Source organism: Oryctolagus cuniculus, chromosome 13, assembly GCF_964237555.1.
Source record: "Oryctolagus cuniculus chromosome 13, mOryCun1.1, whole genome shotgun sequence".
Lineage (NCBI taxonomy): Eukaryota > Metazoa > Chordata > Mammalia > Lagomorpha > Leporidae > Oryctolagus > Oryctolagus cuniculus.
This window is the reverse complement of record NC_091444.1, coordinates 21,076,768-21,140,775: the sequence shown is the minus strand read 5'-3', so window position 1 is coordinate 21,140,775 and position 64,008 is coordinate 21,076,768. Positions and strand designations below refer to the sequence as shown.

Genomic DNA, 64,008 nt, shown 5'->3' with positions numbered 1-64,008 from the left:
GGGATCTGCTCAGCAGCTGCCAGGTAGGGGGCATTGGAAGGCAGCATTTCTTGGCTCAGGGGTAGGAGCTGTGCTTTGTGGATCACAAGGGAGTTGGGGGCACAGAGGAAGAGAGAGAGGAAAATGGGACTCCCTTGCTGCCCCTCCCCAGGCCAGGCCCTTCCATGCCTTCCTGGGGTTTCTCAGCAGGGGCTCCTTTTCCCTCTCCTCTCACCCCCCTGGTGCTTCTCACGCCCCCACTTCCTTACCTCCCTCCCATGACATGAGCTCTTCCTGGAGCCCAGGCTCACTGTGTTAGAAACAGTGTGGGGATTACTTAGGCTTTGTTGCTACTCCCCCTAAGATTCACATTCCTCCCCTTGCCCTCCTTTGTTTTTGGCCAATTCACTACTTACTTATTCAGCTTTTGTGACAGGGCAAGCAAAAGCACGAAATAACTTCGCACTTGCTCGGAGCTGTGCACAGTACTCTCAGACACCTAACCCCAAGGGAGCCCTCAAGGACCCAGGGGAGGAAGCATTTCTCTCCCCGACTCGCGGGGGAGACCTTGGTTCTCTAAGGGGCTGTGCCTACAGCTCAACCCTGGTGGCCTGGTCCTAAACTCTCCATCATGGTAAATTAACGATGGAAGCTGCCTCCCATCGGTTATCTTATTTATCCCCCACAACAATTAACCCGTTGGAAACTTGATCCCAAAGTCGTTTGTTAATAATATTGAGAGACTGGAAACTCAGTGTCACCGTGGAGTTTAGAGATGATTAGGGTTAGAGAAGATCGTTAGGTGGAGCCTTATGAGTGAATTACTGGTGACCTTTTAAGAGGGAGTGAGCCCAGAAGGCGCGGATGCTCCCCTTGTCTCTTGCCGTGTGATGCCCGGTGCCACCTCAGGACTCAGCCAGTAAGCAGGCCATCACTGGAGGCCAAACCACCACCTCGACCCCATCTGACCTTGAGCTTTCACTTTCCAGAACCATGAGCCAGAATAAACCTTTCTTTATAATGTGCCCCATCTGTAGTGTGATTAGCATCAGAAAACAGACTAAGGCCAGCACTGGGGCTCACTAGGCTAATCCTCCACCTGCAGCTCCGATGCTCTAGTTCTAGTCCCGGTTGCTCCTCTTCCAGGCCAGCTCTCTGCTGTGGCCCGGGAAGGCAGTGGAGGATGGCCCAAGTGCTTGGGCCCTGCACCCCATGGGAGACCAGGAGGAAGCGCCTGGCCCTGGCTTCGGATCAGCGCAGCATGCCGATGGCGCTGCCATTTGGGGGGTGAACCAACGGAAAAGGAAGACCTTTCTCTCTGTCTCTCTCACTGTGTAACTTTGCCTGTCAAAAAAAAGCAAACAGACTAATACAACTTTGAGGTGTTACTGCCAAGGTTAAGTAACCCAAGGTTGTCCAAGGTCATACAGGTATTAAGGGCGGAGGCTAACTAAAGCCAAGGCCTGTGCTAATTTTACCAAAGAAGAAAGGGAAATTCAGGAAAGCCATTTGCCCAAGATGACACAGTTCTTTCCTTTTAAGGTTTGTTCATTTCAGAGGCAGAGCTCTTCCATCCGCTGGTTCACTCCCCAGATGGCTCTCCCCCATGGGTGGCAGGGGCCCAGGTACTTGGACCACCCTCTGCTGCGTTCCCAGATGCATCAGCAGGGAGCTGGATGGGAAGTGGAGCAGCTGAGACGCAAGCTGGCGCTCCAATGGGATCCCGGGGTTGCGACTTAAACTGCCGCGCACAACAGCGGCCCCACTGACCCGGTTCTTGAGGAACCGCCCCAGAATTAAAATGCAAGTCAGAAATCTTCACTTGCACCATGTTGCTGGCCCCAAGAACCTGTGCCACGTGGCCCATCCATTATGATCCAGGGAGCTGGCAAGGACTGAGCCTTGGATTTGTTTGCAGCTCTCATTCTCGGTGCTCCCCTGGCCAGCCTCTCCATCTGCCGGGATTTCTTGTTGCCCTCAGCCCCAGCTTCTGGTTCAGTTCATTTACCTTCTCTGAGTTTAGGGACAACCAAGTGTTTAGTGATCTGTGGAGGACCTGGGAGAAGAGTAAGCAGGCACCCCTGCCCCATCCAGTCTCACCACCTTCTTCCTGCCTTGAACCCCCAGAGTGGGGTGGGATGCCCCTGGGAGGGAACTGCCCCCAGCCCTGCCCCTGAGAACACAAATGCCCCAGCCTAGTGCCCCCTGAGGGCTTCTGGAGAGAGCAGCTCAAAGTGCTGGCTTGGCCGGGACACTGTGAGCCCCGAGACCCTGGACCAGATGGGGCAATGGACCTGGGACAGTCCCCCACCCGTCTACCACCCCCCACTTCCACCTTGCAAGAGCTGCAGCAGACAGCCCTGTGTGTCAGGCTTCTTACTCGTACCCCGCTACTGCAAATGAGAAGGAAGACAAAACATTGATCAGCAAAGAGAATGGAAAAGGTAAAGAAAAGTTTGGCTGGAATCTCTTGATTTTGAACCTAAACCCCATACCTTTTTCTTCTCGGGAAGATAATAGGAGGTAAAGTCCTCATGTAGGAGCTGAGTATTTCATTACCTTTGTTTTTGAAAATCTGGTTCTATTTCAATTGAGATGAAACTGTGTAATTCTAGTGTCTAGTGTCGCTCTAAATAGTATTGTATTTCACACATGTTATATTTAGACCTACATATATAAAAGTTGAAGAAGAAAACAAAATAAAGTTGAAGAGTAACATCAATTACTTAATACTACAAAACATTCCTCAGCCGCTAATGTTGCAAAAACGACACTAATTCATGGGGACCTCCAGATCCAGGCCTGGAAATGCAGAGAGAAGCAAGAAAATGGACGCTCAGCGCTGCTGGGCACACCGCGGCACGCAAGCCTCGGCTGTAGACTTGCTAGCCAAGAGGAAGCTTCGACAAGTTCGTCTTCTTTGCTCTTGGCCAAGCACTGGGACAGTTCCATTCCTCCCTGCACTCCAAGGCCACGCCTGTGTCCAAAGTTCCCAGTGACACAAGCCGCAGACCTCGGAGCGCTCGGACACTCACCTGGATGCTTGCTCCCACAGCACATACCGGAGTACCACAGAGTAGATGTGCACGGCCCCTGCGCGAGCATGACGCAAAAACCTGTGAGGCGTTCCATGCTTTTAGTGTGTATTTCAAAACATGTACATGATAAGCATATGCCACCTTTATTTATTTGAAAGGCACAGAGATGGAGAACATCCATCTGCCGGTTCACTCCCCAAATGCCCACAACAGCTGGGACTGGGACTGGGACTGGGACTGGGTCAGGACAAAGGCTGGATCCCAGAACTCTGTCCGGATCTCCCACATGGGTGGCAGGGACCCGAGTACTTGAGCCATCACCTGCTGCCTCCCAGGGTGCCCTTGAGCAGGAAGCTGGAATCAGAAGCAGAGCTGGGACTGGACCCAGGCACTCTGATCTGAGATACTGGCATCCCAAGCAGCATCTTAATTGCTGTGCCAAAGGCCCACCCTTATTTACCAATTTGAATAAATAAGACCTAGGGCAAGATACGTAGAGAAGAGCTTCCCTGGGGCATGGATCGCTTATAGTCTCAAGAATGGGTTCAGGATGCCAGTGTGTGGCACAGCAGTTTAAGCCATTGACTTCGATGCCGGCATCCCATATGAGCGCCAGTTCAAGTCCTGCTGCTCTGCTTCCAGTCCAGCTCCCTGCTGATGTGTCTGGGAGAGCAGAAGACGGCCCCAGTACTTGGACCCCTGTCACCCACATGGGAGGCCCGGATAAAGTTCCTGGCTCCTGGCTTTATTCTGGTTCAGTCCTGGTTGGGAGCATACCAGCATGTGGAAGATCTCTCTCTCTCTCTTTCTTCCTCTCTTTCAGCTTTAAAATAAAGAAAATATTTTTTTAAACAATGTGTTCAGGGTTACAGGCTGCTGTATGCCAGTACTGAATGCTAAATCCCAAGTGACAGAAACATTCCTGTGTTTTTAGTAACTTGACTCTTTGATGGACTTGAAAAAGATCACAGAAAAACAAAATCAAAAGATAAGTCTACTCTGGTGCCAAAAAACGTGAAATCCAGGCATAATTTATAATTTGCATTTCCATGAACTTTGTGAAAGCCCCTCATAGTGCCTTCTAAAGCAAGAAGCCCGGTGGCTCTCTTACACAGATTAGAAGATAATATCTTCTTTTCTCATATCTCATCGTGCTGGGGCTGGGAAATCGGGAGTCCTCTGTGGTGATGCGGGCAGGCTTTAAGCTGGGGATTCAAGGTTGGATAAGAGTTAGGCCGGCACCGCGGCTCACTAGGCTAATCCTCCGCCTTGCGGCGCTGGCACACCAGGTTCTAGTCCCAGTCGGGGCACTGGATTCTGTCCTGGTTGCCCCTCTTCCAGGCCAGCTCTCTGCTGTGGCCCGGGAGTGCAGTGGAGGATGGCCCAGGTCCTTGGGCCCTGCACCCCATGGGAGACCAGAAGTACCTGGCTTCTGCCATCGGATCAGCGCGGTGCGCCGGCCGCAGCAGCCACTGGGGGGTGAACCAACAGAAAAGGAAGACCTTTCTCTCTGTCTCTCTCTCTCTCACTGTCCACTCTGCCTGTCAAAAAATAAAAATAAAGAGTTAACTAGGCGCAGAGCTGGGGGAACGAGTAGGCATACCAGACAGAATCTAGAGCACAAAGCCTACCAGGCCAGTGAGAACCTGAGACTTTCATTAGACTGCAGGGGTTCCGGTTTGGACCTTGTAGGGCAGGAGAGGGATTCTGGCCTTAGACTCGAAGACAATAGGAAAGGGAAGTACAGTGACGAAGCCCTTCGTTTCTCCTTTCCTTCCTTTAAGTCCTTCTTTCTAATTCATGCACAGTATGTACTGTATGCCAGCAACAGTTCATACAGACTCACATGATCCTAGTAATTACCCTATAAAGAAAGCTACTAGCATAACAGGTGGAAAAGGAAGTCAGTGAATTGGAGAAAGGCAGGTAGATTTAAAAGTTATTTTTGTTGGGGCTGGCACTGTGGTGTAGCGGTTGAAGCTGTTGCCTGCAGTGCCGGCATCCCATATGAGTGCCAGGTCGAGCCCGGCTGCTCCACTTCTGATCCAGCTCTCTGCTATGGCCTGGGAAAGCAGCAGAGGATGGCCCAACTCCTTGGGCCCCTGCACCTGTGTGGGAGACCCAGAAGAAGCTCCTGGCTCCTGGCTTTGGATCAGCTCAGCTCTGGCCATTGTAGCCATTTGGGGAGTGAACCAGCCAGGGGAATGGAAGACCTCTCCCTCTGTCTCTCTGGCTCTATCTTTCTCTGTAAATCTGTCTTACAAATAAATAAAAAAAATAATTCTTTGGAAAAAAAAAAACGTTATTTAGGTTGGGGCTGGCGCTTGGCATAGGGAGTGAAAGCACCACCTTCGGTGCTGGCATCCCATATGGGCACCGGTTCTAGTCCCGGCTGCTCCACTTCTGATCCAGCTCTCTGCTATGGCCTGGGAAAGCAGTAGAAGATGGCCCAAATCCTTGGGCCCCTGCATCCATGTGGGAGACCCAGAAGCAGCCCCTGGCTCCTGGCTTTGGATCAGCACAGCCATGACCATGCAGCCATCTGGGGAGTGAACCAGTGAATGGAAGACTTCTCTCTCTCTCTCTCTCTCTCTCTCTCTCTCTCTCTCCACCTCTGCCTCTGCCTCTCTGTAACACTTTCAAATAAATAAATAAATCCTTTAAAATTAAAAAAAAGGAATTTTCTTCTTTAAAAAAGTTATTTAGGTTAATCACTTAGGAAATCCAAGTCAAAATCACAGTGGGATACTACTTTGAATCCACTAGGTTGACAATAATTTAAAAATGGAAAATAACAAATGCTGGCAAGAATGTGGAGAGACCGGAGCCCTTGTACACTTGCTGGTGGGAACGGAAAATGGTGCACGAGCTGTGGAAAACAGTTGGTGTTGCCTCAGAAGTTTAAACTCAGAATTGCTTTATCCCCCAGCAAGTCCACTTCTAAGTACATGGTTAAAAGAAATGCAAAACGGAATGTATTCTGACAAGAACATGTACGTGGATGTTGACAGAAGCACTATCTACAGTAGCCACAAGATGAACACCGCCCAAAAGTCTGTGGATGATGGATGGATGGATGGATGGGTGGGTGGATGGATAAACAAAATGCATTGTTTCCCCATATGGAATATTACCTAGCCATAAAAAAGGAATAAAGTACTGATAACGTGCTACAATGTGGGTTAACCTTGAAAACATGTCAAGGGAAGAAATCAGTTATAAAGGTCACATAGTTCATGGTTCCACTTGTGTGAAATACCCCAAATAAAGAACTCCATAGACAGAAAGCCGGATGGTGGTTGCCAGGAGCTAGGGGATGAAGCGAGTGCATGGTGACTCTAACACGTGCAGGATTTCCTTTGTAGGAAATGAAAGTGCCTTGGAACTGATTATGCAACATTCCAGGTATATTAAGCACCAATGACTCATACCCTTGAAATGGTTAATTTTATATGAATCCTAACCTGATTTGAAAAAAAATGCAAAACAGGAAAAAGCTGTTTAGGATATGGAACTGGTGGATGGCATGGGATGATTAACAGGTAGTGGGGAGGTGAAGAAATACAGGAAGAGATCAGGAGTGACTCCCCAGTGCTGACTCGAACAAATTATGGGGGTGGGGGTGGGGCTGGAGCTGTGTTCCCTGGGATGGAGAAGACTGAAGAAGGAAGAGGTGTCTTGGAGACGACAAGCTCCGTTCCGGATATAACAAGCCAGAGGTACTGCGACACCCCAGCCTGCAGCACGGACGAGACGTCTGAGACACAGATAGGTGGGCAGCCCCAACGTAACTTCATCAATTGGCTCTGTAAGAGTGGATGACGTTCACCAGCTAAGGGTCTTACAGACAGAGAAGTGACACCTAAGCTTGTAAATCTAAATTAGAATGTATCAGCAAACATTACAGAAATTTTAAAATATAAAGCAATAAAAAACTAGCAAATTTTAAAGTATAAAATATAAACTCTCTGTGCTTGGGGTGAGTTAGTCTAGCAGTTAAGACACCACTTGAAAGGCTCACAGGCCGTATCACAGTACCTGGGTTCAAGTCCCAGCTCCTCTCCTGACTCCAGCTTCCTGTTAGTGCACACCCTGGGAGGCAGAAGTGATGTCTTAAGTAGTTGGGTCTCTACCACCCACATGAGAGACTGGAGTGAGTTCCCTGCTCTTGGCTTTGGCCTGGCCCAGCCCCAGCTGATTTGGAGAGTAAACCAGAGGATGGGAGCTCTTTCTCTATCTCTGTCTCTCCTCTCAAATTAAAAGAGGAGAGGTTGATCAGTTTGAATCACTGCTCAGGACGCCCACATTCCATATCGGAGTGCCGGGCTGAGTCAGCTATCTGTCTTCCGATCCAACTTCCTGTTAATGCATCCTGGGAGACATCAAATAAGGACTCAAATGCAGGGGTCCCTGCTACCCACCTAATGGAGTTCTGGGCTTCTGGCTTCAGCCTGACTCAGTTCTGGCTGTTGTGGGCATCCAGGGAGTAAACCAGTGGGTGGAAGTGCTTCTCTCTCTCTCTCTCTCTCTCTCTCTCTCTCTCTCTCTCTCCCCGCTTTTCAAGTAGATGAAAACAAAGAAGTCTGTGTTCAAGGACCTTGGCAATCTAGCTGGGAACAAAAACCAAAGCATATCACAGTGACTGAATGTGAAGGAAGTCTCAAGCTGGGACAGTGTCTGAGCCAACACTGCTGCCTTCCAGGGTCTGCATCTGCAGGAAGCTGGATCTAGGAGCCTGAGCCAGGAATTGAACCCAGACATGTTGACGTTGGACCTGGATGTTTTAACTGCTAGGCCGAACGCCCACCCTCACGATTAACATTCTGAGTGAGCACTGATCTGCTTCCTGCAGCAACTGCACTATCTGAGATGACCATCAGCAAACGTTGGAGGCCTTGGTTTCCCCACACCGATGCCAACACTTGTTACTTTTTGCTTTGCTTTTCATGGCCAACCTAGAAGATAAGTAGTAACTCACTGTGATATTCATGGGCATTTTCTCTCTCTCTTTTTTTTTTTAAGATTTATTTATTGGAAAGGCAGAGTTACAGAGAGGCAGAGAGAGAGAGAGAGAGAGAGAGAGAGAGGGAGAGAGAGAGAGGTCTCTATCTGCTGGTTCATTCCCCAAATGGCTGCAATGGCAGAGCTGGGCTAATCTGAAGCCAGGATCCAGGAGCTTCTTCTAGGTCTCCCACGTGGGCACAAGGACTTGGACCATCTTCTACTGCTTTCCCAAGCCATAGCAGAGAGCTGGATCAGAAGTGGAACTGCTGGGACTTGAACCAGTGACCATATGGGAATGCCAGCACTGCAGGTGGCGGCTTTACCCGCAATGCCACAGCACTGGCATTGGGCATTTTCTTAAAGACTAAGATAAATATTTTCTAAATCTGCAGCCCCCTAGCTCCATTTTCTGTACAGTCTACTTCCTAGGGTAATTATGAAGACTAAATGTGTTCACATATTAACCCAGACAGTCAGGGTCAACCAAGGCACTGCCACGTCTTTGAAGAACTCCTGGGCAGGGCACAGTGTTTCCTCCGTGACAAGTGTGTCCTCTCGTTAAGGCTCCCTGGGAGGTTCTGATGTGCAGCCAGGAACCATGGGAGTCCCGGGGATGTCCTGACCCAGCCCCAGACCTCTGGAAACAGAATTTCCACAAGAGAGGCCTGGAAATCCCTATTTTAAAGGAAGTACTCACAGGGGATTCCTGGGTCCAGATTAGTTTAGGAAACCCTGAGCTAGGGGACATTCAAGTGTAGTAAAAAGAGAGTAGCTTGCAGCTAGATTATGTGGTTTGTGAGACACTGTCTTCTTAAATCCTGGCCCTTATAAGATAAAGCTTACTGACCCCGCACGGAAATGCTGCCCTGACTAGTTCCCACCAGCTTCCACGTGCTGCAACTGTCCAGCCTATGTCACATGGCTGCATTACCACTAATGCTCCCAGCATCCCTGAGAAAGGGAGTTGTGTCTCCCTTCTACAGATGTGGCTCAGAGACATCAAGGAGCTTGCCCAAGGTCACATACCTCACATGTAGTATAGCATGGATTCAAACCCATGTGATTGGGGGCCGGCGCTGTGGTGCAGTAGGTTAAGTCTTCACCTGCAGTGCCAGCATCCCAAGTGAGTGCCGGTTCGAGTCCTGGCTGCCCCACTTCCAATCCAGCTCCCTCATAATGTGCCTGGGAAAGCAGTGGAAGATGGCCCAATGTTTGGGCCCCTGCACCCATGTGGAGACCCAGAAGAAGCTCCTGGCTCCTGGCTTCAGATCAACCCAGCTCCAGCCATTGCAGCCAGTTAAGGAGTGAACCAGCAGATGGAAGCTCGCTCTCTCTCTCTCTCTCTGTCTCTTGCTCACTCTTGCTCTCCCCTCCCCCCCGTCTGTAACTCTGCCCCTCAAAGATTGCTTCTCCACCCCCGTTAGAGTTCAACAGGCTGTGCTGATTGCTGCTACATTTCCCCAGCTACATTCAGTGAGTTCAGAATTGCACCTCCAAAACACTGGCGCCATCCTCCCCAGAGGACCCCCAGGCTGAGCATCCAGGGGCCTTTGGGGAAGGAGGGCCCAGAGCACAGCCAAGGGGCTGGTGACAGCCACCAGCTCTGAGCCCAGATGGCCACACTTCCCCATCCCGCCCCCATCACTGCATCCTCCTCAAACTAAATGAAGCCGGAAGGGGATGTCACCTTGGCTCTGGGCAGCAGGAAAGAGGTTGACCTCTGGGAGGGAGAGAGCAGGGTGAGGGTTACAGCAGGGGGAAAATGGGAGGGGGCAGCCGCCCCCAGCAGAATAAAAGTCAGAAAAGTTTCCAGCCATGTCAGGCAAGTCCTGTGACTATGCCGCACTGGCTGGGGGGTCCGGACTGGATGGGGCTATGGAATTTTCTGACGTATCAGGATGAGCATCCAGGTGTTCCAGGGAGAAGCCACTGGTAGGCAGCAGCCATGTCTGAAGGCAGGGAATGGGGTCCAGAGGACCTCAAGATAGGCGCTACGTGAACTACATACTGGGACACGCGCCGAGCAAGACTGAAGAAGGCTTCCTCACAGAGGTGTTCCCCAAAGGGCTCCTGCACGGGTTCCAGCAGTGAACCGCTCTCCCCGGCCACCACCTCCACTACCACCCGCTCGGAGACACTCAGACTATGTGAAAACTCTGTGCTTGCTCCACGGGCACTGTGTCATGTCGAGTCGTCTAGCCCCTCTGCCACTAAACTGCTGCCCAAGCTCAGCCTGTACAGAAGTTTCTGGAGCCACCATTCCCCCCCGGAGTAAGTGCCACAGTGTCTTCTGGAGTACCTGGGAGTTTGTTAGGGTGCGGCGAGGGGGAACTCTGTCTCGCCCACAGTAGTGGGACCAGTCAGAGGCTCCGAAGCAGACCCAGGCTCGGCACTGGGGCTGAAGGAGAGACAGTGAGAGGAAGCTGCCTTGCAAGAGGGCTTGGTGCGGAAGAAGGCACTGGAATGACTTAACTGCCTTCTATCGCCAGGTGGACATTACGGGCCATATGGAAGGTAAAGCCAGATCTGGAAAGAGATTTTCCTGGGTGTGGATAGAAAAAAGACCCTAAAAATGCAGTCTTCGGGGACAACCTTTGGAGAGGGTAATGCATCCCCGGGTGAGAAGAGTTCTTGGAGGTGACAAGCTTTGAGGGTGCGTGTCTCAAGGCGGGGGAGGGCCTACATGACTTTTGAGGATTCTTGTCATACAAAGGTCCACAACAATGCCTAGAGACCCGCACTGTGTACTTGACACCGGCCTGAGTCCCTCCTTGTGAACCATGTGGCTGGCTTGCTACCTGCTGCCAGTTCTGGGCTTTTCGTCTGTGACCTCTGCTCCTCGCCTCATACACTGTAGCTATTTCTGCTCCTCCAGTAGACAAGGGCTGGGGTGCCTTCCTCCTTCCAGGGTCACAGCTGGTTGGGCTGGAAGGATATCCGCTGCCCCGGAGCCCTCTTGGTGTCTGTAAGAATCGTCACAGTGTAGGACAAACGGTCTCGATGAGTCTCGTCCATCTCACCTATCATTCAACATATTTATTGAGTACTACTATGTGTCCGCGACACACTAGTGATCAAAATAGATACAGAGATTTCTTGTCTTGTCCTAATGGCCCTGATGCTTCTGACCTGTAGAGAACAAAGAACTCCTATGTGAGATATATGAAGAACTACAAAGCAGTAAGATGGAAAGCCTCCTGGTAAATGGAAACAGTACTTGAACAGAGGGGCCTGTGTTGTGGCGCAGAAGGTTAAGCCACCACCTGTGATGCCAGCATACCTTATTAGAGCACCAGTTCAAGTCCCAGCAGCTCCACTTCCAATCCATCTCACCACTAGTGTGCCTGGGGAAGCAACAGAAGATGGCCCAATTGCTTGGATCCCTGCCACCCAGATGGAGTTCCTAGTTCCTGGTTCCTGGTTTCAGCCTGGCCCGCCCAGGCCTTGGCAGCCATTTGGGAAGTAAACCAACATAAGGAAGATCTTTTTCTTTCTCTCTGTCACTCTGCCTTTCAAATAAATGTTGAAAAAGAATTTTTTTAATACTTGAAGAGATATCCAAATGGATTAAAAAACAAAAAAGTAAGACAAGGTGCTCAGGGGCTGGTGCTATGGTGTAGCAGGTAAAGCCACCGCACAGTGTCAGCATCCCATATGAGGTTTGAGTCCTGGCTGCTCCACTTCCGATCCAGCTCTCTGCTATGGCCTGGGGAAGCAGTAGAAGATGGCCCATGTGCTTGGGCCCCTGCTCCAGCCTGGGAAAACCTGGAGGAAGCTCCTGGCTCCTGGCTTCGGATTGGCACAGCTCTGGCCATTGTGGCCAACTGGGGAGTAAACCAGCAGATGGAGACTTCTCTCTCTCTCTCTCTCTCTCTCTCTCTCTCTCTCTGCCTCTCTGTAACTCTGCCTTTCAAACAAATAAATAAATAAATCTTTAAAAAAAGAAAAGAAAAGAGAAAAGGTGCTCAGCCTTTAATTTAATTTAAACCACGTACACCCTAACTGTAATGGCTAAAATTGTGTTTACCTTTTTAAGTAAACATTTCAAGTGTTGATAAAGATATAGAGCAACTGGAACTCAATGGCACTACTGTCGGGAGTGTAAATTAATATGAGCACATGGAAAATTGTTTTGTAGCATTCACCAAGCCCAACAGATGCCTACCCTGTGCCCCAGTCATTCTGTTTCTAGGTATATAGCAAATAAAAGTGTGAACAAAAGGGTGCCAAAGGACTGAAATGAAGTTTTATAGTGGGCTGGGGCCGCGGCTCACTAGGCTAATCCTCCGCCTTGCGGCGCCGGCACACCAGGTTCTAGTCCCGGTCGGGGCGCTGGATTCTGTCCCGGTTGCCCCTCTTCCAGGCCAGCTCTCTGCTGTTGCCAGGGAGTGCAGTGGAGGATGGCCCAGGTGCTTGGGCCCTGCACCCCATGGGAGACCAGGAGAAGCACCTGGCTCCTGCCTTCTGATCAGCGTGGTGCGCCAGCCGCAGTGCGCCAGCTGCGCCGGCCATTGGAGGGTGAACCATCGGCAAAAGGAAGACCTTTCTCTCTGTCTCTCTCTCTCACTGTCCACTCTGCCTGTCAAAAAATAAAAAATAAATAAAAAATAAAAAAAGAAATTTTATAGCAGCACTATTCATATTAACCCCAAACTGGGAACAACCCAAATATGTATGATCAAATGTGGCCTATTCATTTGACAGCATTCTGGACATGGAAATGAATGAGCTACAGTTAGCACACCCCATGGGTACATTCCTCAAATGTATTGAGTTAGAGAAACCAGACACAAAGTAATACCTACTGAATGGTTCCATTTGTATGAGGTTCAAAGGCAGGCAAAACCAGTCTGCAGTGGTAGGTAGCGGGTACCTTTGAGAAGGCTGGGGGCGTGGCCAGGAGGGGGAGGGCTTCTGGGGTGGGAGTGGTGCGCTGGAAAGGGGTTACCTGGCTGTCTTCACTGTGGAGACCTACTGATCAGTACACCGAGGTGGTAGGCGCTGTCCCACACTCGGTATACACTTCATTTAAAACAGACACAGGTGGAGGAACTGTTTGCAAGTGGGTTAAAAAAAAAAAAAAAAGGAAGGTGAGCAGGAAACAGGAGGGAACCCAACCTTTTATACCTAGGTAGCTGTGCTGTGGCAAGATTAAATGGGGCAGGGCACTGTTGACTGCACAGGAGGGAAGTCCTCTCCAGCCCTGCAGGTCAACCTCCCCCAGCCCTGCACCTGCTAGCTACAAACCTGATTCCTCTGGGCCATGCCCCGGGTTTCCTGGTCCTCCCCACAGAACTGGAGGAGCCGTGGGGGCCCTGGACCGGCGCAGGGTGCAGAGTGGGGCCGTGCACACACACGTGTTTGACTGGCTCAGGTCGCAGTGCGCGTGTGCCGCTGGCACCTTGCTCTCTCTCCAGGCCTATCTCTGCTCCAGCCCCTTCCAGAGCGCTCCCAGAGCCACCTTCCAGGAGGAAACGGGCAGGGAGGAACCACTGGGCACAGGTTCCACCATCAAGAGGGGAAAACCTGCAGGCGGGGGTTCCTTTGTGGAGGTCACACCCCCTGCACAAAAACACGCCCGAGAGCCCTGGCACTGAGTCTGCGCTGGAGAGGTGGCGGTACCCAGGGCGGAAGTGCACGAGCCAGCCGGGAACACCCCCTCTTTGATCCCACAGGGTGCGTCAGGGAAAGTTGGATTTCGCTTAGGCCGGGATGAAGGCGCTGTGTCTCCCCACGCGGTCATCAGGCTCGCCCCCGCCCCTGACCCGGGTGTGCGCCGGGGACCCCGGTCGCGAGCCTGACCTCCGCACCCGCGCGCCCGCCCTTCCCCACCCCTTCAAGGCTGAGACTTTATTAAGGCCGGATCCGCCAGCGCAGAGCCGTTTGCTCAGAGGACGCGGAGCCTGGCGGAAGCACGAGGCGTCGAGCCAGCCGGAGAGCAGCTGCGTCCAAGAGCAAGGTGGGTTCGGTTCCGCCCGGGCTCAGAGCGCGGGGACGAGCCAGCACGGGGCGGCCGCGGGGCCAGGGCCGGCGGCGGGCGGGCTCCCCTGGGATGCTCGCCGGTTCTCTGCGAGGCCAGGGGCTCAAGGGAAGGGCTCAAAACGCGAGGGTGGGCGGACAGGGGGGCACGCGCCTCCCGAGGGCCGTGGGCGCCTGGGCGCAGCAGGCCTGCTCCCCGGCCCTCGGCCGATGGGCGCTGGGACCCGCGAGCTCGCCGCTCCGGAGCCGGCGCCCAGTTCCCGGCACTCCCGGCCTCGCGTCCCCCGCGCTCCGCCCCCCGGGCTCGAAGCGCAAGAAGGGGGCGGGGGCCTGCTTCGACACGCCCCCTCTCCAGTCGCTGATTGGCTGCGGCAGGTATCCGTCCGGAATCTATGTTTGATGGAGGGGGGGTGCCACCCAGTCTGCCCCAGATCACGTTTGCCACCAGCAGCCAACCAGTCGGGCCCAAGTCTGCGGGCCAGAAGCGATTGGGGGCGAGTGAGCTCGGCCCCCCAGGCCCCGTCCGGGTCCCCCGCCCGGCCGCGGCGGTATATCCTGCCCTGCTGGGCCGCCTGTCCCTCGTGGAAGCGGAGCGGCGGCCTCCTGAAACGCAGAAGCGAAATGTAGCCCGCCGGGGGTCGCGGCTGGACGCTCGCCTAGGCTGGGGGTGTGGGGGGCACGCCGGGGCCGAGAGGACCGCCGAGGAGGAGGAGTGATGAGAAGAGGGGGAACTCTGCACCCCCCGAGACCGCGGGCCCCTGCTGCCACTCGCCCGGCGCCCCTCTCCCGCCCGAGCGAGGGCCAGGTCAGTCCTGGCGGGGCCGGGGGCGGTGGCGGCGGTGGAGGCCGGGGGGTCCCGGCGCGCAGCGCATTTGCGGAGCCGGAGTCGTGAAGGGTCAGGGCGGTGTCTCCCCCTCCCTGGGGTTGAGGAGAGCCCCAGCCTGGGAGGGTAGGGCGTCTCGGCTCACTTTTGCTTCTATCGTCCCAGGGCCTTGTCCCGCGCGAATTCTCTTTCCTGGGGGAGTGGGTGAGGGGCCGGCTGGCTGTGAGCTCCCTTTCAGGTTAAGAGGCCTGCGGGGCCGCCGGGAGCAGCAGCGGGGGCGCTAGGTCCGAGCGGACTCAAAGTTTCTTGGCATGGGGCCAGAGGACCTGGCGGATGCCCCCTGGCTCCGCGGTGAGGGTCTTTGAAAGGGTGGCAGGAGACTGGGACAGCGGGTGGTGGCCGGTGGCCTCGCAGATGGAAGAGACCTTCCCACGGGCCGGGCCGGGCCGGTTCCTGGGGTTTGCTCCAGGCTCTCCCACATTGGAGTTGAGTGTGTGTGTTTGGAATACTTAAGGACCTGTTCACCCTACCTGGGGAAATGCACCGTGCTTTTATTTTTCGCTTGAAAGAGTGGTTGTGGTGAAATGGAATAGAGTGGAATCAAGGCTGGGAATTCCCTTAGGCAAAGGGAGATGGGCACATTCCGGCATTTGGTAGCAAGTGCATTTCAGCTTATGGGGCTTGGGTTTTTGTTTGGCTTTTTGTTGTTGTTGTTGTTCTGTGCTGCTCTCAGTAACCCCAAGAGGACCGAGGGGGAGCCCAGGGCTGCCGTCTGTGCCTTCTCACTAAGATAACTCCCTTGTCCTCCGAAGGCCGAGCACAGGGGGAGAGAGGCAGAGGCAGAGGCCTGGATCCAAGTCGGCGTCTGCGCTGTTTGTAACACTGTTGACTCTCAAGGGCAGGAGTGGGTAGGCCTTGGCTCTTGGCCCTGGGCTGGCAGACTTGCCCCACTGCCCAGGGAGTCTTCCTACTCTTACTTCTCAGGGGCTAGGACCTTTGGCCATGTGTGGCTCTCTTATGGCTGCTGTCTTGTGACTCTACAGTGGGGTGGCTGTGGTGCACGGAGTTTGTAACTGAAGTTATAAGTGACCACGCTTAGATGATCCTTGTTCTTAGTGGACATTGAGGAAGGGATCTCGCTGAAGACGGCCCTGCCCACCGCAGGTGCCAGGAAGACAACGTGTGTCGTCTTTGCCGTCGCAGGCAGTCACATCTCATTGATGTTGACCCCAGTGGTGATCCCTGTGCTTGCTAGCTGGGAGGTTGGTGGGGAGCACACCTTCTGGGCCTCCAGCTGTAGCAGCACAGGGAGTGAGTAAATTTAGTGGAAAGGGGGCGGCAAACAGCAAGCTCTCTAACAACACTTGTATAACAAACTTGTAACTGCTTTGGGGAGAATTCTCCCAGTATGAGCTGTTCTTGGCTATATCGTGACAGTCTCTTTCTCTCTCTTTTTTTTCCCCCTTTCTCCTTCCCACATAAGGTGTTCCACACAGATTCTTGTGACTTGAAGGACCAGGAATTCTGGGAGGCACAAGGTCTTCCCACGAAAGGAGCAGATCTCTGGAACAGAAAGGGTGCCCGGCAGACCCTGCCTTGGGGCCAGCAGTGTCCAAAGAGCCGTGGGAAGCCGGCAGAGCCCAGCGCAGGGAGTGGGAAGGAGCCCCAGCCCCAGGCTGAGCCTGTGTTCTGAAGGATTTGCTTGTTGGGCTGTCCTCTGGATGCCCTGTGCTCTGAGCCTGCCGCCGAGAACCAAAGAAGATACCAGAGCAGGCACCGGGCTGGGCGGCGGGAGTGCGGCCTCCGCACCCCTAGTGGCTGGCTGCGGGCTCTGGCGGGGGGACTCTCGCTTCCTGCCAGCTCGCGGCTCCAGTGCTTGATGGGGCTGCCTGTTGGTAGAGCAGCTTTTGCCGAGCCTGGTAGGAGCCAAGAGCCGTGGGAAGAGGTCCCACGGCGCCCAAGCCTCGGGTCGCCCCAAGACTAAGTTCTTTCCCAAGTCAGAGAGGGAGAGAGAAAGCGACAAAAAAGAGAGGCGAGTTCTGTCCACCCGCCCCCTCCCTGCCCGTCATGTCCTCCAAGCCGGAGGCCAAGGACGCCCACCAGCGGAACGGGACCGGCCCGCCTCCCTCTCCCTGCTCTTCGGATGGCCCCGGGCGAGAGCCCTTGGCTGGGACCTCGGAGTTTCTGGGGCCTGATGGGGCCGGGGTGGAGGTGGTGGTGATCGAGTCCCGGGCCAACGCCAAGGGGGTCCGGGAGGAGGACGCCCTGCTGGAGAACGGGAGCCAAAGCAACGACAGCGATGACGTCAGCACCGACCGTGGCCCCGCGCCCCCCTCGCCGCTCAAGGAGACCTCCTTCTCCATCGGGCTGCAAGTGCTGTTTCCCTTCCTCCTGGCAGGCTTTGGGACTGTGGCTGCCGGCATGGTGCTGGACATCGTGCAGGTAAGGCCTGTGGAGGGCCGCCCCGCCTCCCGGAGCTGCTGCTGCTTCCTAGAACCCCACTTCCCCTTGGAGCATGGCCCCAGTGTCTTCTCGGTCCGGCTGCTTCCTGCAGAAGGCTCGAGGAAGCCCCCGCGGCCCTGGGGAGGTGGTCGGGGCGGGGGTGCTTCCCGGAAACGGAGTGGGTTCCAGGGCTCAGGTTGGCAGAGGCGAAGTGGATCATGGCTGCTGCTTGCCATCGCTGGTGGGCATTCCTGCCAGGTCTAGCCCAGCAGGAGACATTGAGCTGGGCTCTCCCTTTGCCTCCCCCCCCCCCCCCCCCGCCTCTTGGGGTTTCAAGGATGCCCGGAGCCGAAAGTTCAGTTTCAAGCCTCTCCTCCGTCTCCTGCTGGGCAGGAATCTGTTCAGCTGCCAAGAGGGTCTCAGATTAAGAGAGAAGGCTCTTAAAGGCATTTTGTGTTGCTTATCTTCCTGGAACCCCAGTCTGGTCTCAAGGAGTGCGGGTGGGCACATTCCAGGGAAGCGTGATTTGGAGAGTTGGCATAGGCCTTAATAATTGCATGCCTGGTTGGGAACAAAATGCAGCCAGGGCACATTCTGGGCAGAACTGTCTCTCCTCTGCTCCTCGCCTGTCTTTCATGAGCTCCTTCCGCAGTCACTGGGTAGATAGAGGAGAAGAGTTGGCAGGTCCTGGGAGCTAAGAGCCAGGGACGTGTTATGTCAGCTGATGGTGAGCTGAGACTTACCCAGCACCTCCAGCTCAGAGAGAGATCAAGTCTTACTTCCAGAGAAAAGGTTTTGAAGCCTGGTAAGGCACACAGAGCTTTCTAAAGATGCTAGGTGTGTCTGCGTTATCAGCAGGGTTGTCTCAAATTCACAGAGGCAGGAGGGAAGTGGTCTTTGCCCTTTGGGATCCCCCGAGTGTGCCCTGGCCGTGACATCTCTCAGAAGGGCTGGAGCTTGGCATCAGCTCCCTTGGCTCAAGCCAAGCCTGCACACCATGTGTGTAGTCATGTAGATTGTCCTGCCGGCAGCGCACCCCTCACCCACGCCCCTGGGGACTGAAGGTGGTTGGCTCTGGGGGGTTCCTTCAGTAGTGTCCACGTGGGCCACTTGGACGTGAGCACTCCAGGAGAACCCTACACCTTTGGCTGCTGACGAGAATGGTGTCAATGTGAAGCCAAAGTGCCTTGTGCCGCCTACCCTCTCCGCAAACCTGTTAGCATGTGGATTGTTCCTATAGGGAGCTCAGGAAGCCAGCCTGGAGCTTTTGATTCCACTCCTTACCAGCTACCCCCTCCAAGGGCACTGTCGGGGGAGAAGGAGGAAGAGGGGAGATTTCTCCGCCTCTTCCATCCGCTTCCTGTGGCCTTGGTTCTCATTCTTAAAGTTTTTGAGCTCTGGTTTAGTGTCTACAGAGGGGTGAAAAGCTGGGGCCAGTGGTGACCTGAGAGAGGTTGTCTTATTTCTGGATAATAGGAATGACGCTGGAGAGCGCTTTGGGAGCTGTTCTGTAGCCTGTGAGATAGGAAACATAATCAGCTCCACACTGTAGACAAGGAACCTGTGGCTTGAAAGATTAGGTGACTTGTCCCTGGTCATCTGGCCCCAGAGCCCCCTGCTGCTAACCTCTGGGGCCCTCTCCACAGCCAGGCTTCTCCAGTCGCTGGAAGACTCGGAGGAGTCTGCTTGCTTTGACTTCTCCTGAAGAGCAAGGTGGACTGGAGTCTGGAACAAGAGGAGTTAGCTTCTGATGTGAGCAAAAATGAGACTTCCCCAGAGGCCGTGAGAAGGCAGCCCCCCGACACCCCCGCACCTGTCCACCCGCATCACACGCATAAGGATTCCGGAGCTGGAAAGCCCTTTGACACCTTGTACTGTCCTTACACCGCACCCATGACCCTGAGACCTTGAGAGCCCCCCCCCACCTGCCCACACAGGGCCAGCGTTTGCCCTCAGTGCAGCCTCTCGGCTTAGCGCAGAGCTGGGGTCTAGGTGGTGTAGATGACAATGGCTGGTCTGTCCTTGCCCCCTCCCCCAGCTTTCCCGCAACAGCTGGGCTGGAGCAGGCCCTGCAGATGGCTGCAGCAAGACCATGGAGAGGGCTGAGCGCAGAAGGACCGGACCCCGGGGGAGTGGAAGGGGTGAGCAGTGGTCTTGGTTTCAGGAATCTGAGCAGATCGATTTCCAAGGTCCACGGCCGTCTTCTGCTCAAACGAGCGAAGGTGGCGGCCTTCAGTGAGATCGAGTTTGGGAGTGCCTAAGAGACCGGGGCGCTCTGAAGGAGGGGGCTGCAGAGGGGCCCCCGTGGCTCAGAGAAACAGCATGAGTCTCGGCTGGCCGCGGCTCAGATGCCTGCATATCCTCTCCTGCAAATCCTCCGCCGAAAAGAAGACACAAGGTCCTTCTGTCGTTCTTTCCGTGAGGACTCGTCCACTGCTGGGTCACATGTCCCTTTCCTGCTTTGATGTCCTGTAACTTAAAACCGAGATACAAGTTAACTGTTATTAACACGTCTGTGTTAGGTGGTAGGAGAATGCAAGTGGGGAGAAAACCTGTTCTTGACAGTCACGTCAAACGTGGATGGCTGTTCACAGTTCTCATTTCGGCAAGTGGCCGTGGCGAGTATTTGTAACTGCTCTCTTCTGCTGTCCGTCCCATATTCAGCTGTCCTGCTGCAGAAGACCCCGTCTCTTCCCCAAGGACCCAAGGCTGTCTGCTCTCCACAGCAGCAGCCTCTGCAGGGAAGTGAGGGGCTGGTGTGCAAGCCAAAGGCAGGACAAGGAGAACTGAACCTCCATCTGCTGCAGCTTCCCCACCGTGGCCCTGAAGAGGGAAGCAGGCCTGGGCTCCGTGCTGGGGTCGGGGGGAGCCTCCACGCTGCAGGTGCTCTGGTTCTGGGCTGTGCAGGGTATCTCCCTCCCACCCGTGGTCAGTGTCGGGAGGGGTGGGGATGGCAGGAGGTGGTGTTCGTGGGAAATCCCAGTGAGGTGGGGACAGGGGAGACTCCACAGGTCCTTGTTTTAACTCCTCCCTTGCTAAAGATCCCAAGGAGAGGCCAGCGCCGTGGCTCACTAGGCTAATCCTCAACCTGCGGCGCCGGCACCCCGGGTTCTAGTCATGGTTGGGGCACCGGATTCTGTCCCGGTTGCTCCTCTTCCAGTCCAGCTCTCTGCTGTGGCCTGGGAAGGCAGTGGAGGATGGCCCAGGTCCTTGGACCCTGCACCCACATGGGAGATCAGGAGAAGCACCTGGCTCCCGGCTTCGGATCGGTGCAGCACGCTGGCCGCAACGCACCTGCCATAGCAGCCATTTGGGGGGTGAACCAACGGAAGGAAGACCTTTCTCTCTGTCTCTCTCTCTCTCTCACTATCTGACTCTGCCTGTCAAAAAAAAATATATATATATATATATATCCCAAGGAGAGTAGACCCTGCTCCCTCAAGTACACCCTGTCTGGCTTCCATGCCCTGCTGTGTGTCTACAAAGGTGAAAGTGGATGGCGGGTGTGGCCTTGGGGAAGTGGAAGGAAGCCTTCCGTCATGGCTGAGCTGCTCCCGGGCCGCTGCGTTCCTGCCCAGAAGGCTCAGGTTCCGTCTCACCTGAGCACCCGTCCGCCCTTCTGGCTCTGCCCCCTGCCTGCTGTCAGGGTCCCATTTGCATTTCCCATTCTTTCTTCTTCCCTGTGTGTATCCAGGTGAGGCCCTGCTCCTTGGCCACCTAGGGGATGCCTCTGAGGACAGCCTCAGGCTGGTGAGGGCTGGGGGTCTGTAATCACCAGCCAACTTGCTAGGCGCCTCCAGCTGATGTCCAGGAGCCTAGGGTTGCTTACTGTCTGGATTCCATCTCTCCCTGGCTGAATTTCTTCCCTGCCACTCCCCTCCTGGAGCAGAAGCGGGCTCGGTCCGGAATGCCGCGGAGGGTGGGTGCATGAGGCCAGAGGCCGTGAGAGACGGAGGAGGCAGGTTGTCAGGACGAGGAAGAGGTCCGGGCAGAGCTGCTGAGGTTGGAGATTGAGGGTGACTGCTCTGAATCAGAATTCTCCGCGAGTGTGCAGGAAGCAGCCACATCCCTTCCCGCCAGGATGGCAGGGACCACTGAGCCCCCCACTCCAAAGATGGAGAAAGCAGTCAAAGTCTGCAGATGCTTCCTGGACCCCCCTCATCCACTGTCAGCAGAGCAGGAAGGTGTGGGAGGCAGCGGGGCCGCAGCTCGGCCGACTGGTTTGACTTCGGGGCACTCCCAGCCAGGATGGGCCAGTTGGGCCAATGAGGAAGAAGAGCCACTCACCGTGTTCCCGAGCCACATCCTGCCCACGCCTAACCTCAGGCCACCCTGCTGCCCTGGGCAGGGCCCCCACCACCAGCCTGGTGCCTCTTCCCAGAGGCCTGTGCAAGTGTGCATCTTTGAAAGGACTCTGTGGGTGAGGAAATAGGCGTGTGTGCACTGGCTGCTGTGGCCCAAGTGGTCTCAGGGCTTTGCTGGGCTGGGGGCCGGGAGAGTTGGGGGTTGTGAGGTCGGGAAGCCTCTTGAACAGGAGCTGCTGTGAGCGCTCGGCCGGTGGCTCCCAGAACCCCATGGCCTCCGGGTCACGTGGTGAAGAGAAAGCGGGGCTTACGTGGTGCAGGTCGGGGTGCTCAGCAGTGTTCCCTGCAGATGGCTCAGAAAATATGGCCTGCTTTTACCCAGAGTGCTCCTTCCAGGCCTTTCCACCTGCCCTCCGCCCACCTGAACAGCAGGCGGCCTGCTGTCTTGGGTGAGGCTGTGCTCAGAGAGGAGCTTTGGAAGCCCCCAACTCCCCACCCCCAGGGCACGGTGGGCAGATCCTGACCCTCTCTGGAGCTTCTTTCTTCTTTCTTTTTTATTCTTTTGGAAGGCAGAGCTACAGACAGAGGGAGAGACAGAAAAGTCTTCCATCTGCTCGTTCACTCCCCAAATGGCCATAATGGCTGGGGCTGGACCAATCCCAAGCCAGGAGCCAGAAGCTTCTTCCAGGTCTCCCACTCAGGTGCAGGGGCCCAAGCATGTGGGCCATCTTTTACTGCCTTCCCAGGCCATAGCAGAGAGCTGGATCAGAACTGGAGCACCCAGGACTCAAACTAGCATCCGTATGGAATGCTGGCACTGCAGGTAGCGGCTTTACCCACTACACCACAGCACAAGCTGCAGGTTTCATAGTCTTAAAGGTTTCTGTTGGGGCTAGTACTGTGGCCCAGCAGGTTAAGCTCATGGCCTGGGAAAGCAGTGAAGGATGGCCTAAGTGTTTGGTTTTCCATACAAGTTACTCCATTTTACAACCCCACCAGCAGTGCACAAGTGTTCAGTCTCCTTGCTGACCTGTTCTTTTCTGGGTTTTGTAGCAGTAGCCATCCTGATGGGTGTGAGCTGGTATCTCCCTGTAGTTGAGATTTGCAGCCATGCCCATCTGGACCATAGAGCGTGGGTGCTGGCGTTGCCTGCAGAGAGCATCTGACTGGACTGCTGAATTGGACATCTGACAGCTCGGAGCTGGAGGCCCTGTGACTTGTCTAAGGTCCCCAGCTGGTCCCCATGAGATAGCACAAGGCCCCTCCCACCAGTCTCTGGGGGAGACCTCCTGACACTCGCAGCCCAGTGCCCTTGTCCCTTACAGAACTTTGCCTGCAGGTCATGGTATCCACACCAACTAGGGCAAGACACCTGCTCCTCCTCCTTCTCCAAACCCAGAGGTTTTCCATTCTTTTTTTTTTAAAGAATTATTTATTTATTTGAAAGTCAGAGTTACACAGAGAGAGAGGAAAGGCAGAGAGAGAGGTCTTCCACCCGCTGGTTCACTCCCCAGATGACCGCAAACGGCCGGAGCTGCGCTTATCTGAAGCCAGGAGCCAGGAGCTGCTTCCAGGTTTCCCACATGAGTGCAGGGCCCAAGGACTTGGGCCATCTTCTACTGCTTTCCCAGGCCATAGCAGAGAGCTGGATCAGAAGTGGAGTAGCTGGGACTCGAACCCGCACCCATGAGGTTTTCCATTCTTAAGACAAGTGAAGGAAAAAACAGGAAAGCTGCCTGACCCAGAGCACAGAAGGGGAACTACAATCCCAAGCTGCTGTGCAAGTCGTCAGCGTCAGTGACAACCAAAGGAGTTTCCACGTGGCCACTCGGAGCTCTTGCATTTTTTCCCCCTTATGCTGACTGGTAAAATAGTCTGGGAACCTCAGTTTCCTCATTTACAACACAAGTCTAAAAATAACCCTTATCTCATTGGGTGGCTGAGATGATGAGATGAGAAAATACACGTAGAGCACCTGGCCTAGTGCACAGCCGGTACCCAAGATCCAGGGTGGGGTGGGGGATGGGACCAGGGCTGCTGGTCTGGCAGCTGGAACCTGTGCCTCCTGGCACTGGTCCTGGGCTCTTCCTACAGGGGTACACTTGCTGTTCCTCGCTGGGAGATCAGGGCAGGGGTGAGGGATGAGGGGATGCAGGGCAAGAATAGAAATGCTCTGGCAGGCCAGCAAACAGAGGTTCGGGGGCCCCAGTCTTCATTCAGAGCTGTTCCAAAGGGGAGTTGCTGTGGCTGCAGCCAGAGCCCTGAGAGATAGAAACCAAACAAGCTGTAATCTCCTCAGCCCCAGCCCCGCAGCTGACACAACACCACCCAAGGCTGAGGCCGCAGAGGGACTGGACTAAAGGCAAAGAGCTGGGGAGTGCGATTTGAGGGGGGTTGCAGAGGAATTCTGGGGTGTAAGCCAGCCTGTGGGGGCTCAGCTGTGTGGGGGTCCACCACCCTCTCTCCACCTCCCCCCCAGTCTCTACCCAACCCCCCCACTCCAGGAAAGCAGGCAGAGGAAGCAGAGCCAGGCCAGGGTCTTGGCTATTCTGGGGTGCTGTGTTGTTTAGAAACCACGGGCTTGGTTTGCTCCCAGGGTTCTCGCCCCCTGCTGTTGCCGTCCCCTCTTCAAGCCCCTGATCCAGACTATGTGCTCCACCTCAGTGCCAGCCCTCTGGGCACTGGAATGCCTGGGTTCTGTTTTCACCTTGTAGCACTGGGAAGTCTTCCAGAAGGTGACAGAGGTCTTCATCCTGGTGCCTGCGCTGCTGGGACTCAAAGGGAACCTGGAAATGACCCTGGCATCAAGGCTGTCCACGGCAGTGAGTGTCCTGGCTGGGACGAGGGGCACAGAGAGGCCTCTGGGCAGCACAGGGCCCCACTGGGAGATCCCTACAGGCCCTCTCCCCTGCCCAGGCCTGGAGGGCCTGGAGCGTGGGCTGGGGTGGAAAGGAGGGCTGGGCTGGGCAGGTGTAGGGAGATCCCAGGCTGGGCAGGGGCTTCCTGCCCAGAGTGGTTCCCAGGCCTGCTTTCTGGAGGTCCTGGCGTCCCTGGACTCCTGCCCCACCCCCTGCTTCACATCCCGCCTCGTGACTGTTTGTGCAGCTTTGACAGGCGGGCATCATGCTGCTCCGTCCACCCGCACAGATGGGGGCCGCCTCTGATCTTTCAGCCCTGCTCTGCAGCTGGCCAGGAGCCGGGCCAGCCCGCCCCCTCCACCCCTCCCTGCCCGTCCCCTTTCCCTGTGGACAGGGAGGGGCTGCTCATCATTCCCCATTCCCCACTCCCAGCCCCTTAAATCAACCAGGATTCAGGGACTGAATCCGATGCAGGGCCCTGGGGCGGAAGGCCGGGGGTGATAAAGCTCAGGAAGCTAGGGGCGTCTCCACATGGCCAAGAGGCTGGAGAAGATGGCAGAGAGAAGTTGCCATGTGCCTAACCCAGCCCAGCTTGCCCTGCCTGCTTGGCCAGCGCCACCTGCTCCTTCCCAAACACCCTTGCAGCCTCAGTCCCGTGCCAGCAGCCAACCTGCCCTTCCCTAGGAAGGAAAACTGGCCTCAGAGCCAGAGATTGGGTCACTGAGACCCATGCAGGGATGGGCCGCCCAGATCAGCAGGGCAGAGGACGGACAGATGGGCAGAGCGGATCAGCAGGTCCGCTCCTGAGAGGGAGAGAAAAGAGATGGCTGCCGTGGGAGCCCCCACCCCACTCCCGCTCCACTCTGTGGTGGTCGTGTCCCAGCCCCTGATCCAGGGAGGGGCCCAACAGCAGGAGCTGCCGGCCGTCTTCAGTCTGGAGCTCCAGTCCCTTGCCCTCCCTTTCCCAGGCCAACATTGGGCACATGGACACGCCCAAGGAGCTCTGGCGGATGATCACCGGGAACATGGCTCTCATCCAGGTAAGAGGGCAGGGGGCAGAGAGGGTGGGCTAAGCTCCCCCCAACTCAGGAGTCTCTAAGAGGCTTAGCTCTGCCCCCGCTGGCTCCCAAATGAAGCTCCAGAATCCTGCTGAGCTGAGACGCTCTAGAAGGTTACCCAGGAAAACGGCCAACAGGCGGCGCGAGGGCCTCTGGGTCTGCACAGATCCTGGCAGTGGGAGCAGACTCGGGAACTAAAATGTCCCGTGCCACTATTCTCCCAGCGCCCCTGAGGTCACCCAGATTCCAGACTGGACGTCTTCCCTCTTGAGTCCCGAGTTTTGACTCTGAACTCAAGTCCCTGGCTCTCTTGGCCCTTACCCAGCGCCCAGAGAAACGCCCCTTCAGCCAGTGACATCCCCTGGGCTCCTGCAGAGCACATGGCCCAGTACTAGTGTCTGGTGTGAAACCAAACAAACAAAGCCATCCTTCCAGCCAGGGAGGGCGGATGGCCCTGTCCAGCCTGCCTCCGGAGACTGCTGAGGGCCCAGGCGGGCCTCCTGAGTGCTTAGTGACCTCCACTGTGAGGCACTCTGCACCCAGGGCTCTCCAGGTCACCGCTCCTCCCCACAGGTGCAGGCCACTGTGGTCGGCTTCCTGGCATCCATAGCAGCCGTCGTGTTTGGCTGGATCCCTGATGGCCACTTCAGTATCCCACATGCCTTCCTGCTGTGTGCCAGCAGCGTGGCCACAGCCTTCATTGCCTCCCTGGTGCTGGGTAAGCAAGGGAAAGCAGGGAGGGCCGAGGGGGGCTGCCCCGCCCCCTCCACCCTCTCCTTTCGTTTGCTGGTGAAACTCCTGTAACCCTTCTCAGCCTGCCCGGCCTTCCTCCTTTTCCTCGCCAGGTATGATCATGATCGGGGTCATCATTGGCTCGCGCAAGATTGGGATCAACCCAGACAATGTGGCCACGCCCATCGCTGCCAGCCTGGGTGACCTCATCACCCTGGCACTGCTCTCAGGCATCAGCTGGGGACTCTACCTGGAACTGAGTGAGGCTGAGGCCACCGAGAGTGTGGCTTGGGTGGACTCCTGGGTGGGATTGGGAGAGGTGGTAGACAGGGACTTCTTCTGTGTTCTGAGCTGCTTTGAACTTAGTTTATTAAAGCTGATGTGAGAGAAGTGAGGCTAAGTTCTCAGCTCGAACTCAAGCAGGCAGCGGGACAGGGGTAAAAGTGTCAGAAATACGTTCCTGCTCGGTCTTCCCTCGGAACGGGCCGGTGGAGAGTCTGCTTGCCGTGTGAAGCTGGGGGTGGGAGATCGTGATCCCTGGGTCAGATCGAGAGACCTGGAGTCTGAGACTGGGGGGCTCTCTGCCTTGGCTTCCTGGTCAGTGGAGAGTGGACACAGCCGGCCCCGCCCACCCCCTAGGCTGACAGTGCAGGCCGGGGGAGGCGCGATGCTTACAGGCATTGAGTAGGGATGCTGTTGACCGGTTGGCTGCGCAGGCTGAGCCAGGGGGAAGCTGGGAGCAGGGAGCCACAGCGCTCACTCCCTTTGCTCTCTGCCCTTCCAGATCACTGGCGATACATCTACCCGCTGGTGTGTGCCTTCTTCGTGGCCCTGCTGCCTGTCTGGGTGGTGCTGGCCCGACGGAGCCCAGCCACAAGGGAGGTGTTGTACTCGGGCTGGGAGCCTGTCATCATTGCCATGGCCATCAGCAGGTGGGCCCGTTCCTGAGAGCACTCCCCACTCCCCTCCCACCCTGCCATAGACTCCTTTTTAAGCCCTGAAGAGAGAAGATAGGAGGCGAATCTTAGAAATGCATTCACACATTCTTCCGTTGCAAGTGATAGAAACTGGATTAATATAGGTCCATCCCAAAGCAGATGTATTGGGCTGGAGAATAAAACAGGCACAGCTGGACTTGGGGTCACCACACTATCATCAGGGCCCCAGCACTCTGCACCTCTCAGCTCTGCTCCGTCTGGGCTGTAGTCCTGTGTATGCTCATTCCCAACAATTCCAGAGGGAACGGTAGGAATCTTTCCCCTACCAGTCAGTTCTGCAAAGTCCCAGAGCAGAGTTTCATTGGTTCTCATCTGGTCACCTGACTGTCCCCAGCCTTGAGGCTGCTGTCCTCTGATCGGATGGGCCTGGAGCCTGGCGGTCATTGAAACAGTGTCACCTGAGCCCCAGGGACTGAGTTGCAGAAGTGGTTCCTTGGGCCCAGTGCCGCTACCAGAAGGGAGAAGAAATGCTGGGCAGGTAGGACAGAGACCCTCACGGGCAGTGAGAGGCTCCTAGAGCCAACCAGAGGACAGGGACAGGAGGCTGCTGCCCCTCCCAGCACCGCTTGCTCATTCTGCAGCCACTGAGCCAACCCAGGATGTTAGGAGCAGTGACCGGTTCTGGCGAGGGAGGCATAGACTGGAAGTTGAGGGCCTCCTGGGATCCACCCTGTGTCCCTCAGGCAGGGTGGGCCTGGACCTGACCGCTCTGAGGAGCAGAGCCCTCCGGTAGCTTTGGTGTCATTTTGTCTTTGTGCCCCTGCAGTGTGGGAGGCCTCATCTTGGACAAGACCGTCTCGGACCCCAACTTCGCAGGGATGGCTGTCTTCACGCCCGTGATCAATGGTGAGGGCTCAGCCTCAGCCGTCTGCCAGAAAGGGAGGGGCCTCGGGATCTGTCAGGGTCCCCACAGGCAAGACAGTCCAGCCCAGAGTCCCTGAGGGGACTGCTCCTGGAGATGGAGATGGGCCGCGGGGGTCAGCAACAGTGGGAAGCGTCTGCCCTGAAGAGTCCCGGGGAAGAAGCAGTGTTCCGCCCCCAACAGGGGTACTCACAGCCAAGAAGTGGGGAGGGAGCAGGCTAGAAATCTGGGGCCCCTTCCTGCCCTCTGGCCTCTGATCAAACCCAAGGGGAAGCAGCCAGCAAGGGAGCCGCCGGAGCTCAGGGCAAGGACGAGGCAGGGCTGTGTAACCAGCACAGTTCTGGAGGGTGTCACAAACCCGATACCCAGACTAATCACTGGGACCAGCACAGGAGCATGGCGTGCCCGGGGTGCCAGAGTGCTGGGACGGGGTGAGTGAGGAGCGTGCCAGTGGAGGAGGCAGGCTCTCTGGCTGTGCAGGGCCACCTGGGGCCCATCCAGCACACTCACAGCCCTGCTGGGCACATGGCACTGCCACATCTCCGTAGAGGGGAGGGTGCCAGAGCCTGGGAGACTCCCTGGAAGAGGAGGTTTCTTGTTCTTCCTTCCCATTGTCTTACTCTTCTCCTGGGTGGTGCCCGAGCAGATCCTAAATGAAGACAGGACAATGCCTCTCCAGGTAAAAAACAGCTGGGAGATCGTCTGCTGCTCACTGCTCCCCGTACGTGTCCCTGCAGGTGTCGGGGGCAATCTGGTGGCGGTGCAGGCCAGCCGCATCTCCACCTTCCTGCACATGAACGGGATGCCAGGAGAGAACTCGGGGCAAGCTCCGCGTCGCTGCCCCAGCCCCTGCACCACCTTCTTCAGTCCTGGTAATGGCAGATGCTCAGCCTCCCCGACCCAGCCCAGCCCTGGAGGGAGGGGGAGCCTGCAAACAGTGACCTTCACCCCCACAGCAGGGCCTGGGCTCCCCCTGCCCTCTGCCGGGCTGCACCGGCTGTTCTGGAAGACAGAGCCTGTGCAGGAAGACTCTTTTCCTGGGATACCCTGAGGGCTGGGGGCCAGAGATGGGGAGGCGGTCAGCTGTCTTCTGCCCCGGTGTGTGTGGTCCCTCAGAGGCTTCCGGGGAGGATCCCTCCGTGTCCTCCTGCTCACGCCCTCTCTTCCCCATCCCAGATGTGAATTCCCGCTCAGCCCGGGTCCTCTTCCTCCTCGTGGTCCCAGGACACCTGGTGTTCCTCTACACCATCAGCTGCATGCAGGGCGGGCACACCACCCTCACTCTCATCTTCATCATCTTCTACATGACAGCCGCACTGCTCCAGGTACAGTCTGCCAGGAGCAGGGGCCCGGGGTGGGCCCAGGGCAGCCCTGCACGGTGGGAGAGGAGGCGCAGCTTGGCCCGTCAGACACCCGGCAGCCCCTTTACATGGGCAGGGCTCGGGAGAGCAGACTGTGGTTCCAGCTGGGTCCTGCGTGTGACTTTGGCCCAGTTCTCATCCTTCTCTGAGGCTCACCGCTGCCTTGTAAATTGAGAAGCGTGGACCAAAGGTGGTGATGGTTCAGGCGAGCGGTTATAGGAAGCTGAGCAGGTGGGCTACGGACACCCCCGCCAGGGGCCTGGTCACAGAACTCCAGTGGCTCTGTTTTGCATGCTGGGCTTCCTCAAGAAATTCCCTTTGAATCTAGGGTTTCACAGAACCACCACACTAGGTAAACTGTAGGCGCCTCTCCAGCCTCGCCATCCTAAACTATGACTCATTCTTTTATTGTATGGTTACCTTTTTTAACTTTTTATTTTGGAACAACTATAGATTTACAAGGAGTTCCCCCAAAAGATGTGCAGGGAGATCCCATATCTCTTCACCCATGGGTAACAGCGTAGTGACTGTGGTACAGAATCAAAATTAGCAACTTGGCCTTGGTAAATCCTTGGTGCTTGTTCAGGTTATAGCAGATCGCCAGGGAATTCCCCGGGGTGTGTGTGTGTGTGTGTGTGTGTACGTGTGTGCGCTCATTCAGTTCTTTGCTGTTTTATCACAAGTGTAGATTTGCCACTGTAGTCAAGATACAGAAAGAACTATTTGGTGACCACATGGCTCCCGTACTACCCCTGACAGCCGCACTCACTTTTTTTTTATTTTATTATTTTTTTTATTTTTTGACAGGCAGAGTTAGACAGTGAGAGGGAGAGAGAGAGAGACAGAGAGAAAGGTCTTCCTTCCATTGATTCACCCCCAAATAGTCACTACGGCTGGCGCCATCCTCCACTGCCTTCCCGGGCCACAGCAGAGAGCTGGACTGGAAGAGGAACAACCAGGACAGAATCCGGTGCCCCAACCGGGACTAGAACCCAGGGTGCCGGCGCCACAGGTGGAGGATTAGCCTAGTGAGCTGCAGCACCGGCCCGCACTCACTCTTATGAAATTTTAAATTTTTTGTGGAGTTGTTGTTTTGAATATATAACAGTCACATAGTTCAAAAATTTGTAAAGTTTTATGGCAAAACCTGAGACAAAGGCCTTTTCTGCCTTCTTCCCAGGCATCTAGTTCTGTCCGCCATGGGCCACTGGTGTCACCCATTCCCTGTGTGCCCTTGAAGCTTATTCTGTATCTGTGCAAGCAAGCATAGATCCTTTCCTCCTGTTCCTTCTTGGTTCACACACACGTAGCGTGTGGTATACCCTGTCTGCACCTGCTCTGTGAACAGTTTCTTCAGAGATCATCCCGCGTCGCTCTGGAGAGAAGGGCACTCTGACGGCATGGCTGATTCCCTCCATTATACAGAGACACCAGTCCCATGTCAAGAAACATCGGTCCCTCCCTTGGCCTGAGAAAGCTTGTGTTGGGGCACCTTGCGGGGGCCAGGCAGGGAATCGGCCATATGCTGTTCCCTGGCAGCACGTCCCAATATCAGAGTCAAGTGCGGGAAGATGCTGTTATTCCAGGGCCTGTGGGAGGGTTTCAGTTCATCCCTGGGCCTCGATGGGAAGAGTAAGCCTTGGCTCCCTTACGTATTACAGATACCCTGGGGGATACTCTGAGCTGGGCTCTCAGATGTGTGGAAGGCAGGAGTGTGGCATTCCATTCCCTGTAGAAGTTCTTCCTGATCCCTGTGCTGCTGCCTCCGGGCCATGTGTCGCAGGGCCTGCTTGGGAGGCTGGACGTGAGGACAGCTGCTGCCATCCACATGCAGCCTGGGGCACGTCCCAAAGGCCTCCTGGCCACGCTCTTTGTTTGGGACTCTCCTGCAGCTGCTGGGAGGATGTGAAGTTGGGGGGGGGGGGGGCACAGAAATCAAGACAGCTGTGTGCAGGGCAAGGGGGAATGACCTGTAACCTCTGGCTTCCTCGGACACAAGACAGGAGAGCAACCGAGTTTGTGGCGAGGTAGGTATTAGCTTCTGCTTCCTGTCTGTGGGTCCCTTAGAGCGGACTTTTATACTGTGGTACTTGCAAAGTACCATTGACTGAGTAGAACCTTCCAAATGACTGGCAGAGCTTAGCCATTTCATTTGCACACAGATGCAGGCCTTGGAAGAGCACAAGTATCAGGCATTGTGCAAAGAATCTGGAAGACGCAGGCCTGGCCCAGCATAGCATTCTAGGTCAAGTGCACCTCCAACCTCAGAGTGCATGCTAATCCTGTTAAAACGCAGATTCTGGTTCCCGATGACCAGAGTGGGGCCTCCTGTTCACGGCTCTAACGGTCTCTCAGGCTGCTGTTGATGCTGCTGGCCATGTGCCCACTGGCAAGATTCTAGTATCACTCAGTCTTACTTACCTGTAGTAACAGAGGGCAAGCAAGGGCAGACATCGGAGCAAAAGATGGGGCAGCGAAGTCGCCACTTGGGACGCCCGTATCCCCTGTCAAGAGTGCCAGGGTTTGAGCCCTTCCTCCACTGTCCATTCCAGCTTCCTGCTAATATACACTCGGAGGCAGCAGGTGATGGCCCGGATACCTGGGTCCTTATCACCCACGTGGGGGACCTGGATTACATTCCCAGCTCCTGAATTGGCCTGGCCCAGTCCCAGCTGTTGTGGGCATTTGGGAAGTGAACCAACAGATGGGATCTCTCCCTATCTCTTTGCCTTTCAAATAAATAATTTTTTTAAAAGATTCATTTTATTCATTTGAAAGGCAATGTGACACAGAGAAAGGGAGACAGAAAAAGAGGTTCCATCTGCTGGTTCACTGCCCAGATGGCAGGAGCTCAAGTACCTGTGTTATCTTTTTGCTGCTTTTCCACATTAGCAGGGAGCTGCATCAGAAACTGAGCAGCCAGAACTCGAGCTGGTGCCCTGATACGAGATGGCTGGCATAGCGATCGGCAACTTGACCCAGTGCTCCACAGTGCTGGTTCCAAATAGATAAATTCATAAAAGGCAGCAGATAACCCAATAATGTATGCATTGTCTGCTCTATGTTTAGCTGACTTACTCACAGTCCAACTCTGCCAGGACTAACAGGAACACAAACGTGGTTGCAGGGAGCCCATAGCAGCAGAATAGAAGGGGACAGGAGAAAGTCACTTGGGATGATCACCTGTTCCCCTGACAGCTGGGCTACAGGTAGCAGCCTCAAACACTGTGCCTACACCACTCTGTCCAGAGAAGGAATCCCTGTAGGAAAAGCTGGCTGCAGCTGCCAACCCCCACCAGGCTGCTAGCAAGGCCAACAGGGATTGGCATGACCGGAGAACGGGGTCATGCAGAATTCAAGGCGAGAGGGTTGGGTGTCTGTAGCCCGTGGGGTGCAGTTTAGGAAGCCCCTTACTGTCAGTGGGGAGCAGAGTGCTGCGCTGAGGCGGGTGACCCCAGGCGGCGGCAGCGTCTTTCTTTCTGAAGAGCTCTCCTTCTGCCTGTTGGTAATTGTAGGGTGCAGGAACAGAGAGAGCCGCCAGGGTGGGAAGAGAGCTGTCCGGGTGAAGGACAGCTTGGGCCTTGCCAAGCCGCGTGAGTCACTGAATGGTCTCTGGCTCCCCCTGGGGAGAGGGGATGGCTCCAGGCAGGCCCTTCTGTCTCCGCAGGTGCTGATTCTCCTGTACATCGCAGACTGGATGGTGCACTGGATGTGGGGCCGGGGCCTGGACCCGGACAACTTCTCCATCCCGTACTTGACTGCTCTGGGGGACCTGCTCGGCACTGGGCTCCTGGCACTCAGCTTCCACGTCCTCTGGCTCATTGGGGACCGAGACACAGATGTCGGGGACTAGCTTTGGCCACTCAACCTTTCCCCATCCCTCTGCACTTTCTATGTGGATTTTTCTTTTGTTCTCCTATCCTTACCCAACCCCACACTCCCACCTCTTTCTAAGACTTCACTTTGATACCAAATTCTCATTATTTTCAATGGGAATTTTTATACATTGAGCCAAGTTTGGATAGCAAGAATTCAGGAAGGACAAACGGACTGAGATAAGCGTACAAGGAGCTTTCTGAGACAGTCACCAAGTGCAATTTCGTGGCGGGTGCCTCCAGGTGGAGTGGCTTGGGGCAGGGGGTTCCTATCTGGGATCTGGGGACATTTGGTTTGCTTTCAGCGACTTCAGTCTCGCCCTCACGGGAAATTCCTTGTGAACAGGCTCTGGGTTTTTGTTTTTTTGGGTTTGTTTGTTTCTCTTTCATTCTTTCGCTTTTTTGTTTTGTGTTTTTGTTGTTTTGGGTTGAACCGAAGGATAGGTGACACTCCCTACCCCCACATCTGCTTTTGTAGAAATGGACCAATTTCAAAGCACTGAGCAGGAGACAGCTGCTCCAGGCCCCCAGAATCCTAGCCCTGCCCCCACCCTCCGGACCCCGCCCCTCCTGCTCTCGGATGGACTAAGCTGGACCGACTGTTGGAGCTGTCTACATGCCTGGTGCCTGACTGCCTGAATGACATCACCACCCCTCCTGAAGATTTCCCACTTGATTGGCACCTGCAGGAAGAAATAAGCAATGGCCTGGTCTCCATTGGCTGCATGTCCACCTATACATTTCCCGAGATCCAGGGCTCAGAGTATGGATTCTGTGCCTTTGTTCCACCTTACCCTCAAACTCTAAGCACTACCTTGCCCCGAGGGCACCCGTTGGGATGTGAGACTGGGGACAGAGCACGGGTGCGTGGCGAATGACTTGGTGGGTGAGGGCAACCAGCGGTGCCACATGGCTGCTCTTTGCCCTGAGGACATCACCCTGTGGTCGCCTTAGACTCTGTCACTTTCTAAATCACTCATTCTACTCCTGCCCACAAACGTCTGTCATTCATTCATTCAACAAACACACAGCCTCCCAAGATGAGTGCTGTGGCAGACATGGTCTAAAACACTCAGCCGCGTGGATTGTGCACCTGCTGTGGGTCAGGCACTGTGCCAGGCACTGCCTAGCCCAGGGTGAGGGGATCAGTGCTAACTCACCCCATCCCCTGCACCCCAGAGGCCTCGTGCAGTCTGGCAAGAGAAAGCCTCCTCGCTGCACCGATGCATTTGCCTCTCCTTCACCAAGTCCCATTCGGCCTCCTTTGCCCTCCCCAATCCCGACTCTGTGCAGTGCTGACCACAGCTAGAGCCACCAGCCCCAGTGCTCAAGCAGGGGCGGTGTCCCTCAGCTGCCCTTCCCACCTCTCCCCAGGCTGGACAAAGCTCCTCTCTGCCTAGCACGACACTGGAGAAAAACTGGAGCCTGTCTTCCCCTCACACTGCTCCGAACGGCTCAGAAACTGTCCGCACTCACGGGCAAGCCCGGGCGTTTGGGTGCAGGCTTTCGCCTCTGTCCGAAGCCTTCCCATGAGCCCTCCCCTCTGTAGCCGTAAGGGTCCACGTCCAAGGTGTCCCACCGACACCACGCCCTATACCTGCAGAGCCTGACTTTTCTCTCCCTCCCTTGCCACCCAGGCCCCATCCAGAGTCCTAGAACCTTAGAACTGGAAGGAATCATAGAGGTTCCATAGTTGAAGTTGGGTCCAACAGCTCATTAACACCAGCCTGAGCTTGTGTCTGCTCGTCTTTCTGGCCGCCTTTCACCTTTGCCTCCACCTCGAAACAATGGACTCTTGTACAGGCACCAACCCAGCTCCTACCCCGAGGCTGTGCCCCTGTGCCCCAGCCAGTCATCACTCCGTCTCGAGCTCAGCCAGGCGTCCGGGCGGGCTGTGGAGCACCCTCTGCCTCACAAGCAGGCAGGCGGGCATGCCCCGGGCCCATGTCAGCAGAGGACTGTGGGGACGGGGAAGACAATGAAGTTGACTTTTGTGGAAGATTCATTTCGGATCCCCCGACTGTACCAACTGCATGAGCTTTAGGCCTGGCTGCACGGAGCAATATTGGTTTACTCTTGTATCCTTAAAAAGTTACAGAACTGTGTCTTAAAGAGAATTATTTATAGTTACTATAACTGAATTGACAGATGTCAACTTAACTGATAAATTATATTTGGTAAAATAAAGAGGATGTTTATTTAGATGGCTGGTGTTTCCTGTGTGTCTCATCAAAAAGCAGCTGCATCTTTTTTATCTGGGTCCGCTTTATGGCCCCACTTCCTCCGCACTCAGAAACAGAAGGGGGCCAAAGAGTGACAAGAGACACAGCACTGCTGAAATACGGAGATTGTGTCGTAGGAAACACACAGCAGTTGTTCACTGAGGAAGTCAGTGGTGCCCGGGGACACATTCCAGAAGCCAAGTGCACGATCCTTGCTCTCAAGGTTAGGCTACGGACTGTTTGCTTTAACCCACCTCCACTGGGGAACTGTGCTAGGGATGGCAGCACTGTGTGTTGAAGTCCTTTCCCTGAAGACACTAGAATCTGGTCAGAGAAAAGTAATAATAGCTGCTATTTGTTGAGTGCTTACTGTGCTCAACTCTCTAAGCTTTTAGAAATGTACAATGGGGGCTGGCGTCGTGGTGCAGCAGGTTAAGCTACCACCTGCCACGCTGACATCCCATGTGAGTGCCCGTTCAAATCCCAGCTGCTCTGCCTACATTCCAGTTCCCTGCTAATGCACCCAGGAGAGCAGGGGAAGATGGCCCAAGTGCTTGCACACCTGTCCCTCCCATGGGAGACCTGGATGGAGTTCTAGGCTCCTGTCTTCCATCTGGCCCAGCCCCGGACTGTTGTGGCCACTTGGGGAGCAAACCAGCAGATGGAAGACCTCTCTCTCTCTCTTTCTCTCTCTCTCTCTCTCTCTCTCTCTCTCTCTCTAGAACTCAGCCTTTCAAAAAAAATTAAGTAAATATTTTTTAAAGGTTTATTTATTTATTTGAAAGGCAGAGTTACAGAGAGAGGGAGAGGGAGAGTCAGAGAGAGAGAGAGAGAGATTCGTCCACTAGTTTACTCCCCAAATGGCTGCAATGGTCGGAGCTGGGTGGATCCCAAGCCAGGAATAAGGAGTTTCTTCTGGGTCTCTCATGGGGTGCAGGGGCCCAACTACTTGGGCCATCTTCCGCTGCTTTCCTAGACCATTAGCAGGGAGCTGGATCAGAAGTGGAGCAGCCGGGACTTGAACTGGTACCCATAAGGGATACTGCATTACAGGCAGCAGCTTAAGTTGGCCTGTAAAGTTATAATTTAAAAAAAAAAGAAAAGAAGGTGCCAGTTCTAGTCCCGGCTGCTCTTCTTCCAGTCCAGCTCTCTGCTGCGGCCTGGGAAAGCAGTCAAAGATGGCCCAAGTGCTTGGGCTCCTGCACCCACGTGGGAGACCAGGAAGAAGCTCCTGGCTCCTGGCTTCGGATCAACACAGCTCTAGTCGTAGCAGCCACTTGGGGGGTGAACCAATGGAAGGAAGACCTTTGTCTCTGTCTCCCTCTCTCACTGTCTATAACTCTACCTTTCAAATAAATTTTAAAAAATTCACAATTGGCTGCAGTGGGTTTTGGTTTCAGGCCTGCTTTCCAATGCCAGCTCTTCTGTGCATATTCGCATGGCCTTGGGCATGCGACCCTCTGTGAGCTTCGGTTTCCTCATCCGTACTGATGCCCGGTGCTCAGGAGAGTCAGGAGACTTCAGTGATAACGTATGTCAAGCACCAGGCCTGATGCACATGGAAAGTCAAAGCACCAAGGTTACGATGGAGGGGGACAGGCCAAGGACACACAGTGTCGGCACACTGCAGGGGTAAACCGAGGGTGGCCAAGGGGGCAGGCAGATAGGATGGGCGCCCAATCAGCGGAGATGGAGAATAGGAGGGAGCTGTGCAGAAAGTGGGCGGACAAAGGCCCCCAGCAGGGACACCAGTGGGCTGAGATCCAGGTGAGGACTGGAGTGTGACGTGCAGAAGGCGATGGCACCACCTCATGGGACACACACAGTGGCGACCACGGCAGACACGGAGGGCAGAGCCAGAAGGCAGCCCACCACCGTGTGTCTGACTCCAGAGCCTGTGTCGAGAACCCTGCCCACCAAGCCCAGCCCCCGCAACACCTGGCCCACTGTGACGTGGGGTGACCAGAGCGCTGGACATCTGCCGATCTCGGAAACCGCGCCTTTGCTGCGATGCTGGGCTCAGGACTGACTCTTAGAGCTGCGGCATGTAGCTCAGGCTGTTAGGGCTCACGTCCACGTTCCCGTCCCTAGGGTGTTTTAGAATTCAGTGTGCTTTTTCTTCAGAGTCTCATCACAACGTCAGGATGACTTCTGGTTACTGTGAGATGGGGATTATCACCGTTTGATAAGGAAGGCGTGAGTTTCAGAGTTCAATATTTTACCCCAAATGTTCACTGGGTCTCACTAGGCTAATCCTCCACCTGCGGTGCCGGCACCCCGGGTTCTAGTCCCGGTCGGGGCGCCGGATTCTGTCCCGGTTGCTCCTCTTCCAGTCCAGCTCTCTGCTGTGGCCCGGGAAGGCAGTGGAGGATGGCCCAAGTGCTTGGGCCCTGCACCCCATGGGAGACCAGGAGAAGTACCTGGCTCCCGGCTTTGGATTGGCCCGGTGCGCCAGCCGTAGTGGCCATTTGGAGGGGGAACCAACAGAAAAGGAAGACCTTTCTCTCTGTCTCTCTCTCTCTCTCTCTAACTCTGCCTGTCAAAAAAAAAAAAAAAAAAAAAAAGGCTCTATCCATTGATAATCCTCTAAAGGGACCACAAACAGTGCTGGAATGATCCCCAAAACTGGTGCTTGTTACCCCCATTTTGCTCACGAAACACCTCACATTACAGCAAAATGTGGACAGTCTTTAGATAGACAGCATCTCCCAATGGACATTTAAAAACACACCTCGCAGGCACAGCCTATCTCTGATGATATTTTTACAGCATAATTACAGGCGGCACGAGCAACCCTGCCATCATCAGCTGACAGTCTCCCGGAGACGGCTGTGTCCTTCAGCTAAAATTCACAGCCTGAATAATTCACACAATAGTGCATTGCATATTACCATCTAAATATAAAATCTTGGGAGTTCAGCTCCCAAGAAAATGGTTGGCCTGGGAGGCTAAAAAAAGGGAAAAAAAAAAAGAAAGAAAACAGAAATTGTTGGAAGGAAAGGACATTTTGGCTAACCAGAAAAGTATTCTGAAAGACAATTTGAGGGACTGGCTCTGTGGCATAGTGGGCAAAGCCGCCTGCAGTGCTGGCATCCCATACAAATGCCGGTTCGAGTCCTGGCTGCCTCACTTCTGATCCAGCTCTCTGCTATGGCCTGGGAAAGCAGTAGAAGATGGCCCAAGTCTTTGGGCCCCTGCACCCATGTGGGAGACCTGGAAGAAGCTCTTGGCTCCTAGCTTCAGATCAGAGCAGCTCCAGCCGTTGCAGCCAATTGGAGAGTGAACCAGCAGATGGAAGACCTCTGTCTCTCTCTTCCTCTGTGTAACTCTGACTTTCAAATAAATAAATAAGTGTTTTTTAATAAAAAGAAAGAAAGACAATTTGAAAGCTTTCATGGCTGTATTCATGTTTATCTAAGTGGATGATTAATACTCTGAAGTTATTGGTGATTTTCAAAAACTTGTCGTGAAAAATAAGTTTAAATGTCATGTCACGTGCAGTCATTTATCCATGACAGAGCTTCTGATTTTGGGCCAGTAGATGGTGCACATCGCCGTGTGGCCTGCCTGGGACACCCATGGTTATCTGTCCTTGGCTCAGCCACAAATTGTCATGTGCGTAACTTTCAGGCATATGACCTGGTTGTCGACTACTTCCCAAATTACTCAGAAATGGAGAGTTTTGTTTTTTGAAATTAGAGATCCGTGGAGGGAGTTGCGTGGTGGCACAGCAGGCTAAGCCTCCTAGGGACCTCCACATCCCATATCAGAGTGCCTGGTTCAAGTCCTGGCTACTCCAGGCTTCTAATCCAGCTCCCTGCTAATGTGGCTGGGAGGCAGCAGGTGATGACCCAAGTGCTTGGGAGACCTGGATGGAGCTCCTGGCTCCTGGCTCTAGCCTGGCCCAGCCCTGACTACTGGGGGCACTTGGAGAGTGAAGCAGCAGATGGAAGACCTCCCTCTCTCTCTCCCCCTTCTCTGCCCGTATGTCTGCCTTTAAAGATAGGTAAATAAATCTTTAAAACAAAATTAGAGAAATAGGAGGTACAGCGTGCAGTGATGTGAAGGAGCTAAGAGGAAGTCACGGAGCTGGAGCTCCCCTGGGCCTCACTCAGCAGTGAAGTGGGGGCAGACAGAGGGGGCACGGCCTTGCAGACAGGCGGCCTGCCCCCTCCGCACAGAAGCCACCGCTGTCGCATCTGGGAAGCCAGAGACCACGTGTGGCCACGAGCTGAGTGAGTGGGGATCCCAACCTGGGTCCATCCATCTCTAATTATTCCTGCTTTTTATTGACCGTGTGTCTGGGGGGCCGTGATAGATACGCCTCCCCTGGGTGAGTGCCCCATGACCCGAGCCTGGCCTCATCCTCGGAGGCTCAGAAACACAGTCCCATCCAAGCCGGCGCCGTGGCTCAATAGGCTAATCCTCCACCTTGCGGCGCCGGCACACCGGGTTCTAGTCCCGGTTGGGGCGCCGGATTCTGTCCCGCTTGCCCCTCTTCCAGGCCAGCTCTCTGCTATGGCCAGGGAGTGCAGTGGAGGATGGCCCAGGTGCTTGGGCCCTGCACCCCATGGGAGACCAGGAAAAGCACCTGGCTCCTGGCTCCTGCCAGGATCAGCGCGGTGCGCCGGCTGCAGCGGCGGCCATTGGAGGGTGAACCAACGGCAAAGGAAGACCTTTCTCTTTCTGTCTCTCTCTCTCACTGTCCACTCTGCCTGTCAAAAAAAAAAAAAAAAAAAAAAAAAAAAAAAAAAAAAAGAAACACAGTCCCATCCAGAAAGCGTCCTACTCAGAGAGGCCTGTGCATAGACCAGATGGCACCGGTCAGGGGGCTGGACAGACACGCCTGCCTGACCTGCACACTTGCTCCCTGCAGGCAAGCATGCAGGCAGGCTGAAGTCTGGAATCCTAGCAGAGAAGCTTGCTGAGTGTGGCAGGTGCTCCTCACCAGCACCTCTGAGGGCGGGGACCGCCCGTACCACTCTTTAAACCTGTCTTCTCACCAGCTTCCACTCCTTCCCACCTCTTCCCCTGGTCCTTGCTTGGCATGAGAGGGAGGGAGGCGGGTGGGCAACAGAGCAGGAGAAACGTGATGCAGTGTTTCCCCTGGGTACCCTCAGGCTCAAAACTAGCACTTGTGTGGGGCTCGCGCCAGCGGAGCAGTGGTAACAGGCTGCTCTTTGAACTTGCCAGCCTCTCCTTCGCGGGTTTCCTTGGGCACGCGGCACCTTGGGGCTGAGCGACAGCTGTAGCCCTTTCTGTCTGAAGCCAAGCTCCCCAGTCCTCAGATTGCTGGGCACCAGGCCATTTCTCTCTTTCTTTTCCCAAAGAAACCTTTTATTTAAGAGATACACATTTCATAAGTACAACTTCAGGAATACAGTGATTCTTCCTACCATACCCACCCTCCTACCCACACCCCCGCCCCTCCTCCTCCTCCCTCTCCCATTCCCAGTCCCATTCCCCATTAAGATTCGTCTTCAGTTAACTTTATACACAGAAGACCAACTCTATACTAAGTAAAGATTTCAACAATTTGCACACACACGCACACACACAAACTGAGAACAAGTTTTACAGTTAACTCTCATAATACAACTCATTGAGGACAGAAGTCCTGCATGGGAATTAGTGCACAGTGACTCCTGTTGTTAGCTTAACAATTAACACTCTTGTGTATGACGTCAGTAACCACCCGAGGCTCTTGACATGACCAAGTCATTTCAACAAGTGTTCATTGAATTCCTATGGTAGGCATCGCCCATAGACGCTGACATGAGCCATGTACCAAGACATACATCACAGCCTCTGTGTAGAGCACTTGCCAAGCATATTTGTCCTGATTCTAATCTTGAGGAAACCATCAGGCAATCCAGAATGTAGGACTTGCTGCCATCAACTGGCCTGCACTCTTTAAAAAGAAAGTGAGCGCCATAAAAAGCGAACAAGGAGGCAGGCATTTAGCTTAGGAACTAAGACACCAGTGAGGACAGCTGCATCCCACCTCCGACGGCCTGGGTCATTCGATACCTGGTTCTGGGTCCTGCCTTCAGCTTCCTGCTAATGTGCAACCTGGGAGGTGGTGGTGATGATTTAAATAAACGGGTTCCTGCCACCTTCATGGGAGATCTGGGCTGAATTCCCAGCTCCTGGCTTCCGCTTGGCCCAGTCCCAGGAGTTACAGGTAACTAGGGGAATGAACAAGTGGATAGAAGCTCTCTCTGGGTCACTCCCTTTATCTGTCTCCCTATTTCTCTCTCTTTATCTCTCCCTCCCTCCCTCTAATAATTAAAAAAAAAAAAAAGCAAAAAAGGGACCAGTATTGTGGCACAGCTGGTTAAGCCGCCACCTGTGACACCAGCATTCCATACGAGTACCAGTTCAAGTCCCAGCTGCCCCACTTCCAATCCAGCTCCCTGCTAATGCACCTTGGAAAGCAGCAGAAGATGGCCCAAACCCTTGGTCCCCTGTACCCGTGTGGGAGACCTGGAAGAAGCTCCTGGCTCCTGGTTTCATCCTGGCCCAGACCTGGCTATTGCAGCCATTTGGGGAAAGAACCAATGGATGGAAGATCTCTCTCTCTCTCTCTCTCTCTCTCTCTCTCTCTCTCTCCTCTCTAACTCTGCCTTTCAACAAAACAAATAAAATAAAATAAATATTTTTTTTAAAAAAGGCAACATTTAGTGTGTGATTGGCACGCCCGGCTCAAGGGCAGGCTGGTAGGCCGGCACTTTCCTTTCTACCTTCTCTGTGGGCTTGACAGTTTTCAAAATAAAAAAGTGGGAAGTAAGAAGTAAAAACAAGAGAGGCAGACAGCCGCGGGAAGCGTGATGATAGTAACCGAGCAGGCGTGACCACTCTCCAACTCCCCAAAGCGTGTCCTCAGAGATCAGCCGTGTGCCACTGTGAATGTTGTCACTCCCTCTCAGTGACAAGTGTCTGTCTGGGGACTTGCTCAGACTTGCAGCTCTGCAGTGAAGAAGTACCCCTCCCAGGGGCCAAAGGGATAGTTGACTCCTTTGAGAGACTGACTCAGGAGAGTACCAGAAACTTCCTTCTTCAGTGTGCGCTCCCCACCTTGCTGCAGTGGGAAACCTAGAGCAGTTCCTCTCACACAGGGCCAGAGACAAGGTCAAAACTCCGAGGTCCCTGTTTATTTCGCAATGTGCTGATTGCTTTTAAATTTGATGATTATAAATTGGTCACATAGTTGGGAGACTAAAAGTCAAACAAATTGTAAAAGCCATGAGTTGCTGCTGAAGCCTACAAGACTGAGATAAACGTTCATAAATGAGTAGATATGTACCTCAGGCCTTGATGTCCCATTTCTCACAGTGGAACCTGGCCTAGGAATCACGTGGGTACTTGCACAAAATGCAGACTGCTCTTGGTCCTACCCCAGCCCCACACAATCAGGGTGTCCCTGTTTAAAAAGCACCCTCAGCTGATTCTTATGCACACCAGAGTTGAGAACTGAGAGTGTCATATGACTTAGATAGACAGAAACATGAAGAGTATTCTAGAAGGAGAGGCATCCTAGGCAGAGATACAAAACCAAAGTGAAATTGGACTCTTAAGGAGTATACGAAGGGGTCAGCGTTGTGGCACAGCGGGCTAAGCCAGCTTCCCATATGAGCGAGCACCAGATCCAGTCCTGGCTCTTCTGCTTCTGATCCAGCTTCCTGCTAGTGCACCTGGGGGTGCAGCAGAAGGTGGCCCAAGTGCCACCCATATGTGGGAGACTCCAGATGGAGTTCCTGGCTCTTGGCCTCAGCCTGGCCCAGCCCTGGCTGTTGTAGCCGTCTGGGAGGTGAATCAGCAGGTGGAAAATCTCTTTCTCTATCTCTCCCTCCCTCTCTGTAACTCTGCCTTTCAAATAAATAAATGAATCTTTTTTTCAAAAAGAGTATCTTGGGGCCAGTGTTGTGGCACAACAGGCAAAGCCACCACCTGCAGTGCTGGCATCCCATATGGAGGCCGGTTTGTGTTCCGGCTGCTCCACTTCCAATCCAGCTCCCTGCTAATGCAGCTGGGAAAATCAGAAGATGACCCAAGTGCTTGAGCCCCTGCGCGCACATGGGAGGCCTGGAATTCCAGGCTCCTGGCTTTAGCCTGGCCCAGCCCCAGCCATTGCGACCATTTGGGGAGTGCACCAGTGGATGGAAGACTCTCTCTCTCTCTCTCTCTTTCTCTCCTTCTCTCTACCTCTGCCTTTCAAATAAATTTTTTTAAATGAAGGAACAAATAATGGTGTTCTAGGACAATCACTTGGCCAGCTATATAGGATGAATTAAAGAGAAAAAGTACTAGAATCATGGAGACCAATGACTAGGTTATTACAATGATCCAGGTGTGAGATGATGAAAGCCAGAACTAGGAAAGCATCACTGGATCTCACAGGTGGGAGAAGCCTTTCTGAAGAGGAAGTGTCCAGGATGTGGTGACTGTCTGTTAAAAGGGGAGAGAGCCGTAAAGGCCACATGTAAGAAGAAATGGTGGCCGGCGCCGTGACTCACTAAGCTAATCCTCCACCTTGCGGCGCCGGCATACCAGGTTCTAGTCCCGGTTGGGGCCCTGGATTCTGTCCCGGTTGCCCCTCTTCCGGGCCAGCTCTCTGCTGTGGCCAGGGAGTGCAGTGGAGGATGGCCCAAGTGCTTGGGCCCTGCACCCCATGGGAGACCAGGAGAAGCACCTGGCTCCTGCCATCGGATCAGCGCGGTGCGCCGGCCGCGGCGGCCATTGGAGGGTGAACCAACGGCAAAGGAAGACCTTTCTTTCTGTCTCTCTCTCTCATTGTCCACTCTGCCTGTCAAAATAAATAAATAAAAATTAAAAAAAAAAAAGAAGAAGAAATGGCAATAATGCTTGAGGTGTGAGGCCCTAGAGGAAGGCAGACACCGGCAGGCCGCTGACGGAAGTAGGGAGCTGAGGAGAGGAGAGGGGCGCTGTGACAGGATCCCCCACTTTGGCTGTTGCACGAAAGTGATTGGGGGATAGTTTCAAAAAGGAAAACAAAGAGTTAGTTGACATCAAAGGTAACCTACAAGAGTAAAGTGTTTATAGGATCACCAACTAGGGACCAAGAACTAAGCCTTCGGATATCCTTTGGGGGAGACGGGAGGGAGAGAAGCCTGAAAGGTACAGGTGCTCCTCCGAGGAGGAAGCTGGAAACGGAAAAGAAACGAAACCACGGAATTCTAGAAGGCACGTGGGAAGCAAGTCTCAAGGAGCAGTGAACTACATCAAAGCAAATGGGAACTAAGAACACTGGGTCCTTACAGATGAGCAGCCTCGGCGAACCTCCCGTGCCTGGAGCACACACACTTGGGGCTACGCGTGTCTGGAACGAGGCTGATGTTTTCTCCTCGCTGAAAGTGGCAGCCTCCCTAGCAAGACACGGGGACAAGATTTCACAGAGCTGGCCCCTGGGCTGTCTTCCTGGCCCCTGATGGTTCTCTCCTTCTGTTCTTGGAAAAAGCATGGCAAATGGAGCTCATTTTGCTAGCCGTGGAGGTCGCTGCTGCTGACTCCTACCTAAGAGACAGGCAAGTCAGGAGAGTTACAGGCTGAAAAATTAAAGCTATTTGCCTACTTCCTTCTATGATTAGTCATGAGCAACAAGCAGAGGACTCCCAGTGTACACCAACCAGCTGCCAGGTCGGAGGCTGTCGGCTGCGAGCTCGCAGTGTGGAGGTCTCTATCACCATGGCCACTTAGTACATGTAACTTTGGAACTGGGTCGGGTTTTGTTGTTGTTGTTGTTGTTGTTGTTTAGATTTATTTATTTATTTGAAAGGCAGAGTTACAGATAGAGAAGTTGAGAGAGATGGAGAGAGAAAGAGAGAGAGAGAGAGAGAATCTTCCATTTGCTGGTTCACTCTCCAGATGGCTACAACTGCTGGGGCTGGGCCGGGTCAAAGCTAAGGGCCTGGAGCTCCATCCTGGCCTCCCACATACATGGACAGCAGGGGTCAAGCATGTGGCCATTTCCTGCTGCCTTCCCAGGCACATTAGCAGGGGCCCGTATGGGATGTGGGCGAGGCAAGCAGCGGCTCAGCTCACGGGCACCGCCACGCCGGTCCCTGGTCTGGATTATTTTAAGCGTCGGTTTGATCTACTGGGTTAGGTTCTCCTGAGCTTGCCTGGTATTGGGTCTTATGGAAAATATGAGATTATGTTCACAAGGCCCTCGACTTCCTTATTTGAAGGAACTTCACTTGGAACACGGTGGGTGAGAAATGGGCTTTCATTAAAGCGATCATTTTTAATCTTAACTCCATAAAACCTTTAAAGAAATGAGAAAACTGAGGGTGGACTGAGTCAGGGGATAGCAAGTCTAACAAATGTCCCCTGACGGCACTCTACTCTTCGAAAGGAGGAGTTCGAAAGCCTTGAAAACTTCACGTAGGTTTTCTCCAAACAAAAATAGCGACGAAACTACATTTCCCAGGCGGCATTGCGGGCGGCTCTCTGCGCTCGGCCAGGTCTCCGGGCCGTGGGGCACGGTGGGAAATGTAGTGCGCCAAGCAACTCCGCGCATGACGCCCACGGAGGAAGGAACGGGACGGTGAGCCAAGGGCGAGAGGGGGTGCCGGGGACCGAGATGTGGGCTGCTCCAGCCCCTCAACATGATTCGCGCGCTGCAGGGAGGGCCCCCCTCCCGGCCCCGCCCGGGTCATGAGCTGGCCGGGATGGGGGAAATCCCGGTGGGCGAGGCTCCGCGGTGCCTGGTCCCGTTTCTCGGCAGCCGGCGGGGCGGGGAGAGGTGCGAGCTGCGTGCCGCGGGGGGCTAAGCGCGCGCCCTGCGCCCCACCCCAGCGGCGGCCGCGCGGGGAGGAAGCGCGTCTGGGTTTGCGTGCCAAGTTTCCTTTTTTTGCTTTCTCGTCGGAGCAGCTCGAACGCGTGGCGGGTGAGAATGTCGAACTCGAGCGCGGAGGGGGCCCGGAGCCGCAGGGGTTAAAGCAAGTGACTCCCCCACTTCCCGCCGCCCGGCGCCGCCGCACGCGCCGCCGGCCATGGGCAGCCGCGACCACCTGTTCAAGGTGCTGGTGGTGGGCGACGCGGCGGTGGGCAAGACGTCGCTGGTGCAGCGGTATTCCCAGGACAGCTTCAGCAAGCACTACAAGTCCACGGTGGGAGGTGAGACGCCGCCGGGGCCGGCGCGGTGGGCGGAGGCCGCGGACCCGAGGCGGCGGGAGGTGGCCCCGGGGCCGCGTCCGGCTCAGGAAGTGGGCGCCTGGCACCCGGCGGCGTCGAGGCCGGGGGCTGGCTCTGGGCGCCTCCCGCGCTCTCCCTACCTGGTTTAACCCAGCCCAAGCCGTCTGTCTGTCCGCAGTAGGAGGTGAGCCGGCGTGTGCGGACGAGGCCTGGGGCCGGCTGGGAGGCCGAGGGCGCCTGCCACGGGTCGCCGCCTTGCGAGCGGCCGGCCGCCCGTGCTGGGCCCGGCCGGCTCTGGGGCGTGAGGGACGGCTGAACACCTGGGTGTGCAAGCTGGCTGGGGGCGGGGGTGAACCTCGGAAGCGGAACTGGCTCCGGGACGCTGGCCTTGCCCTGGGGATGTGGGTGGCCTGGGGGAACGCAAAAGCCCCTGATGGCCCCCGGGCCACACCGTCAGACACCTGTCAGGCGAGAGCTGTGTTTTTGCCCAGTGATGGCTTCATTAAGGTAACCGAGGTTGTTCGAGGAACGTGAATTGCACCACTTCTCCCGCCTCTGCCCACCCGGGTTCCCCGCTCTGGGGAAGGCAGCGCGCAGCAAGAACCCACAGGGCATTCGCTGCTTTCCCGCCCGGCTGGCCTTTGGACCCAGCCAGCTGATTTTCCAGAGGTGGAAACGCTTTTTTTGTTGCTTAGCAGGCGTTTAGCGGGAAGGAGCTGGTGGAGGGAGCGGGGTCACTTAACATGGATTTATTTCTGCTCAAAAGAACTTTTTCTAAAGAAAAAAAAAACTGCACTGATGTACATTTTTGACAATGTGTGCTGGTGTTCATATGGACTTTTTTAAGAGGAAACTATTTACAGTGCTATTTAAAATATCCTCCTTAAGAAGATCCAGCGGGTTTAAAATTTCACAGATTATCCCCAACCACTGTGCGCCTCGCTCCCATATAACACGAGGACCCATGGTTCGTGGACTTGGGTTTACAGTGTCCTGCTCCTTAATGTTTAGCAAGTGCTCCCCTTTGCCTTGAGTAAAGAATATAATTTTTAAAATATGTATTTATTTATTTATTTGAAAGTCAGAGTTACATAGAGAGAGGAGAGGCAGAGAGAGAAAGAGAGAGAGAGAGAGAGGTCTTCCATCCGCTGGTTCACTCCCCAACTGGCTGCAATGGCCAGAGCTGCGCCAATGTGAAGCCAGGAGCCAGGAGCTTCTTCCGGGTCTCCCATGCAGGTGCAGGGGCCCAAGGACTTGGGGCATCTTCTGCTGCTTTCCCAGGCCATTGCAGAGAGCTGGATCAGAAGAAGAGGAGACGGGTCTCGAACCGGCACCCATATGGGATGCCGGCGCTTCAGGCCAGGGCATTATCCTGCTGTGCCACAGCGCCGGCCCCAAGAATATAGTTGACTTTTTTTTTTTTTTTTTTAACGGTGCTTGTACTAAATTTCTGCTAGCTTTTCTCTCTGTCGCAGATCAGAAGGATGTGCCTTCAAACCTTGGACACTCTTCTGTTTCTGTCCTTAGCCAAAAGCTTTCCCGGGACCGCTCCTGCAGCCTTTGGTGGTGGAGCCCAGCCCAGCTCTCGCAGCTGCAGCTTCTTCCTGGGAAGCCTCTCGGTGCGGGACAGGCAGGGAGTCGGAGAGGGACAGGGAGCTAAGGTCAGCCCGGGCACTGCCCACATCCCGCCACCTTCCCTGCAGAGTCAGCCTGCCGTCACTCCGGGCCGTCTGCCTTTTCCCCATTGCGGCTGGAGAGCACTCCTGCAGCCAGGCTGACTGGAAGCCAGCAGTAAAACCGAACGTAGAAGATGCAGTGCAGCGCCCTCACCTCATTTCCCCATCTCCCCCATCGTCTCTGAGAAAATCCCCTAAATCTCCCAGGAACTGCTCAACGGAGAGAGGGGGGCTGGTCTCACAATCACTGCTGCCCTTTTGCGCCTGGCCTTGGAGTCACATGGATTGTGTGGGCGGGAGAGCAAAAGTCGGGCACCCCTTTGGAGAATAGGAATTCCCTGTCCCCCACTTAATATGCCAGGCTGAGCTCATTCAGACCTACTGAGGGCTTAAAAATAAACAAACGAATGGCTTTGGAATTGTGTGTCCCCAGGGTTGTAACTGCTTCTCGGATATGAGTGTATCCCTGTGGTTTTTTTGTTTTGTCGTTTTTGTTTTTTTTAATTTTCAGGGAAGGGTGATTGTGGCCCAGCCTGTTAAACCCCGGCCTGGGATGCCCGCACCCCGTGATGGAGTGTCTCGGTCAAGGCCTGACTGCTATGCTTCCTGCTAATGCACTCCCTAGAAGGCAGCAGATGATGGCCCAAGAGCTTGGGCCCTTGCCACGTATGTGGGATACCCTGATGGAGCTCCTGGCTCCTGGCTTCAGCCTGGCCCAGCCCAGGCTGCTGCAGGCATTTGAGAATAGAACCAGTGAATGAAAGATCTCGTTTGCTCGCTTGTTCACTGTGCATTCAAGTAGATGCAATAAGTAAATAAAAATCTTTTTAAAATAAAAGTAAATTCTGTTAAAATACGACCTACCTGTGTTTCAGTGGACTTCGCGCTGAAGGTGCTGCAGTGGTCCGACTCGGAGGTGGTGCGGCTGCAGCTGTGGGACATTGCAGGTGAGCTGGGAAGGCCGGCTAGGAACAAGCGAAGGCCTGTGACCTCACCAATAAGTGCTTAGAAAAGAAGCGGGCCGGCGAGACCAGAAAGGTTTTATCTGATTGGGCTGCTCGGAGGAAAGGAGCCGAGAGGAGGGGGAGCTTGGGCAGATGTTCTGCCCGGGATGGACCTGGAGCGGCGTCTGGCTAGGAGGAGGAGCTAGCAAGGTGGTGGACTATCCCAACTGGGGGTGGATGTTCCTATAGCAGGGGTTTGCAGCTGACTCTGAGGAGAAACAAGGAACCCAGAAAACAGGATGATAATACTGGACCCTTACTATGCCCCAAGCACTTTCCTGCGGATGTTAAATTCAGCTGGTGGGGTGCAGGGGAGGGAGGAGAGCAGACAGAAGCAGATTGGAAAACAGGTACCAAAACGCAGAGAGAAATAACAGATTCTAGGGACCGGTGTTTGGCATAGCTGTGTAGACATGCCCCTCACCACGTCCACATGCCATATCCAAATGCCTGGATTTGAACCCCAGCTCTGCCTCTGATGCTAGCTTCCTGCTAATGTGCACCCTGGGACACAGCAGATGATGGCTCAAAAACTTGGGTCCTGCCACCCACCTGGGAGACCCAGATTCAGTTCTGGGTCCCTGCCTTTGACCTGGCCAACCCTGGCTGTTGTGGGTAAACCAAGGAATGAAAGATTCTCCTCTCTTTTTCTCTTTCTCTGTCTGCCTTTCAAATAAATAAAAGTGAATAAATATTCAGTAAAAGAAGCACTAGATTCTAGTGTTTTTTTTGTTGTTGTTGTTGTTTTTTGACAGGCAGAGTGGACAGTGAGAGAGAGAGACAGAGAGAAAGGTCTTCCTTTGCCGTTGGTTCACCCTCCAATGGCCGGCGCGCTGCGGCTGGCGCACCGCGCTGATCTGATGGCAGGAGCCAGGTGCCTCTCCTGGTCTCCCATGGGGTGCAGGGCCCAAGTACTTGGGCCATCCTCCACTGCACTCCCGGGCCACAGCAGAGAGCTGGCCTGGAAGAGGGGCAACCGGGACAGAATCCGGCGCCCTGACCGGGACTAGAACCCGGGGTGCCAGCGCCGCAGGTGGAGGATTAGCCTAGTGAGCCGTGGCGCTGGCCTGATTTGATTGTTTTATGCTATATACATGTGCTGAAATACTGCATAGTACCCCATGAAAATGTACAGGAAATGGGGGCCAGTATTTTGGCATAGTGGGTAAAGCTGCTGCCTGTGATGCCAACATCCCATATGGGTGCAGGTTTGTGTCCTGGCTGCTCCACTTCCAGTCAAGCTCCCTGCTAATGGCCTGAGAAAAGCTGTGGAAGATGCCCAAGTGTTTGGACCCCTGCAACCTATGTGGGTGCTCCTGGCTCCTGGCTTTGGCTTGGCCCAGCGCTGGCTATTGTGACGTTCTGGGGATTGAACCAGCAGATCTCTCTCTGACTTCCAAAATAAATATAAATAAATAAATAAAATGTACAGGTGTTACATGTTAGTAAAAACTTTTAGAATAAAATTTTCTTAATTCAGGGACTCATTAATTCCAACAACCCTATCATAAAAGCTGATTTTCTAAAAAGATTTATTAATTTATTTGAAAGCCATAGTGACAGAGAAAGAGAGAGAGAGATCTTGCGTCTACTGGTTCACTCCCCAAATGGTTGCAACAGCCGGGGCTGGGCCAGGCTGCAGCCAGGAGCCAAGGACTCCATCCAGGTCTCCCCCAGGGATGGCAGGGGTCCAAGCACTTGGGCCATCTTCTCCTGCTTACCCAGGAGCACTAACAGAGAGCTGGACTGGAAGCTGAGCAGCCTGGACTCAGACTGGCACTCCAGTTTGGGATGCCAGTGTTCCTAGTGGCAGCTTAACCTTTCACTGTGCCACAACACGAGCCCCAAAGCAACTGCTTTTGACTTCACTTCACACACGAGAAATCTGAAGCACTTAGCAAGTCACACAAATAACAGTAACTGAGTCCAGATCTGGAGTGGGAGACTGGGAGCAGAGTCTGCCTTGGGGATGACTGAGTTTAGTAGGCCCTCTGTGGGATGGAGAGAAGACCAGGAGTGGGAGAGGGCAAGTCAGAAGGTTCCTGTGTCGCGTACGGGTGAGGCCTCTCCGACAAGAAAGGGCCGGTGGGCAGGTGGGGTCACCTTCTCGAGGGCGGCCCTTCCTCCCCAGGGCAGGAGCGCTTCACCTCCATGACGCGGCTGTACTACCGGGACGCCTCCGCCTGTGTTATCATGTTTGACGTTACCAACGCCACTACCTTCAGCAACAGCCAGAGGTGGAAACAGGACCTGGACAGCAAGCTCACCCTGCCCAATGGAGAGCCCGTGCCCTGCCTGCTCTTGGCCAACAAGGTCTGTGGCCAGTGTGAGAAAGTAACTCCCATTTCTTCTCTGTGGTCAGAGAGCAAGCATATCTGAAATGTCCTCTGGGGGTAGGCTTTTCCCCTGGCGGTCAAGCTGTCACTTGGGGTGCCCGAATACCATAGCAGTGCCCGGATTTCCGTCTCTGCCCCACTCCCACTTCCTGCTAATGCATCCCTGGGAGGCAGCAGGTGAGGACTCAGCTGGGAAACCCGGATTGAGCTCCTGGTTCCTAGCCTAAACCTGGCCTAACCCCAACTGTTGTTGGCAGTGGGGAGTGAACCAGTGAAGGGGAACACACACAGACACTCTCTCTCTCTCCCCATGTATCTTTTTGCTTCTCAAATAAATACAAGGCTTAAATGCTCTCTCATTCTGAACATTTGTTTCACCTTTTCAATTTGGCAGAATCTTTACTTCCTCCCTTCAAGGAATATTGTGAGTGAGACTCTCCTTGGGAAGAATGGGATTATAGGTTTTAGATGCTAGTGTTCATTGCCATTGGTGGAGAAAGGTTTCAAATTGACGGGGGGTGGGGGGGGGGGTGGTGGCACTGTGGTCCAGTGGGCTAACCCTCCGCCTGCAGTGCCTGCATCCCATATGGGCACCAGCTCGTGTCCCTGCTGCTCCTCTTCCGATCCAGCCCTCGGCCTGTGGCCTGGGAAGGCAATGGAGGATGCCCAAGTGCTTGGACCCCTGCACCTGCATCAGGGACCCAGAAGAAGCTCCTGGCTCCTGGCTTCATTTTGGCCCAGCTGTTGCTGCGGTGGCCATTTGGGGAGTGAAGTAGCGAATAGAAGACCTCTCTCTATCTGTCCCTCTCTCTGTATCTCTGCCTCTCAAGTAAACAAATAAATCTTTTAAAAAGTGAAAAATAAGTAAATTGGCAGGTTATCTGAGCCGAGGTCCTGTTCTCAGGAAGGTTATGATGTTGCCTTTTCTTATCTTTGTCAGTGTGATCTGTCCCCGTGGGCAGTGAGCAGGGACCAGATCGACCGGTTCAGTAAAGAGAACGGCTTCACAGGTTGGACAGAAACGTCAGTCAAGGAGAACAAGAATATTAATGAGGCCATGAGGTGAGTAGCTCCTGCTTTTCTGGGGGTGGGCACACGGACTTGCCCATCTTCCGCTGTGACTCCAGGGGCCCCCTTTTCTGACTTCTGAGGGAACAAGAACGGATGGAGCCCCTGGAGCGCCCGGCCCTGCAAGCCCGGATGCTGTCTTCTCTCCTGAGGACTGTGGTGCATGAAGCCTTGTGGCTTTACCACCTGCCGTCTGGTCTAAGACCGACAATGTCTGTGGCTTCTGCTCTTCCTCAGCCAGCCTCTCGGGCTTATTTTTATTTGCTTTTCAGAGTCCTCATTGAAAAAATGATGAGCAATTCCAAAGAAGAGGCCGTGTCTTTGTCCACCCAGGGGAACTACATCAACCTGCAGAGCAAGTCCTCCTCCAGCTGGGCCTGCTGCTAGTGGCTTCGGCTGCCTGCCCAGCCCTCTTCTAGGACTTTCTGTCTTCTCCAGTGGTGGTCCATCTGTCAGTTCCATCAGCTGTGGTCCGTACACTGGAACTGTCCTCTGCTGACCATCCAGGAAGGAGGTCCACCATCCCTTGGTAAAGACCCCTGGGACCTGTGTGCCTTTCTGTACCCCCTAGAAGCTGGCTCTGACCTGCTGCTGACTCATGGGGTCCAGCGCGTGCTTTCTGTCAGGGAAGATCATCTCAGCCCTCAGTCGGTCATCTGGAATTTTGCGGCAGGGATCTGTGTTTTAAAGATCCTTATTCTCACCTACTCTTGGACTTATTTTTCCATTGGATGCATGTTGGTATCATGACTTCAGTTGGAAAAGAAAATGAGATCAAATGACATTTCCCAAATTAGTGTAGGACTTCATTTTCAAATTCTTTCGGTCTTGAACTTGGAATTTAACCAGTGCAGGGGGATAGAGCCTCGGGTTTTTGGGTTGATGTCTTGACGCAGTTAGCTGTGATGCTCCAAAAATAGGCCTGTCCTTCACAATTCGGGAATCTGGATGGGAGAAGAAAAGGCAGAGAGGTTAACAGAACGGAGTCCAGCCGAGCCACCTTGTGAGCGCCGTGGCAGCAGGCACTGGACAGCCACAGGAAACTGTGGGCCTTGGCCCTGCAAAGGATGCTTAGACAGAAAATCAGTAGGCGATTTCAGCCATAAACTAGGCAGGCTTTTAGGGTCACATCTCTCCTAGACAGTTTAATTTGTTAAATTCTCTCTAGGATGGGGATATGTAACCTCCCCGAGGCTCTGAACGTTCCTAGTGAGCTCAGAGCCCGGAAGTCCTCTGCTAGACCTTAAAGAAGCGTCCTGAGTCAGTGGTTCCCAAACCTGGCCCAACCCCTTGAGAAGCTGAAAAATGTATAAATGTTAAGGTTTTTGGATCAGAGTCTCAAACCTACTGAATCAAAATTTCCAAAGGTGAAGCCCAAGACTGTCTCATTTTCGGAGCAGGTGATTCTGATGAGCCTGGTTTGGAAATCCACGCTGGGGAATTCTGTAGATTCCATATGCCCTGAGGTCTCTGGGTCCTTCTGCCACTGGTCAGATTTGAAAGCCACTGTCCTGAGAAAGAAGGGGCCAACAAGCAGAAAGAGAACCAGGGCCGAGCCTTCAGCCTTTTGCTGTTGGTTATTAATAGCAATTGTTGTAACTTGAACAATCTGTTAGGTCCTTAAAGTTCCTCTTTGTGTTGCTGTTTTCAGGTAGGGTTTTGACTACAGTGATTGTAAAAAGGATAGTAGAATACCAGATTTCCTTTACATGAGAAGAAAACTGGCTTTTTTTTTTTTTTTTTTTTTTTTTGACAGGCAGAGTGGACAGTGAGAGAGAGAGACAGAGAGAAAGGTCTTCCTTTGCCGTTGGTTCACCCTCCAATGGCCGCCGTGGTCGGCGCGCTGCGGCCGGCGCACCGCGCTGATCCGATGGCAGGAGCCAGGTACTTATCCTGGTCTCCCATGGGGTGCAGGGACCAAGCACTTGGGCCATCCTCCACTGCATTCCCTGGCCACAGCAGAGAGCTGGCCTGGAAGAGGGGCAACCAAGACTAGAACCCGGTGTGCCGGCGCCGCAAGGCGGAGGATTAGCCTAGTAAGCCTCGGCGCCGGCCGAAAACTGGCTTTTAATCCCTGATTCCAACCCCTGAAAAAATAAACGAGAACTGAATCTTGTATTCCTGGCAGTCACTGGCCTTCTGTGTGAGTTTGTAAAATGCTACTGTTCAAGAGTATGTGGAAACAGAGACTTTACATTTTAAATAGACCTTCTTTTAAAATGAAGATAAATGTTACTGTTTATCTGTTGATTTACTAGTACCACTTGGATCCAATTGCCTGGTTCTAATTCAGTACTCAGTGTAACGAGTGAGCCACCTACTGCTTAAAGATGTGACCATTTGAAAAACTGGATGTGCTTGCTTTGCCCTCTGCTGACTCAGGACTTACCTACCTCTTCAAGCATTGCTAGGGGCTGGCTTCCAGCCCTTCGGGATTTTCTCTCCCAACTGGCAAGCATTTTAGGCCTAAAACTAGTAAAAGAGGACGTGAGAGAGAAGTATTTCCTCTCCGAGCTCCTAACCTTAAAGGAAAGCAAACTGGTTAAGAAGAGGAAGAAAAATGTTGACATGAATGGAAATGTGATTCTACTAAAAACAACTGGGCTCGTCACTTGGCTGCCACCTCTTGGATAAACTTGTTAGCATGCGGGTACTGTTGGAGCCCCTCCCTGGAGAGGTTTCTGTGTTTGAATCAAGATGCCCCTTCAACCACTCAGCTGGCCTTTGGCCAAGAAGAAAACATAAGAATTTCCTACAGAGTATATTGAGAACAAGCCGTGGGATCCTGGCTGTCTTGGCTCTCTTCTCTGAACAAAGTAGCTGAGTGACCAAATAAACAGGGGGCGCGAGATCATAGGTCAGGGAAGGTCCTTTCGCAGTAATGACCAATGACTGCTGTCCCAACTCATGAGCCCAAATTACTCCATGACGATTCCTTTAATTCGCTTTTCCCAGCTATTGCTAAGGAATAATTGAGTTTCTCATTTTTTGTCCTGGTATCTCCATTTTTTGGGTGTCTGTCTGCTCTCCCTGGGAAACGGCACTGTTCCACCCAACGTGACACTTCTCTTGCCTGTCCTTATCGTTGCCTGCGTTTGGCATGTCCTGAGGCATGGCTGGGGGGTGTAAAAAGCCCCGTGAAATTCTCTCAAACCCAGAGACCACATTGCCCAGGAAACAAGCTTCAGGGCCCTTTTACCCTCCACCCTCGTTGCTCCCCTGTGTGTAGGAAGATGGCTCAGCTGTGTCCGTGCCTCATCCGTTAACACCAAATAACGGCCAAAGCTCCAGGGCAGACTAGGTGGGCAGTCAACAGAAAATTATGTGTGTTGGAAAGAACTCTACATGTATTTTTTTATTAGCCTTTTTTTTTTTAAAGATTTATTTATTTATTTGAAAGGCAGAGTTACAGAGAGGCAGAGAAAGGGAGAAGGTCTTCCATCTGCTGCTTTGCTCCCCAAATGGCCACAATGGCCAGAGCTGTGCTGATCTGAAGACAAGAGCCAGGAGCTTCCTCCATGCCTCCCACATGGGTGCTAGGGCCCAAGGACTTGGGCCATCTTGTACTGCTTTTCCTAGGCCTTAGCAGAGAGCTGAATGGGAAGTGCAGCAGCTGGGACTTGAACCAGTGCCCATATGGTATGGCGGAGCTGCAGGTGGTGGCCACAGAAGTGGCCATAAACACCAGAGGCTGAAGAATATTTCCATGCATGTCATTTGCTCTTAGAAGAACCTGCCTGGCCTTAGTTTTCAATCGTGATCTGAAATTCTCTCAAGTTTTATCTGCAGAGTTTCAGGATAATAATGCTATTGTATTAAGGTCCTCCGGGGAAAGAGAACCAACAGGAGAGAAAGAGGTAGGTGTAAACATGTAGACCTATAAAGATGTAGCTTTAAGTATATATAAATATATATATAGAGAGAGAGAGAGAAATCTTTATGTATTTAATATTAGGAATCGTCTCCCTTGATTATCGAGGCTGGGAAGTCCAGAATCTGCCAAGCCCATGTCCTAGCTCAAGTGCTAGCTAAAGTCCAAAGGCTGGAAGGCTGGAAGAGCCACTGTTCCAGTTGAAGACCAGCAGGCAGTGGGGAGGCAGCCTTTAGTTGTAGTCAGGCCTTCAGATGAGGGCATGAGGCCCACCTGCATTAGGGGAGGCATTCTGCTTCCCTCAGTCTGCCAAGTCAGATGTTCATCTCACCCAAAAATACCCTGGCAGAAACACCTAGGATAATGTTTGTACAGTTACCTGGGCACCCTGTGACCCAAGCAAGTTGACCCGTGCTATTAACAGTACTTAGTGGGCAATGGTACTGTTTCCATGCCTTTTCTTCACACTCATTTAATTTGGCTCATATTCAAGTTGAAGTCTGTCTCATTTGGAACTACTTACTTGTCCATGGGAATAAGGAGGAGAAAATGCATAGGAAGACGAAAGAGATGACATAGATTTATTTATTTATTCGAAAAAATCAAAGAGTTACAGAGAGAGGGAGAGATAGATCTTCCATCTGCTGGTTCATTCCCTGCATGGCCATATCAGCTGGGGTTCATTCCCTGCATGGCCATATCAGCTGGGGTTGGGCCAGGCTGAAGCCAGGAACCAGGAGCTTATGGGTTTCCCATGTAGGTGGCAGTGCCATCTTCCACTGCTTTTGACAGGCCATTAGCAGGGAGCTGGATAGAAAGGGCGGCTGGGGCCGGAGGTGTGGCGTAGCCGGGAAGGCTTCCGCCTGCTGTGCCAGCATCCCATATGGGCTATGGTTCAGGTCTTGGCTGCTCCACTTCTGATCCAGCTCTCTGTTATGACCTGCGAAAGCAGTAGAGGATGGCCTAAGTCCTTGGGCCCCTGCACCTGTGTGGAAGACCCAGAGGCAGTTCCTGGCTTGTGGCTTTGGATTGGCCCAGTTCTGGCCACTACAGCCATTTGGGGAGTGAACCAGCGGATGGAAGACCTCTCTTTCTCAATGCCTCCGCCTCTCTAGAACTCTGCCTGCCTGCCTTCTTCCTTCCTTTTTCTTTCTTTGAATGGCAGTTACAGAAAGGCAGAGGCAGAGAGAGGTCTTCCATCTCTGGTTCACTCCCCAAGTGGCCACTTGGTTGGGAAAAGGCCAGGCCAAAGCCAAGAACCTGGAATTCCATCCAGGTCTCTCATGAGGGTGGTGGGGGCCCAAGCACTTGGGTCACCTTTCCCAGGCCATAGCAGAGAGCTGGATCTGAAGTAAAGCAGCTGGGACTCGAACTGGTGCCCATCTGGGATGCTGGCATTGCAGGCAGTGGCTTAACACACTGTGCTACCATGCTGACCCATATTTCTTTTTTAAATGAAACAAATGTATTTGAAAAGCAGACAGATCTCCCATCTGCTGGTTCATGCCCCAAATGCAGCCAACAGCCAGAGCTGGGCCAGGCTAAAACCAGGAACTGGAAACTCAATCCCATTCTCCCATGTGAGTGGCAGGCACCCAACTACTTGGACAATTATCTGCTGCCTCCCAGAGCGCACATTAGCAGGGAGCTGGAATCCAGAGTGGAGCTAGGACTCAAACCCAGGCACAGATATGTGGTGTGGGCATCCCAAGTGACATTGTAACCACTGCATCACAAGGCTGGCCCAGACACAGGTATTGTATGATTTACCATGGTAGCCCAGTAGCACAAGACACCAACAGCTCACTTTGTGTAGAGCTCTTCCTTCAGGTCTCTGAGTTGTAAGAGGGTCCTTCAAAAAGTTCATGCTGGGGCCAGTATTGTGACACAGTGGATTAAGCCGCCACCTGCATTGCCAGCATCCCACATGAGCACCTCTTCAAGTCCCAGCTGCTCCACTTCGAATCCAGCTCCCTGCTTAATGCACCTGGGAAGGCAGTGAAAGATGGCTGAAGGTTCTTGGGCCCTTGCCACCCACGTGGGAGACCTAGATGGAGTATCCAGCTCCTGGCTTCAGCCTGGCCCAGCCCCAGCCGCTGTTGCCATTTGGGGAGTGAACCAGCAGATGGAAGAGCGCTCTCTCTCTCTCTCTCTCTTCCTCTCTCTATAACTCTTACAAATGAATTAAAAAAAAAATTCATGGAAAGTGGAATTAAAAGTTAAGTTTATTTTCATGCAAAAAATGTTGAAATCCATGCTTAGTTTTTTTCACAATGCATTTTCCACGAACTTTCTGAAAACTCATAAGCATGGATTTCAGGTTTTTGTGTTTTTTTTTTTTTTTTTTTGCATCAAAACAGCCTTATCTTTTAATTGCATTTTCAAACTTTTGAAGTATCCTTGGCTATGTCTCTTAGACTATCTTTGAAATCCAGCAAACAGTCCTTCCCATTTTATGCCTGAGAGAACAAATGTCTCCAAATGTGACTGAGAGGCAGCCTGCTGCATTTGTAATAAAGCCAAGACATGACTGCACGTCTTCTCGTTCCCTGTCTCCATTCTGTCATTGAGGTTTCTGGGAAACATTTGGCCTGAAAAAAAAAATCTATTTTAGAAAATAAGCCCAGACATTTAGAGAAACAAAACTGAACCCGTTGGGGTTTGAGACTCTTGGTTTGTGTTAGATGGCTTCTGAGAGCATGTTTATGTGTGGGACAGAGACAGGCATGTAAGGAAATTTGAGGCCAAATAAGGTATAGTGTGACCAGCATGCAGTGCAGAGGTGTCCTGAGATATTTCACGAACAAGGTCCACTCGCCCAGTGACCGCCGTTTCATTGTGACGGTCAGCTTTCTTGTTTGCAAGTACAAGGGTTTTTAGGAGCCATTTGAGTTTCAACTGTTGCTGCCAGTAGCTAATGTTAATTCAAGTGTTCGCTACAAACTGAGTAATCTCCCGAGCACTTTCCACTGGTTCTATTTTCACAATAACCTGGATGAGACAAAGGTAAGAGGAATTTGAGGCACAAGAAATTAAGACCTCTGCTCAAGATTACAAGAGATTAAGACTTTGCTCAAGGTTACAGAGCTGGCAAGAGGCAACGCTGTCGTTTTTAAGCCTAAACAGTGGGACCCCAGCAGCCACAGGCTTTTCTGTATGTGTGTGTGCTGGTGTCCTTGGAGTTTTCCACTTAACAAGCTTACAGCATGATAGAAACAAAGAATAATTTATTTAATGGGGATACACATTTTCAATACATTTACAATGAAAGACTGTAAACCTGCTTATTAAGGAAAATGAAGAAAAAACCCAAACCACTTATAGCCCCCAACCCAATCCAGATCTCTATTTATATTTCAGCAAATAAGTTTTCAATCCACTTTTTATGCAAAGATATTTTTCACATCATTATACTCACACTTAAACCAAACATTTGCAATTGCACACCATATGTATTTAGTATTGCAGTCAGCATTATAGGGGGTATAAAGATCTATACCACAGAAATCCAAAGGGGAAAGAGGTCAAGGAAGAGTTTGTTTTGTCTTGTTCAAAGATTGATTTGTTTTTGTGAAAGAGTTACAGAGAGAAAGGGAGAGACAGATCTGTCATCTGCTAGTTCACTTCCCAAATGGTCACAACAGCCAGGGCTGGGCCAGGCCAGAGCCAGGAGCTTCATCCGGGTCTCTCATGTGGGTGCAGGGGCCCGAGCATTTGGGCCATCCTCTGCTACTTCCCAGGCCATTAGCGGGGAGCTGCCAGAATGGGACAACGATGTTGCAGGCAGCAGTTTGACCCACAGAGCCACAACAGCGGCTGTTAAGTCTTCTCTAACAGTGATGGAGGAAGAGGAGGGCGGGCGGGAAAAGCCATGTGGAAGAGAAGGTAGTGGGTCTGGACCGGAGTCTGCAAGCAAAGAGTGACGGGAGGGGATGCACTTCAGACAGAAATGCAGTGCACTCCCTCGGAATGAGATGAGTGTCACAGTTTAGGCAGACGGCAATGTCTCTGATCAACGCTGGATCACAGAGAAAAGAGAAGGAAAGCTGCTGCTGTCATTTAAGGGTGCACAGTAACAGTGGAACCAGCAGCTCCTGTGGTGTGTATGTCTTATCCCCCAAAGCCTCCCTGCACCCGCATGGGAGGCCTGGAAGAAGCTCCTGGCTCCTGGCTTCAGATCGGCGCAGCTACAGCCATTGCAGCCATCTGGGGAGTGAACCAGCGGATGGAAAACGATCTCTCTCTCTCTCTCTCTCTCTCTCTCTCTCCCTCTCCCTCTCCCTCTCCCTCTCCCTCTCCCCCTGCCTCTCTGCAACTCTGCCTTTGAAATAAAATAAATAACTCATAAAAAAGAAAAATAAAAGGACTTAAGAACAGGAGAAAGGACATCTACAATAAGAGTTGATGCCCAAATATATATAACAAACTCAGCAAACTCAATCACTGAGAAACAGAAATGGGCAAAGGACCTAAATAGACATTTTTCCAAGGAAGACATACAAATGGCTAACAAGTCCGTGAAAAGGTACTCAGGAGCACTGGGCATCAGGGAAACAGACGCAAATCAAAGCCACAGTGCTCGCTCAGCGCACACCTGTGAGATGGGCCACTACCAAAAAGCCGAAAGGTAACAAGCATTGGTCAGGACATGAAGAAAAGGAAGCCCTTCCACACTGCCGCTGGGAATACAAATTGGTACAGCCATTATGGAAACCAGCTTAGAGGTTTCTCAAAAAATAAAAAATAAAAATAGAACCACTATATGATCCAGCATCTTCCGTCTGGATGTATACTCCAAGGAAATAAAATCAGTGCCTCAGAGAGGTGTCTGCGCTCCCATGTTCATCACGGCTTACTCACACTTGCCAAGATACGCACTCAACCTAAGTGTCTGCGGATGGACGAATGGATAGAGAATGTATATATATATATATATATATATCAGAATTATATATATATATATCAGAATATTATCCTGCCATTTGTGTTTTTAAGATTTAGAGGCCGGTGCTGTGGTGTAGCAGGTAACTGCCGGCATCCTATATGGGTGCTGGTTTGAGTCTCAGCTGCTTTACTTCCATTCCAGCTCCCTGCTAATGATCTGGAAAAAGCAACAGAAGATGGCCCAAGTACTTGGGCCCCTGCATCCACGTGGGAGACCAGAGGAGGCTCCTGGCTCCTGGCTTTGGATCAGCCCAGCTCCAGCTGTTGCAGCCATTTGGGGAGTGAACCAGCAGATGGAAGATGAATAGATCCTCTCTCTCTCTCTCTCTCTCTCACACACACACCTTCCAAATGGATAAATGGATCTTTTTTAAAAAATGATTTATTTCCTTATTTACTTGAAAGGCACAGTGACAGAGAGGGAGGAAGGGAGAAAGAGATCTTCTGTCTGCCAGTTCAGTCCCCAAATGGCTGCAACAGCCAGGGCTGGGCCAGACCAAATCTAATCTAGGAGCCAGGAACTCCATCTGGGTCTCCCACGAGGGTGGCAGGGACTCAAGTATTGAGCCATCATCTGCTGCTTCTCAGGACATTAGCAGAGAGCCAGATGGGCAGCGGAGCAGCCAGGACCCGAGTCAGTGCTGATAGGGGACTGCAGGCGTCCCAGGCAACAGCTTAACTGGCCATACCAGAACGCCTGCTCCTATCTTACCATGTGACAACATGGAGAACATTTTATTAAGTGAAATAAATCAGACGCAGACATATACTGGAATCTCAAAAATGCCGAGCTCACAGAAAAAGAGAACGGGGGTGGGGATGGGGTGGGCACTGGCCTCGTGGTTAAGATGCCCACGTCCCACATCTGAGTGCCTGGGTTTGACTCCTGGCTCAGGTTCCCAATCCCTGCCTCCTGCTTCCTGCTAGTGCACACCCTGGGAGGCAGAGGTGATGGCCCAGGAGTTGGGTCCTTGCCACAGATCTGAGAGAGCTGGATGGAGTCCCTAGCTTCTAGGTCCGACAGCCCACCCCACCCTGGCTGTTGCAGGCATTTGGACAGTGAACTAGCAGATGGGAGCTGCCTCACTCTCCACCTCTCTGTGTCTCAAATAAATATAGAAAAGAAAAGAGAAACAGTAGCCAACAGTGTGGTGCAGCATGGCCAGGCACCACCTGGGACCCCTGCATCCATCAGAGTGCCTGAGACTGAGTTCTCTTTCTACTTCAGATCCAGCTTCCTCCTGGGAGCACACTCTGGGAGGCAGCTGACGATGGCCCAAGTACTGGGTTCCGGTCACCCATGAGGGAGACCCAGATGGAGTTCCTGGCTCCTGGCTTTGGCCTGGCCTAGCCCTGGCTATTGTGGGCATTTGGAGAGTGAGTCAGTAGATGGAAGATCTCTTTCTCTCTCTCTCCATATGTGTGTGTGTGTGTGTGTGTGTGAGAGAGAGAGAGAGAGAGAAACTCTGCCTCTCAAATAAATGAATAAATAAACCTTTAATAGAAAAAGAGAGTAGAAGAGTGGTTCCCAGGGACCATGGGGTTGGGAGAACAGGAGATGTCGGTCAAAGGGGTTCTAAGATGCTTATGTTCTGGAGATCTAATGAGCTGTACACTTGAAATCTGCTAAGAGTAGATCTTAAGTATTCTCACCATACTAAAAAAAAAAAAAGATGATCCTCTGATAGAAATGGGGGGGGGGGGGGTGCCCATGAAGACACATCCCGATGTTCTGTCTCCTGTGGAAGCTGAAAAAAACTAGTTGAGCTGGATGTGGAGCAGGGGTTGGAAAGGCTGGAGGGGAGTCATACGGAGATGGGGTAATGGGTTCCAAAATATGCGGGACAGAGGAATAAATTCCCGGGCCTGGTGTTGTGGCATTCCAGGTTAAGCTCCTGCCTCCGACACCGGCATACCATATGGTTCAAGCCCCGGCTGCTCCACTTCCAAACCAGCTCCCTGTTAACATGCCTAGGAAAGCAGCGGAGGATGGCCCAAGTGGTTGAGCCCCTGCACCCACGTGGGAGACCCAGAGGAAGCTCTGGGCTCCTGGCTTCAGCTTGGCCCAGCACAGGCCATTGCAGCCATTTGGAGAATGAACCAACAGATGGAAGATTACGTTCACTCTCTCTCTACCTCACTCTTTGTAACTTTGGCTTTCAAATAAATAAATATATTTCCTTAAGAAATCAATAATAAAACCAACTCAAAGTTTGCATTAAAAAAAAATTACATAGGGGCCAGCACTGTGTTGTAGCAGGTAAAGTCGTTGCCTACAGTACCAGCATCCCATGTGGATGCCAGTTTGAGTCCCAGCTGATCCACTTCCAATCCAGCTCTCTGCATGTCCCAAGTCCTTGGGCCCCTGCACCCACATGGGAGACCCAGAAGAAGCTCCTGGCTCCTGGCTTCGGATC

The 64,008-nt window shown here is 53.4% G+C and overlaps 2 protein-coding genes across 10 annotated transcripts; both read left to right on the top strand.

Moving 5' to 3' along the window:
* Positions 1–13,689: 13,689 nt before the first annotated feature.
* On the top strand, positions 13,690–35,515 carry SLC41A1 (solute carrier family 41 member 1). Of its 3 annotated transcripts, none has more exons than XM_070055190.1 (11): positions 13,690–13,980; positions 17,222–17,265; positions 24,284–24,391; positions 25,396–25,467; positions 26,059–26,203; positions 26,331–26,477; positions 27,002–27,149; positions 27,982–28,061; positions 28,815–28,949; positions 29,254–29,402; positions 33,106–35,515. In XM_070055190.1, exons 1-11 carry the CDS (start codon positions 13,734–13,736, stop codon positions 33,289–33,291), a joined length of 1,461 nt encoding a protein of 486 aa, XP_069911291.1. In that variant the 5' UTR covers positions 13,690–13,733; the 3' UTR covers positions 33,292–35,515. The 3 variants fall into 3 exon arrangements, with proteins under 3 accessions (XP_069911291.1, XP_051677200.1, XP_051677199.1); XM_051821240.2 differs by having other exon boundaries at positions 13,845–13,980; positions 16,307–17,265; XM_051821239.2 differs by lacking the exon at positions 13,690–13,980 and adding an exon at positions 14,420–14,805 and having other exon boundaries at positions 16,307–17,265.
* A 10,054-nt stretch (positions 35,516–45,569) lies between these two features.
* On the top strand, positions 45,570–55,000 carry RAB29 (RAB29, member RAS oncogene family). Of its 7 annotated transcripts, none has more exons than XM_051821246.2 (6): positions 45,570–46,102; positions 46,429–46,674; positions 49,244–49,315; positions 51,504–51,685; positions 52,649–52,770; positions 53,049–55,000. In XM_051821246.2, the coding sequence occupies exons 2-6, from the start codon at positions 46,551–46,553 to the stop codon at positions 53,161–53,163; spliced, it is 615 nt and encodes a 204-aa protein (XP_051677206.1). In that variant the 5' UTR covers positions 45,570–46,102; positions 46,429–46,550; the 3' UTR covers positions 53,164–55,000. The 7 variants fall into 7 exon arrangements, with proteins under 7 accessions (XP_051677206.1, XP_069911289.1, XP_051677214.1 ...); XM_070055188.1 differs by having other exon boundaries at positions 46,070–46,102; positions 51,509–51,685; XM_051821254.2 differs by lacking the exon at positions 45,570–46,102 and adding an exon at positions 46,129–46,300 and having other exon boundaries at positions 51,509–51,685.
* Positions 55,001–64,008: the final 9,008 nt, after the last annotated feature.

Bases quoted from the DNA above. Each gene is read 5' to 3' on its own strand.
- SLC41A1 (XM_051821240.2), top strand. From the start codon at position 16,891: ATGTCCTCCAAGCCGGAGGCCAAGGACGCCCACCAGCGGAACGGGACC. The intron at 17,266-24,283 runs GTAAGGCCTGTG...TTCACCTTGTAG, and splicing joins TGGTGCTGGACATCGTGCAG to CACTGGGAAGTCTTCCAGAA. The intron at 29,403-33,105 runs GTACAGTCTGCC...CTGTCTCCGCAG, and splicing joins TGACAGCCGCACTGCTCCAG to GTGCTGATTCTCCTGTACAT.
- RAB29 (XM_051821246.2), top strand. From the start codon at position 46,551: ATGGGCAGCCGCGACCACCTGTTCAAGGTGCTGGTGGTGGGCGACGCG. The intron at 46,675-49,243 runs GTGAGACGCCGC...CCTGTGTTTCAG, and splicing joins CTACAAGTCCACGGTGGGAG to TGGACTTCGCGCTGAAGGTG. The intron at 52,771-53,048 runs GTGAGTAGCTCC...TTTGCTTTTCAG, and splicing joins AATATTAATGAGGCCATGAG to AGTCCTCATTGAAAAAATGA.